This window comes from Callorhinus ursinus, unplaced genomic scaffold (assembly GCF_003265705.2).
Source record: "Callorhinus ursinus isolate GAN/ISIS: 27379988/994484 unplaced genomic scaffold, GSC_fseal_2.0 scaffold27, whole genome shotgun sequence".
NCBI classification, from domain to species: Eukaryota; Metazoa; Chordata; class Mammalia; order Carnivora; family Otariidae; genus Callorhinus; species Callorhinus ursinus.
In genome coordinates this window covers 5,880,173-5,952,261 of record NW_027397089.1, presented here as the reverse complement: position 1 = coordinate 5,952,261, position 72,089 = coordinate 5,880,173, and the positions used below count along the sequence as shown (strand labels likewise).

The window sequence follows — 72,089 nt, the reverse complement described above, 5'->3', positions numbered from 1 at the left end:
TTCATATATTTTTTTTCTTCTATGATTCAAAATCAGTTAGAAGGGGGTTTTTTTTTTGGTATAAATGATATCAGAATATTTTCTTTCCTTATATCTTCTCACACTGTGTGGGTTTGTTCATTGCATGAGTCATATGGTTAAAACTTTTGAAAATTTCTGACTTAACAATAAACAGTAAGAGAACAGACCTCCTTTATCTTTGGGGCTGGGTCTCCCGTCACTTACAGACAGTTGCCCAGAGCCATGAAATGTTGTATGAGTGGCCGACTGGGGGCGGGGCAGACTTTCACTCAGTCTCCATCACTATAATACTTGTCTGAGATCTGTTTGTCTTCCAGCTCTAACCTCAGCATATCTGTGTCCCTGACCGGAGAAGTGTGGGAGAATTCAGCAGGTATGGGAAGACTTTTCTCATGAAAAAAAGAAAAAGGTGCTTTATTTTATAAGAACATGAAATAAATGGATGTGCTAGGATTCCAGCATGAGTTTCCGAGAGCTGCCATAACAAAGTGCCACAAACCGGATGGCTCAAACAACAGAAAAGTATTGCCGCACGGTTCTGGAGGCTAGAAGTCCAAAATCAGGTTGTTGGCTGGATGGGTTCCTTCTGAGAGCTGTGAGGAAGAATCTGCCCTGTGCCTCTCTCCTCACTTCCCGTAGCATCAGACATTCCCTGGATGAGAAGGGGCATTCTCCCTGTGTCTTCACATTATCTTCCTCTATGAGTATCTGTCTCTGTGTCCAAATTTCCCCTTTTTATAAGGACACCAGTCTTATTGGATCAGGGTCCACTCTGCTGATCTCACTTTAACTTGATTATATCTGTAAAGACTCTACTTCCAAATAAGGTCACATGAGGTACCTGGGACTTCAACATATCTTTTTTGGAGGGAGACAACTCAACCCATAACAAGCACCAAGAAAACAAAATGTCATGGAGACTTACAAGCAAACCTAATACATCTGCGTTCTTTAAATGAAAACTTTCTAGCTCTCCCTCCTCATATAGCTTCCGTCCTTAGAGAGATTTTTGCCTGACTTAAATAAGAAGGATTGTGTGAACAGAATTTTTCACGTCTTCAGGCTCTGAACACCTTTTGAGATGGAATCATGGATTTATATCCATGCTAGGGAAGACCTGGCGCAAGAAGTCTAAATCATAGTGCCAAATCTGTCTTTAATTAGCTTGTTTCCTAAGCCTTTTTTTTTTTTTTGAGGCTGCATTTCCTGATCTGTCAGATGAGCCTTAGTACGCATGTCTTATGTAACCCATTAGAATTATAAACCCTGCAAGTGTACTGATTTCAGTCCGTTTTGTTCACTGAAATATCATCGCGCGCAGCAGCTAGAACAGTCCTGGCACGTAATCGACGATTACTATTTGTTAAATTCACGAGCGAATGAATAGACTTGCTATATGCATTAAGTTCACATGGTGCCATGATGGATTTACAAGTTAGAATGTTCTCTACTGGAGAGAGTTCGCGGCAGAGTCGAAGAAGTATGGCTGTGGAAGTCAGCAGACAGGTTTCTAGTCTCAGTGTTGCCAACTCACTATTCTGATCCTTCACTGTAAAGTAGGAGGAAATAATTCTAAAGTCCCTTTCACTGTAAGACTCTAACGTCCATGTTTTTAATGACATGTAATGTGGTATTCACGTGTGTTCCTAAGTCCCATGGAGTAGAGGTGAGCCCTCTGGTACACACTACAGCTGTTCTCTCAAGCTTTCTTAGAACTGTATCAACCGGAACTCAAGCCACACCCTTGAGAACCAGCTGAAATGGAACCCAGCCTCATGTGTTTGGGATGGAACCAGGCAAGGGGAGCAGATGCAATATTTGGTCAGCCTTTTTCTCATATGTATTCTTCTCCACATTTGGTGCAGAATTTCAAAGAAGTTTCATGTGTAGGAAACAACCAGGAATGAAAAGCAGTGGGTTTGGATTACTTTCCCAGAGTAGTGGGAATTTGGAATTCTTATAATGCGAATCAATACTAAGCCCATTTAGAATCAGACAAACAAAGTGATGATTATTTTATGTCTCTGGGCCCAGAGCACATCCACTTCCAGCCAGTCTAATACCTATTAACATTTACAAAGTTCTTTCTAGTAAAAGACAAGTCTTTGGGGAATAGCTCATGCCTAGCTATTTCATGCCTTTTCACACTTGGCACAAACAGATCTAGGTTTTGATGTGGAAATTCTTCCTTGTTATAAGAATTCTGATTCTTGAATCTCCCTTTTCCTCTCACTCTTTCTCCCTCATCTCCTAAAACTACCTGGTGGTGAAAGAAGTCAGTGGGGAACAATCCTTAAGCAGCACTCAGATTAGCCTGCAAGCGAAATTGGCTCTGTTGTTGGGGGTGATGACTGAGAAGATGGGCCCAGGCTTCCCTCGCCAGGGCTAACGACTCTCAAGCGCTCCAGAGATGTGTGCGCTGTCTGTCCAGGGCATGTCCCGGGCACCTCACGTACCTCTCTTCTACGTGTTTCTAGTAATGTTAACTGTTCAATGTCCCCTGCCGGTCCTATCCTAGGAAAAAGACATCCCTCAAAGTGAGGACACCGACTCACACAGAAATCACTCACCTCACATTTACCAATATGCTTGCCTATGGAGTCTAGTGGGAAGTGAGTTTCTAATGTCCTAGATGGAGAGTTAAACATAAAAATCCTTTCAGCCATGAGTAATCATGGTGTCTTTGGGAACATGGACTCTTTGAGCAATCCTGATATGATTTCTCGATGGTGTTTTCTTCCTTGCCCAGGGAAGTGTCTGTTAGCACAGTACCTATAGCAGGTACTGATAAACAGCACCACACGAATTTGCCCTCAGACACCTCATATTCCAGATGGAGACTAGATAGGTAAAGAAACAATTGCAAAATAGTGTGAACAATATGTAGGCAGGCAGGCAGGCAGGCAGGCAGAACACATCATCTAGGGGAGGATTTGTTCTACCTAGGGGTTCTGAGATGATTGGTCAGAGAAGGTCGTATCTGATCTAGCTTCGAAGAATGGGAAGGAGATAACATTCCTGGCAGAGAGAGAAAAACATGAACAAAAGCAAATTTGGGTGTGGTAAAGCAATAATGAATAGTTCTGCATGGCCGAAAGATACGATGTTTTAGGGGCAGTGGCCAGAAATAAACTGGAAAATTTGGACCAGGTCTTTGACGCTCCCACCAGGCCTGAAAGAACTGCTCTACTAACATGTCATCTTTTGGCAGCTCAGCAGCTACCCCTACTGGCAAGGTACGGTTGGTATCCAGATTTTTGAATAGGGTCTTCCCTCTCTTTTATCTGGAACCACGTTTGTATTACTACCCAGCTGCCAACCCTCGCCCTCCTCCACAAGCCATTCCATTAAAAGAGAATGTGAGGTCTAATGCTTCCTCTGGGATTTAGTACAGTTCACCAGAGCCATACGCAGCAATGAAGAGTATACCTTACGTAGAGTTGGATTTGGGATCCCGGTGGAAGTGGTTGGAGCTGCTCAATAATTTTGGATTCGGCCCAAGTAATTCTACATCCCGTCACAACCAACAACTAGTGTTTCAAGCAAATGTAGAATAGAGAGTCCCACAGTAGAATCTGTGTCATCCTCATTCAACTGCTCATGTTTTCTGTGGTTTTCACTTCAAGAAAGACCATAGTACAGTGTGACCCCCTTTTCTCTTTAGTTCATCTGTCTCAATGATCGATTCGTTCCATTTTTAATACCAGTTATGTGTCAGGCATGACCAAAAACTTAACCCCATCAGGAGAGAGGATTTCTACTTTCAGAGCTGCAGGTTGAGTATAATACTCCTGATTTTTTGTTGCAACATTCTATCAGTTAGCTTTTCCAGTATTTCCAAAGGAACACTCTACTTTTCTCCTACAAAGATATTTTGGATCATTTGGGTAAAGAAACCCCTCCTCATCCTTCAAGTTTAAGGGGTGCCTGCAAGAAGTAAATCTAGGCAATGTTTTCCCTGGGGCTTAAGTGGAATGTCTAAAGGGGCCTGAGTTGAAAACCATCGGATTCTTTGGGGATTTGGCCCATTCTTTCAGGATTAGGTACCAGTGGGGGGATTACCAAAGGTAGAAAGTTTATTCTCTAAGAGGGTTGGGAGTCCCAGGTTGCTCCGTTTCCAGGGCTCAGGAGATACTTCTCTAGCTTTGGGGATATACCTCTCTTGCAAAAACAAAGGCAATATTTACAGAAGTCGTTGCTCTTTATGGTATCTTCAAGAATGATGTCCACCCTTAGCCCAAGCTTAAAAAGAAACAGAGGATAGAGCAGAGTAATAATCACTTGAGGGTGGGTGTTTGGCTGTTCCCAGTGTCGGGGCAAGCCTCCAGCCATCTTCCTAACTGTCAGCGAATGAGGTAGTGAACCAGCCTGGGTCAGACTCTGAGGTCACTCAAGAATTTCAGAACATAGCCCGAATCCATGTGCTAAGGAGGCTCAGGCCCCTCCTGGTAGCTGTTCTGGTCTAGCTGGTGAGTGATAAAATGCAGGTGTCAGAGGCGCCACGGTAATGGGAAGAAATGGAGCGAGAGCAGGGAAATAGGTTTAGTACATTAGAAATTGTAATCCTTGTTGTATTAATCTGCTCAGGCTACTATAGCAAAATACCATAACCTGGGTGGCTTAAACAACACACATTTATTCTACAGTTCTGGAGGCTGAACGTCCAACATCAAGATGCTGGCCAATTCGGCTGTTAGTGAGAACTCTCCTCCTGGCTTGTCGACAGCTGCCTTCTTGCGGTGTCCTCACGTGGTAGAGAGAGCTCTCGCTCTTCCTCTTATTATAAAGCCACTGACTAATCCCCTCATGAGGGCCCACCCTCATGACCTCATCTAACCTTAGTTACTTCCCAAAGAGCTTCATCTCTAAATATCACACTGGGGTCTAGGGGGCTTAACATGTGAGTGTGTGTGTGTGTGTGTGGTGGGAAGCGGGGGAGCACAGTCAGTCCAGAGCAGTCTTATAACAGAGAAAAGGGCTCAGCACAAACCTAGAAAGGAAAAGCCAGATACCCTTAGTTGTTACTGCTTCTTACTCTTAACCTTTGTCACTGAGGGTGGAGTTAGGATTCTGGTCTGAGCTCAAGTCCTTTTCTGTTATCATCAAGAAAATGAAAATCATTCTAGGTATTTGAAACTGAAAATGGTTGTCATAAAGGACAACATGTGTTTAGAAAACTGTTGGAAGGGATTGGGAGAGGACCAACTGACCTTCCTCTCTGGTGCAAAGTACCCAGAAAATATGCCTCTGCAGCCAAAGGTCACGAGACTTCGGGAAAGCGCTCTGCTGTCAAAACAGCCCACATGCCTCTTTCAAAGCTAGTTAACACTAAAGGGTCACAAAAGTCTTCTGTTGAGAGGGTCTAGGGAAATGCATCTCTAAGGCTTCTAGTCCCTGAGGTATCAGAGCAAATAAGGTGCCAATGGGTGCCAATGGATGCGGAATGGCAGTGGACAACTTGCAGCAAACTCTTCTCTGGGATGTCTGCTTGCCATTGCATTCTTCATGGTTGTTGTTTTGGTGGCCTGTGCTGGGCTTCCACACAAGCTGATGGAGTAGATGAAAAGCAATTGTTTCCCGTAGTCCAAAGAAAGGAAGTCTTAGCTTGTCAAAAACATACGTTTGCGTCCACATTAAACGGCACACCCATGGAGCTTGCCTTAACCTCACAATTCAAAAATGTTACATTTTCCTGGTGATGGGTATTGAGGAGGGCACATTCTGCATGGAGCACTGGGTGTTATGAACAAACAATGAATCATGGAACACTACACCAAAACAAATTATGTAATATATGGTGATTAACATGACAATAAAAAAATTTTTAAAAAAAGAAAAAAAATGTTACATTTTTTCCTATGTAGTCTTCTGTCTCCATTCCTCTATCCCACGCACTTCAACGATAGACTTTTACTCATCAAATCAAAAGGACTTCTACTCATCCAAGTGTTACCCATCACTTTTTCCTTGCTATAGGCCTTAATTCATGTCAAGTACTGGACAGTGTTAAAGAAAAAAAATAAGAAAGGTTAGTAAGGAGACAAGGCAAATAAGATGCTGGGTAAAAGTATATAGCAGTATCAATTTAAATGAATTAAACTGTCTGAAGCTCTCTAGAGTAAAACAAGAGATCAAAAAAAGAGAGGCCCATTGGAGGCTTGTGCACTCACAGCTGGCTTCAAGGAAAAAGAGAGAGATGAACTGGGTTCAGAAGGGGGGATTTGGTTAGAGGGAGAGAAGAGAAGGCATTCCAAATGTGCCTAAGTACATGGCTTATGTCAGGGTCAGTGAAGAGGTCTACCATATTGCCGCAGAAGTTGGTGCATTTATTATGGTGGTCTATTTATTATGGTGGTCCATAATAAGATCCACTTACGGTTCTTTTTGGCTACTACTTTCCACTTCTGTGTAGAGCCAACCTTTTTTGTTCCTTGTAAAATCAAAAAATGTCTTAAAAGGATACTTAAGAGAAGGTACTAGGAATTGTTAGGCAGAGTGGAATTAGCTGTCAGCTCTACCCTTCACTAGATGTGGTATCTGCAACAAACTATTTAACTTAAGTCTGAATTTCTAGATGTCTATAATGAGGGGAGCTCCTCTCTCACTCGCTCCTGCTCTTGTTCTCTCTCTCTCTCTTTCTCTCAGGATTGTTGTGAGAAATAAATAAGGCAAAGGATGCACTTCTCACAGTGCCTAGCATATAGTAAGCATTCAAAACTTGTTCACTTCCCCTCTCTCCCCTTAATAAGTGGAGAAACAAACCACTGTCTAGGTGTATGAGAATTTCTAGCTACCAGAAGAATCTCAAGAACGACTGTCTTTTGCTTTCATTTTTTCAAAACCCCAAACTTCCAAAACAAAATACACTGGGAAAAGTTTCCATAGTTTGGAGTTTTACAAAGCCTGCCTCCACGCCAGGACTTCACATAAAGTGTCTGGGTTTTGCACTTAGGGAATCAGTGTCTCCATGATGCACATAAAATATGGAGTTTGCTTCTCCTCAAGCCACGGAAGAATGACTGATTGTCGAATGCCAGACGAGATAATTAGATGGTACAGACAATAGCTATTATCACAAGCACTAACACATGGTAACTTGCCTGCTACCGCGCCAAAACTGTCAAGAATCCTCCAACTGTCTATCCCTGGAATACACTGAAGGAATCACTTCATAGCCGGAGCATCTGCAGGAGCAAATGAGGGGGCAATTACTTTACCTCCAAAATAAAGAGAGTGATTTGATTGCCTTAACTTACACTTGCTTAACCTTCTTGGCTGAAGGATAGCATAGCACAATGTAGAAGTGCCCTCTAACGTTGCTTGAGGGGAAAAAAAAATGGCTGTGGGTGGGGAAAACCTGGCCCCTGATACTTGCAGGTGTATTTTTCTTGGGAGGCAAGATTGCTAGAGAAACAAAAGATTTGGTTCGTTTGGCTTGGCAAGTCAAAAATGCAATCCTAGAAGAAGACTTTATTTAGAAACTTTATTTTTCCCCTGTTAACTTGAATAGTTTGTGGAAGAAAAAAAAAAAGGACTATAAATGGTTCATAAGTTCGCAATTATTTTTGTTTTGGTTCTAAAAACAAAATATACCATCCCCACCCAGGTAGATCTTGCTATAGATTGATTTCACATTTAATTGGCTGCTATTCAGATTCCCAACAGCTGCAGTTTAGGCTGGGAGATATAATTTTAAAGCATGTGAGGATACAGAATGGGTTCTGCTCCCTCGGTGTTGCTACTCCATCCCGAATCTTCAACAGTCCTCTCTCCTCTGGGCTTTGTCCTAAGTCTATAAGCATGTCTCTCTCTCTCTCTCTCTCTCTCTCTCTCTCTCTCTTTTTAAATATACTCCTTCCTTGATTCTGCTCTCTTTTCATTAATCTCCAAATCACTGATTCTTGCTCCCCCCCGACCCCCGCCACCTTCCATGCACTCTTCAACCCACTATAATCTGGTTTTTGCCCCATCACTACCATGATACTGAATTTACTGAGATCACTAGTAATTACCAAGTTCAAAAGAGACTGCACTTTTTAAAAAGATTTATGTATTTGTTTGAGAGAGAGAATGAGCACGAGCAGGAGGGGCAGAGGGAGAGGGAGAATCTCAAGCAGACTCCCCATGGAGCGCAGAGCCAGACCTGACCTGTGGCTCAGTCTCACAACCTGAGATCACGACCTGAGCCGAAACCAAGAGCCAGACGCTTAACCAGCTCTGCCACCCAGGCATCTCAAAAGAGATTGTATTTTTATAGGATGCCTCTGAGTAATGAAATACTGTTGCTTGCTCCTACCTCCTTGGAATTACTTTTTCCTCCGCTCTTCTCTGGTTCTTCTATCCCCATGACTTCTCTTCTTCCATCTCCTTTCCTGGCTTCCCTCCCACATGTGTAGACTACATTTTCTCCCTTTCTGTGCTCTTGCTGGGGTGATCTTATCCACACCTGTGATTTCAATTTCCCCCTAAATTCTAGTGACCACCAAAACAATATTCCTAGTCCTTTTAGCTTTTCCTAAATCCTAATCCCATATTTCTAGTTGCCTAGAGAACAGGTCATCCTGACTACCCTATAGGAACCTCCAATTCAACATGTTCAAAACTGAATTTACTGCATTCTCTCATGACCTGCTGCCTTCCTATATTCCAGAGCAGTGGGTGACATCACCCAGTTGCTTAGGCTAGAAATCTTTGGGTTATTTCTGAATGTTTTGACTCCCAACATCCAGATCCAACCAGACACCAATTCTTATTAATAATTGTATTTCATCAATATATCTTGACTCCTTCTTTTCTCTATTTTTGCCACCTTAGTTCAAGCTCTAGTTCTCATTTAAGATTATTACAATAAATTGGTCTTCTTCTATCACTTCCTATCCTCTCTGCAATCCGTTCTATATGTCTTACAAGTGTTAACCCTTTTAAGACACATTTTTTCATGTTTCTCTGCTACAAAATGTACAAATAAAACCAGACAGTAGATCTTATTGTATAAGACATAAATTCCAAAATTCTTAACTTACAGAGGACAGCAGAGAAATCCATTCACAGTCTGGTGTTGACCGATGCTTCAACTCCCTTGACCATCCTCCACTTACATCCCCATTCACTCCACGCTTCAGCCACAACTTTGCCGTATCACATGAAACTCATTCATGTGCTTGCCATTCTTTTATGCCCTTCTCTTCACCAGAACAGGCACCCTCCCCTTTCCACCTGGTGAACTCCTGCTTGTCTCTTGAATTATAATTCAACTGTTGGCACCTCTATAAAATGATACTGACATCTCTGAACTAGAAGGGACTTCCCTTGAATCTCCTTTTAATTTTCTATACTACTATTACCAATTTTTGCCATATGATTATTGTATTAAATTGCTTACATGTAACTCTCCCACCGAAGTTTGCTAAATCCTTGAAATGTGCAAATGTGTCTGATTTATTTTATACCTCCAGCATCTACCACAATGCCTGCCATTTAGGAGTTGGTGAGTCTGTGGAATGAATGAATGAATACATTCTATAAAAGTGCAACACTACAGTCTTTGGCTAGACCTCTAAAAAAATCAAAACAACTACAACAGAAAAACCAACTCAAGACTTCTAGTGTTCCAAATCATAGGTCTTCCTTCTTTCCCTGCTGGAATGGTCTTCTCCAGGGGCTTTGTCTTTCTTTAAGTATGCAAATGACTGCCTTGTGGTACTTGTATTTAATCATTCATCTTGCTTTATTTATATAGTGGGTGGGAGCTCTGCCTTCTATGGTTCCAGCAGAGCATAATGGGAAATAATTTTATATAAGTGAAAAGAGATAATTACTTAAGAAAGCTCCACAAGAAGGTGAAATTAAGCTTCTTCAGCCCTTGTTGTCTGAGAGAGACTTCCCCGAGCCGCTGCTCTACAGGCCCAAACGTTTTCTACCCATCTCCATCCTTCTCATGAACCCAATTTCTTCAGAACACATTCCTTTTCCTCACCTTCTTGAACTCATTCCCAAATTTATTAACTTATTTAACAAGGTCACCTGTTAATCAATCATTACATTAACATTCCCAAAGCCCGCTTTTACATATGGTGTGGGGTTTTTTTCTGCCTATTGAGAAGCATGGGGTTGCCATTCAATATAAAAAATAAGTTGTAGGGATAGGAGAATTTCCTTTATTCCATTATTTTATTGTTTTTCCCCCCAAAACCTTATGAACTAAATCCCATATTACTGATAAAGGAGCTACAAAGCCAACAGGTGCTAATGGATTCCATTTGGCTCAAAATTACAGGGCTGAGAAAGTAATTTAAAAACCCAGAGCTGAATAATTGACCAGTCTTCATTAGCATCTTTAAAGGACCTTAGGAATTAAAAAAAAAAAAAAATTCCAGACAGACCTAATTAACCTATGAAAGCGAGGCTAAAGTGAGAGTCATAGCAAGGAAACCACCTAAGACTGACTTCCCTAGATTTATAGGGAATGAGCCAAAAAAGATGAGTGATTGCATTAAAATATGTTATCAAAAAATAATTCATGCTTTTAATCAAGATTTGGGGCATATTTTTATTTTTATGATAGGAAATAATATCCAGCCAGGGAATGTAACCTGTGGCATCTCTAAAAAAAGTCTCTGCATGTCTTACACAGAATAAGAGTCATGTCATGGCAGGCAGAAGACATATTTCTTGTGCCCACCTTGAAAAACAGCAGAATTTAATAATGGAATGTTCTAGGCTGTGGTCTTTGCCAGCTTCCCTCAGTGAGAGAAGTGAGCCCACTCAGGTCAGTCTACAGTTACCCTTTCCCTCACACCCTGAGCCAAGCCCCTCTGTGCCTTATCTAATTCTGAGCCCCGGATTGGTCTTCCTTTCCTCCCCCTCCTGTTTTAACCTAGAGAATTTTCCCCAGCTTAAGCACTACCCCCAAACAGGTTCACTTAAGTCTTTTTTTTTTTTTGCCCCTGCAGAAATAGAAATATTTTCATTTACGTTATTACCTTTGCCAACAGAACATCTAATCCTATAGGGAGCAAGGAGGCAATATGAAAAAAGGATACAGAAACAAGGTCATTGAAAATGACCAATAAGAAAGAAAGACATATACTGACAATAGTCTATTTTCCTGTTAGGAAAAAGTCAAAAATAATATGGTATTTTTTACACTCATGGTTAACAGTGTTGCCTTTGCTTTTCAAAACACGTGGTGGAGCAAGGCAAGGGGTGGGTTACTGAATCTTCTCAATGAGCAGCATGGTAGCCTGGGCACTGGAGGATGGGACCTGCGTACTTTTTGTCCCCAGGACAGTGAGCATGTGGAAGAGAACTTATGGCTTTTTCTGCACTCTTCATTAGCTCCAGAGATCCTTGTCTGCAGAGAGGCAGTTTGTTCACCAGGCCAGTTCTACTCAGGGGTAATTCATGGGCATCTTGTCCTTGCAAAGAAGAAAGGAGTGGTCATGCAGATAGTCCTAAAGACAGCTTACTTAGCCTGGAGAATGAACTGAAAGGGATGATTTGACCCCTTGGTGTAAATGTGTGCAAAGCTCTCTGAGCAAGAAGGGCACTGGAATGATTTTCAGGGACAGTCGGGATGGCAGGACGTCTTTCCCGGGCCTAGTCTGGATGATTTTCCTCCCTTTTTTCTGTTTTCCTTTCCCACCTTTCCCATTCCTTTCCTCCAATCTTTGACAATTATGAGGGTGACAAGCTGATTAAAGTTATTTCCATGAGAAAATGGTTAATAATGGCTATAAAATTTATTGAATTCTCATTATGTGCCATGTGCTTTTTCAGCATTTTATGTGTCATCTATTGGATCCTCACCCAAACTCTTTGAAGTATTTTTATTATACCCATTTTGTAGATTAGGAGACGAGGCTCAGAGACGGTAATGTTGCCCTTTGTCAGTGGGCTCCTACAGTTAGAAGAGCCAGGATTCAAACTCAAGTGTGTGTCACCCAAGACTATGCATTTCCTACTATGTTATACTTCGTCTCAACCTGATCCTTCTGTTTTATCAACCATACATTCAGTATTTGGAACAGTATCATTTCTTTGTATTGTTTTGTACTGAACAACATCATTTGCTCATTGTTCAGAAAAATAGAAACAAACTCAGGTTATTTTGAGAGGGAAAATGATAGAATATAGAGATGGTTTGTTGTACCCAAGATAAAAAATGCACAGCTCTCCGGAGGAGAGAAAACCAAGGCCTGGAGAGCTGGGATGTCTTCCTACCTCTCAGCTCTTCCTCTCTTAGATGTCAGCTTCATCCTTACCATGCTCTGCAGACAACTTTTCCTGCATTCCAGTGCAATTGGTCATGAACAGGTGTCTGCTCACTATAGCAATTAAAAGATGAGCCAAACCTAAGCCCAGAATCCTATCATTCCATTTCAAAATTTTTAGAAAAGGGATTCTCATTAGCTTAGATTAGGTCATGGATTCATATTCTGGACCAGTCGTCTGTGTCTGAGGGGCCAGTGCCATGTTGTAAAAATTGATGCCTCCAGAGGCTCACTGCCATTATATGCACTTTTATAGGAAACTGCTAGGATATCTACCCAGTATGTGGTAGACATGCATTAGGTCTCCACTAAGAGTTGAAAACACATCCCTGGATTGTAATGAATCACCCAGTATCTAAGAAGCTCAAAATGCTTTGGCTGTGGAATGCAAATGTTCAAAACTCAGGAATGTAGATAGGAGTACCTTATTTATTCGCTGCCTTGCCTTAAGCCTCAACCCCAGTTCAGCCAAAACCAGTAGAGAAGCCACTTCTCTTCCTTCACTTGCTCCTGAATTCTTGAGTCAACTCTTGACAAATTAATGACAATTTAAAAATACCAATATATTCCAATTCCCTGTTATCAGAAAAGGCATTGAAAATTCTCATCATTCAAATATATTCATCATTAGGCTTGATTCAGACTAATAAATGCTTTCTTTCTTTTTTTTTTTTTTTGACAAAAACAAAAAGGAGGGATGCCTGGGTGGTTCAGTCAGGTAAGTGTCTACCTTTAGCCCAGGCCATGATCCCAGGGTCCTGGAATTGAGTCCCACATCAGGCTCTTTGCTCAGTGGGGAGTCTGCTTCCCCCTCCGCCTGCCACTCCCCTGCTTGTACTCACTCACTCTCTGACAAAGTAAACAAATAAAATCTTAAAAAAAAAGAAAAAGGATCCTAATCAAATTGTCCATTAGCATGTTTCAAAAAATCCAAATAATACTACACACAGATTTTCCCACATTTGTATTCTCTGAAACACTTTAGTTAGATGAGAAATCCTATATAATATATTCCCTCTTTGGATACTGACAAAGCGTATTTTAAAGTTTCAGAGAAGTCCCTTAGTAATGAGACTTATTTAACTTTGTTTAATCTACCATTTGCCCACTGATTTAATGAAGGAATATCTTACGAGTATTAATATTATCATGAACACAGTTTCGAAAACCATACTGCAAAGGCTATGAAATAATCCCATGGAAAGTTAGATTTCCTGTAGTTGAATACAATTTAAAACAAATCCTATTTTACTGAACAGAATTTCACCAAAGTTCCAGAAACATCTCTATTTTTAAAGCTAAAACTGTCAGACAGAAAAAGTAAATAAATTTCCTAAGTTCCTATTGCACAATAAGTCTAAAAGTCAGATCTCTAACTCTTAATCTTGTGCTCTTTCTACGGGTCAACACATGGCACAAGAGCTTGTTTGAAATCTAGCAAAAGAAAAATAGTCATTTCAAATGGCCTTTTACGTTTTCCACAAAACTCACCAGTAGATTTCATGATGCAAAGGGTCAACTCTTCAGAGGTCAATTTCTACAGAACCCATGAGTACTCAGAAATATAAACCCACCAAACTCCCAACAATGTTTCAGATCCTAAGACTATTTCAAAATAACAACCATAATAATAATAAAAATAGGCTTAAATTTGGTTTATTTTTTTTACCTATGGAAGAAAGGTTAGGTAAATACGAGAATTTACCTGTTCATGCCACTTCGTACTAGCGGAATTTCAACCCCCTGAATTTCCACATTAGGAATTCTGGGAGTTCCCTAGATGATTCCACAAATACCCTTGGTACTTCCACATTCGTATCCACTTCTTTCCCAGAATGTTACCAATGTAAAAGTAACAATGGAGCTACTAAGTGCCAAGTAAAGGCGTATTTGCTGCCGCTACTCCTTGCGTTGATGAGTCAATGCCTAAAACGAAGAGAGCTGATGTCTGCAAGTAGGTGTCGTCAATCTGGTCAACACAGCACGGACTATGGCTGCCACAGCAGGCAACCCACTGCCCTGGAGGCTGCCCGTACCTCTTTTGCTGACATCCCTGCCATTTTCACCTTGCATTCTCAATTATCTCACAGAGATGGGGGAGAAATCACTTTTTACGTTTTATTGGCTTTTTGGTGCGGTCCCTTTACCTTGCAACTCAAATGGAAGACAACAGTGACAAGGCCCCGAGCAATGTGCTCTCTCCCAGACCTGGTTTCTGACTCGATCCAAGTCAGTACCTGTTGGCTTCTTTTTGCCTTGGAGTGAGGTCTTTCCTGAGCGGCTTCTCAGTCCTCTGTGGCTTTTCCCATCAGTTATTTAATTTCCTCAGACTCAGGACAGAATCCTAGGGTGGACACAACAGAGAATCTGGTGCGAGCCCTGCTGTATTAGCCTATACCCAGCTGTTTTCATCCAAAGTAAGAAGGGCTCTCTCCCTCACTGCCTCTCTGAAGCAGTGTGCAACCGTTATGGGTTGGGCAAGCCCAGCTGCAAGGAGAGTATCATTTTCCTAAATAAACATCAGTGTTAAAAGTAAGAGCTCCGTGAAGTGGTGAAAAAGCCCTGGCCCGGGAAGAAGACATCTGGGCTCTGCCTCTTATTAGTTGTTTGGCCTCACTTGTGTCCTTTAAGCTCTGCGGACTTCAACTTCCTCGCTTGTGAAACTCCGTGCTCATTCTGCTCATTCTGGTCACTGAACTTCTCTCGAGCCCTGCCATTTTCTACTTGAATAGGTGAATCTAGGTCATCTAATTTCCCCAATGGTCATCAATGTATTGATTGGCTTTACTGAATAAAGCATTTATGGTGACTGTTCCATCTCAACGATTATTATCCACCTTATTTTATAGATAAATTGAAGTCCGAAAGTTTTACGTTAACATATATGCAGCCCTAGTATAGGGTTCCATTTAGAAAAAAAAAAAAAAGTTCTGCCAATTTGCAGCAGCTGATTTTTTTTTCTTTTCCACATACTTATTAATGATTCTTTATTGTCCTTGTCTTTCCCAATCAAGTTGTGTCAATATTTTGACAGCAGGACCCTTTGCATTCTCATGGCTAACTGCCTGATTTAGACCTTCTTTGTCTCAGTCCTCGAGTAACTCATTGCTGAAGGAGCTTCTTAAATGGCATCTATTCTTTTTTTTTTTTAGATTATTTACTTATTTATGTATTTATTTGACAGAGAGAGAGCACAAGTAGGCAGAGCAGCAGGCCGAAGGAGAGGGAGAAGCAGGCTCTCGCTGAGCAGGGAGCCCGGCGCAGGGCTCGATCCCAGGACCCTGGGATCATGACCTGAGCCGAAGGCAGACACTTAACCAACTGAGCCACCCAGGCGCCCCTTAAATGACATCTATTCTTCTAACCTCTTCACCCACCCCCAATATAGGCTCCATTGCCCTGGCAGATTATTTTATTCGGTACAGACCCGTTCAGATCCTTACTGCTCATAAACCTCCAGAGATTCTTTATGGACCACAGAATAACATCTGAACTCTTTAATCTGGCAGTCAGAACTCTCACAGTATGGCTTTGACACACCTGTCAATTTTTATTTTTCTAATCATCTTCCCTTATATTAAGCAAATGGATTTACTTTCAATTCCTCCAAACACTTCAGAATACTCACACCTTCATTAACCTTGTTCCTCCGTTCATGCTGTCTGTTCCTTTCTGAGACAACTTTCCCTCTTATTTGGTACATCCAAATCCTCTCTGTCTTCAAAAACTGAGCTCCAATGAACCCTTTTTTTAAGCATTCCTCTACACCATTGGAGGTAGTCTTTCTCTCTAAATCATCTCGCACTTTATAAGTATCTCTACTTTGAAACCTTTATAAATGTTTTGATTTTTTTCATTTATTCAATCTTTCTTCTCCTTTTAGACAATAAGCTCCAAAAGGGCAGGAATGATGTCTATTTTTGCTTATCAGTCTGGTCCCCAGGTCTAGCACAACACCTGTCATATTGTAGATGCTCAATAAGTAATTATCAATTAGTTGAATGAACATCTCTTAAGACTCATTTTCTAACTCATGAGTGTAAATATTTGTATCTATGTCTTGTCTTTCATAATAAACTATTAGCTCCTTGAAAACAGTATTTATGTCTGATTCTTTTTGGGTATCTCTTAAAGAAAAATGCCTCACATGTTGAAAATATTTATAAACGATATTGTTAAATATCGTTTATAAATATTTACTAATTTATAGTTGACTAACAAGGCAATTTTAGGGAAAAAATAAACTTTGGAGTCATATAGCTCATCTAGTTCAAATCCTGGCTTTGTAAGGTTAGATGAAAAATGTTCAAGGATATTTTCCAATTAACATAAGTATTATGCTTTACAACCTACAAAAGGGTTTTCATATATATCTCAGTTGATTGCCAAACAGTGTTAGATAGTATTATCATCCCCATTTTATGGGTGAGAAAACAGAGAGGTAAAAATAAGACAATTCAGGCTTAAAGAGGTCACTCAGCTACTAAATGAAGGCACAGAAATTCAAACCAAGGTTTTTGGAGGCCAAAGTCTATGTCTTTCCCATTCTCATGAATTTACTGACAGCATACAGACGCTGGCCAGTGGATCTGTGCCTCTGGGTAACAACATTGTTTCTAGAATTCAGGCCTCTTTTAGTCCCTATTCACTGTTCTGACCTCTGAACACACAAAAAGGAGCTTATTTGGAGTTTCTGGTCTCAGGATAGAAAGGTAGGAGTAGTCCCCCCTTATCTGTGGTTTTACTTTCCACAGGTTCAGTTACCCTTGCTCAACTGAGGTCTGGGAGCAGATGATCTTCCTTCTGATATGTTGTCAGAAGGTCAAAAGTAACCTAACACTACATCACAGTGCCTAGGTCTTTCACCTCACTTCATCTCATCATGTAGACATTTTTTCATCGTGTCTCATTGCAAGAGGAAAGGTGAATACCATGCAAGAAGATATTTTGAGAAAGAGAGAGACCACATTCACATAATTTTTATTACAGTATATTTTTATAATTGTTCTATCTTATTATTATTGTTTTTCATCTTTTACGATCCCTAATTTATAAATTAAACTTTATCATTGGTATGCAAGTATGAGACATGGTATATATTGTCTATGGTTTCAGGCAACTGCTGGGGGTCTTGGAACACATCCCCTGCAGATAAGAGATTACTGTATGTGATCCATTTTGGAGGCAGAGCAGAAATGGGCCCATTTTTGGGGTGCCTGTGTGGCTCAGTCATTAAGCGTCTGCCTTCAGCTCAGGTCATGATCCCAGGGTCCTGGAATTGAGCCCCACATTGGGATCCCTGCTTGGTGGGTAGTCTGCTTCTCTCTCTCTCCTACTCCCCCTGCTTGTGTTCCCTCTCTCACTGTGTCTCCCTCTGTCAAATAAATAAATAAAATCTTTAAAAAAAAAAAAAGAAAGAAATAGGCCCATTTTCATACTTGACATAAAATTACAGAAAAGCCCTAAGAATTTTTTTCTCTCTGACTCCTTCTTCACTAAATAGGTACAAAATGGAAACTCATCACTTTGATTTAAACCAGAGACCCTTCTTTTCTTTCTGTAAAACCACTTGATCTCTATATCGAAGCTCAAATCCAAGTCAAGAGAAAAACAAGCTATTATTTATTATGCATTTTGCTTTCATTATGTTCTTCCCAGAAATGAATCTCCATCCCTCTCGGACTTGCTTTCACAGGACGCTCTGATCTGGCTCACCCTCACAGCACCGGGCAAGTTGTTTTGCCTGGCTTATTCCATCAATAGAAGTTCTCAGCTGCCTTTTCTCACACTCAGAATCCAGCAGACCATTTTCCTTGGTCATCAACGGAGAAATGGGGAGTTGCTTCTCTTAATGGTGCCGAGCTCCTGCCAAGTTCCAAAGTTCTCTCACCCTTTCTTAAAGATGCTGAATATTTGCTCCTTATTCAAGACATCTGGATACCTTGTGTGAGTAACCCCCTCCTAAGGGTGGTGGGTTGTTCGAAAGTGGATCATTCCAGTAAAAAAATATTTAGGCACTTTCAAACAATTCCGATAGAACTTGGTAACTTAAACAAAACAAAACAAAAACCTTCCCAGTTGCAATTTCTACTCAATAGCAGGTGAAACAATAAAAAAAAAATATTGAGCAAGCAAAAATTCATCTGTATCCAGAGAATTTTAATAAATTGTAAAACAAATAAATCCACACAGATCCTCTGGGGTTTTGCCAGCAAGTCTTTAACAATCTGTTTTTAATAGCCAGGCAATATCCTACAATGGCAGACATTGAAGAGTAATGAAGTACTCTGTAAAAAGTAAATAAGAGCAATAATAATGCAGAACACAATTTCAAAAGAGAAACACGACACTTTGGCTGAAACACGAGGAGTACTAGAAGTTATTCTGGTTGAGTATCTGTCAGCTGGAGAGCTGAGTTATGATAGCACTTTCATTCTTACTCCAGAGCAGTGTGACAGGTATGAAGCCTGACTATACCCCTTTACTGCTTATGAGCCAGACAGCTAAAGGTCAATACAGATCTTATTAACAGTTGTATGGGAATCATGAGATGTGGTATATTTTTACTTTTCTTTTTTCATAGCCCCAAAATTGCCTCAAAACTTCAGAAACAAAAAATATTCTTTAAAAAGACACTTTTTTTGGTAACCATGATTCCTCTAGTTTGAGTAACATCTCATTTGTCCATCATCATTGAGGGAATGCATGTTCTTCACAAATTAATTTTCCAATAAAAGAAAGCAAGTTGAGTGTTTAAAGGAGGAAATTTATGTTCGATATTTTTGCTGGAATTCTTTCTAAAAGATATTACATATTGAACAGGATCTGACCTTTTCTGATGATTCAGAGTTATCATCATGAGCATCAGTCAGTTTGAATAGCCACTAACTCCTTCCTTCAGAGTGCAAATATACTGGAATCTCTCACGGGCTAAAAGGAACATTCCTTTTGACCCTATCTGCCTTGAATTATTCCCTTTGCTTTCTTTTTTTTAAACAGCTTTATTGAAATATAATACAAATACCACATATTTCAACCATTTAAAGTGTACAATTAATGGCTTTAGTATATTCACAGGTACATGCAACTATTACTTGTACCCTTTAGCTCTCATCCACCCCATCCTTTGCTACCACTCCCACCCCCTCCAGCTCAAAGCAATACGACTCTACTTTCCATCTCTAGACTTCCCTCTTCTAGACTTTCAGATGGATGGAATCATATAGTACAAAGTCTTTTGTGACTGGTTTCTTTCATTTAGCACCATGTTTTCAAGGTATATCCACATTGTTGCATATATATCAATACTTCATTCTTTTTTATGGTCAAATAATACTCCATTGTGTAGATGGCTATACCAGGTATTTCAGTCCACTTGTCTGTTGATGGACATTTTGGTTTGTTTCTACCTTTGACTTTTTTGAAGAATGCTGCCGTAAACGTTTGTGCACAAGTTTTTGTGTGGACATATGTTTTTATTTCTCTGGAGTATATACCTAGGAATGAAATTGTTGGGTCATATGGAAATTCTATATTTAATCATTTAAGGAACTGCCAGACTGTTTCCCAAAGTGGCTGCTTCATTGTATCTCCCTTCCAGCAGTATATGAGAGTTCCAGTTTCTCCACATCCTTGTCAAATCCTGTTATCTGACTTTTTGATCCAGCCATTCCAGTGGGTGTAAAGTGGTATCTCATTGTGATTTTGATTTGTGTTTCCCTGATGACTAATGATGTTGAGTCTCGTTTCCTGTGCCCATTGGCCATTTGTGTATCTTCTTTGGAGAAATGTCTATGCAGATCCTTTGCCCACTTTAAACTGGGTTGTCTTTTTACTATTGAGTTGTAAGGGTTCTTTATTTATTTTATATATAAATCTGGCAAATCCCATATTGGATATATGCTTTGCAAATATTTTCTCCCAATCTATGGGTTATCCTTGTACTTTTTTGATGGGGTCCTTTCCCCTTAAATTCCTTCTCTGGTTGCCCAGCTACTTGAAAGAAGTTCCTTGCAGTCCACTATGTCTTGATTCCCATTTATTCTTAAAATCTACCATGGTGTGGTTCCAACACCCTCCATTCCTTTGAAACCCTCTTATTAAGGACAAGTTGCTCTGATTAGAGCCAACAAAATCCAGAGACTTTTCCTTAATGCTCTATTCGTCATTTGACATTTGGCAATGTTCAATCTTCATTTCTTTGAAAAATTCTCCTCCTTAGCTTCTATGATACCATTTTCTTCAGATTTTACTCCTAATATAATAACAATTCCTTATTTACCTCTTCTGTTCCTCTTATTCTACCTTCATTCAAATGTTGATGTTCCCTAATTTAATCTGCCATCATCTTTCCAGAGCACATACCGTTCTTGAATGATCTCATGTATTCCCATGTCTTCAACTGTACTGATAGCTTCCCAGATAAATCACCAGCCTCAACCCTGTTCTAGAGTCCAGAACTCTATTTTTTACCGACTGGGAGTTCTCCCTTTTAATCATTTGGAAATCCTTTAGGCAGCTAAACCATGACATTTTCAAAATCCAAAATAACCTTTCTCTCTAATTGTTTATCTTTCCTTATTCTCATGTCATTGGGGCAAAGAAGTTTGGAATCATTCTCCTTTAATCTTTTTCTTTCGTGTTGTTGGTCTCGTACTGGTCATCATGTCAGTCTTACCTTATAACTATTTTTCTAATCTTCTTCTCTCACTTATTCACTACTGTCATTGCCTTTTAATAAACTTACATAACCACTTATTAGAATTATTTCAGTACAGTCTGAGTCCATTCTTCCATCATCTCTCCTGTTCAATCCATCTTTACTGTATGGGCCAGCAATAACTTTCTACAACACAAATATGGTATTGGCACCCTTTACACTATCTACTTTTAATGACTCCCTGTGACCCACAGGATAAATTCAGACTTCCTTTCATTATGTATCAGACACTTAATTAGTTTTTCCCTTGTTTACATTTCTCTTGCTGTCTAGTTCATCAACCCCATAATCCAGAATTCTTAAACTTCTATTCCCCAGAAATGCTGTATTCATTATTTTTCTTTATTGGTGTGGAACAAATTACCAGAAATTTATTATCTCACAGTTTCGGTGAATCAGAACTCTGGCACATTTTAGCTGGGTTCTCCACCCAGGGTCCCACTAAGGTGAAATCAAGGTGTCAGACACCTGTTTGAGTCATATGGAAGCTTTTCTAGGGAGCAATCCATTTCTAAAAACCTTCAGGCTGTGGGTAGAATTTATTTACTTGCAGCCAGATGACTGAGGTAGCTGTTTTATTACTAGCTGTTGTAGGGCCCACTCTAATTAAGGGCCACTCTCAGCACCTAGAGATTACTCTCAGATCCCTACATAGGCCCTATCCACAATGGAGAGGTTTGCTCCCTCAAGGCCAGCGGGAGAATTTCTCTCTTTGAATCTCTTCACTTCTTTTAAGGTCTTACTCGATTAAGTTAGACCCACGAGAATCTCCATTGTGATTAACTCAGGGTCAACTGATTAGAAACCTTAATTCCATATGTACAGTCCCTTTTGACAATTAATACAACATAATCATGTGAGTGATATCCCCTCATATTCGCCGGCTTGTTCTGCTCAGACTCAAGGAGAAGAGATTATACAGGGCATATTCAGCAGGGGTGGGAATCTGGGGGGCCAAATTAGAATTCTGCCTGCTATACACATGCTTTTTCACGACTCTATGCCTGTTGGATATACTGCCATTTCTTTTTTTTTTTTAAGATTTTGTTTATTTATTTTGAGAGAGAGAGAGAGAGCACAAGAGGGGGTAGAGTCAGAGGGAGAAGCAGACTCCCCGCTGAGCAGGGAGCCTGATGCAGGACTCAATCCTGGGACTCTGGGATCATGACCGGAGCCGAAGGCAGTTGCTTAACCAACTGAACCACCCAGGGGCCCTATACTATCGTTTCTTTCTATTATAGCCATTCCTCCATTATTAGTTTGGAAAGCCCTTGATTGGTTTTTAAGTCCCACTTTGAATATTACTTATCCATTAAGACTTCAAGACAGGGCACCTGGGTGACTCAGTTGGTTAAGCGACTGCCTTCGGCTCAGGTCATGATCCTGGAGTCCTGGGATCAAGTCCCACATTGGGCTTCCTGCTCAGCAGGGAGTCTGCTTCTCCCTCTGACCCTCTTCCCTCTTGTGCTTTCTATCTCTCATTCTCTCTCTCTCTCAAATAAATAATAAAATCTTTAAAAAAAAAAGACTTCAAGACAAATCAGTTTTTCCCTTCTCTCTCTTTCCATTGCACTTTCTTTTTCCATCATAATTGCTTATGTTTCTGTTTTCGCCGCTGAACTGTGATATTTTCAAGGACATGAACTACCCTTTACTTGTCTTTGCTTCCCCAACCCCAGCTATGTATTAAGTTCTTAACAAATGTGTATTGACTGAATTAATCCACCTCTTAGCTGTGCAGTAAGGCCATGATAACCTCATTGGCTGTTAAAGTGAATTGAGCTTTTTACCCACATAGCAAATGCCCTCAGTTTGACATTGTTAAGCCAGTTTTTTGTTTTGTTTTGTTTTGTTTTGTTTTGTTTGTTTTGTTTTGGTTTGGTTTGGGTTTTGGTTCTCCCTCTCCCATTGTATTATCGAACTGTCAAATATTACTGCTTCTTAGGGCCAGGGGACATAACTACAGTTTCTTCTTTGGAATTTCTGTATCCAAACTGGTGCAGACCAGGAAACAAACTAATTAAATATATTAGAATTAAGGACAAAGCATGAGTACAATAGTTGTACTTTCATTAATTGTCAGAGAGTCTCTTTTATGGTTGTAGTACATGACCTTTGGCACAGAGACTGCAAAATCAATTTTGAATGTTTTTGTAGGCATTCTTCCAGATACTTGGAAACTAGCTAGCAGTTTACTGGGTAAATGACCTTTGAATAAGTGAGGGCCAATTTTACATTCACAAGATCAACCATTTTGAAAGGTAACTTAATAGGAGGCAGCTAAAAACAAGAGAACTTGTCCAACACTTACTGTTCTGTTTACATAGTTACTAGCAAATGAAGGTTTTCAATGAACTTAACAGAAAGTCTTGAAATTGGAAAAGTGAGCTAACAATACTTCTTCCAAATTAAATATTTAATTCACTTGTTTTTGTCATTTCATTCATTGAGTGTCCCAAGTGGAGAGATAAGATCATAAAAGTACATTTTAGAATCGGGCATCAAGTCCCCAGCAGACCACAAAAAAGCAAAAGTCAATGAAGCAGACCTCAGTGGAAAAACCTATAAATTGTGAGCTGCACAAGTTCTATACTTCCAATGGCTACAGTGGCAACTTGCCAGAGGCCTGAGGGCCACACTTAATTTACACATAAATTTATATAAAATTTTAAATTGTAAGCATGCATGAACAAGCTTAGCATTCATTTGCATGATAAATGGAAATGTCTTGTTTGCTTGTACTTGTTATGAAAGCTCCAAGATGGATAAGCTTTGTCCCCAGACCACTATTATGCAAAAATGGTACCTCTCGGCTTTTATAGTCTTTGTTTTAAAATAAACATACTGGTGGTATTTTAGGGCCTGCTTGTTGCTGTTCTTATTGCACTATTTAATATAAAACATGCTTAATAGATAACATTAATTAGCACCCTGAGAAACCAAATATAACATTCATAGCAGTCTCTATAAGGAAAATTGTGATTCCATTCCACATTTGGAGACAAACCTTCAGTTTGGTTCAATGTTTTTCTCAAACCACAGACTCTCAAAGACATCTTTGTTGAATGAGTTCTTTGATTGTTTTTTTTGGTGAGTGATGGGTTAGACTGGGTGTTGACTATGTGTAGATACCAGTGACACATAGAATAATATCTCTAAATAACAAATTTAATAAGAAGCAAGTAGTCGACTCTTACATTCATCTGCAATCAAGAAGACACATAATATTAGGAAACAGAAGATAACCATAATATAAAGGACTTACATGGAGTAGGGAAGGATATGGGTCAAGGTGCATCCAACTTGGGTTGTTCTCTTCCTGCTAAAAGTCAGGAAGATCTGTAAAGCCCTATTCATTTCAGTAATCCAATAAATGAATGATATGGTAATAAAAATTATATGAACACATTTCCTCAAGGAAAGAGTAAACCTTCAGTATTTCAATGTTAAATGTGCCTGTATAGTGTGAAGTAAGAATAAAAATATTTGGAACAACACAAAAAGAGTTGATGATAACCAAACATTGAGCAATGCTATGGACATAAAATTCAGTACTTCTCTACAATCTGTATGTCAGAAAAGGATAGTCACTAGAATGTGTGTGCCATGAAAGTAAGGACAATGTCTGATGTGTTCACCATATTATCTCCTTTGCCCGGTCCAATTTCAGCCCATATGGGCACCCATTAAATCTTTGTTGAGTATGGGAATGATGGCGGTTCTGGTATCTAATGCTGTGACTCAGCAAGACTCAAAATATGTGGCGTTAGAAGGGAATCCGTGAATAATAGAGAATCAGCATGAGAGATGAAGAAGACTTTAACTCAAACTTGGAGATACATTTTCCCATTCTTAGTGCAGTATTTCATCTTCTCTAGTGAGGTGGAATTGATGGTGATATAGAGACTCACATGCCAGTGATATATTATGTATATGTATTATAGATATATAGATATATAGATATTCATACATTACCTATAGCTATCGTATATATTACTTTTTTAAAGATTTTTGTTTATTTATTTGGGAGAGAGAGAGAGTGAGCCAGCAAGTGGGGGGGGCATAGGGAGAGGGAGAAGCAGGCTCCCCGCTGAGCAAGGAGCCCAACACAGGACTCAATCCCAGGACTCCAGGACCACTACCGGAGCTGAAGGCAGACGCCCAACAGACTGAGCCACCTAGGCACCCCAGCTATCGTATATATTATATATGTATGTTTAGGTTAACAGTAGAATATTCCACAAGATTACTTTAGTCCTTTTTCTTTCTTTCTTTTTTTTTTAGAGAAAAAAAGAGAGGGCAGGGGGTGAGGGGCTCCATCTAACTACCCTGAGATCATGATCTGAGCCAAAATCAAGAGTTGGACACTTAACTGACTGAGCCACCCAAGAGTCCCTACTTTAGTCCTTTTTCAATTCACATAAGTCTTGAAAACCTAATCACACTGAATTTAAGTGAGTCAAACAACACTTTTCTCAGGATTCTATTGACCAGAACATAAAGGCAGAGTAAGAAGAACTCAGGATGATTCATAACAAGAGCCTGTTCTTGTGTGGCATAACTTTGTACAGGCTGATCCCCTTTTATTTTTAAGATTTTATTTATTTGTTTGAGAGAGAGAGAGACAGAGACAGAGACAGAGAGAAAGCACACAAGCAGGGGAAAGGGGCAGAGAGAAAGAGGAAGAAGCAGATTCCCTGCCAAGCAGGGAGTCTGATGCAAGGCTCCATCCCAGGACCCCAGAATCATGATCTGAGCCAAAGGCAGACGCTTAACTGACTGAGCAACCCAGGTGCCCCCAGGCTGATCCCTTTAAACTTAATCAGGATGACATAAGCAGAACATAAATCTATGTTAACAGGCCCTATGGTATATTAATTTAAAAACTGAATAATTTTGAGTTATTGAGTATTTCTAGAAATTTGGGAGTAGAGAACCATAGGTAGAGTAGTTTTGTTTTATTTTTACTTATTTTTTTAAAGATTTATTTATTCATTTGAGAAAGAGGAAGAGCACACACTCAAGTGGGGGGAGGAGCAGAGGGAGAATGAGAGGGAGAAAATCTCAAGCAGACTCCCTGCTGAGTGGGGAGCCTGATGATGGGCTCAATCCCATGATCCTGAGATCATGACCTGAGCCAAAATCAAGAGTCAGAAGCTTAACCAACTGAGCCACCCAGTTGCCCTGGTAGTGTAATTTTATAGCAAATAAACTATAGCAAGTCAAATGATCTACAGAAAATTCACTAGATTGAGAAATAAGAGACCTCTGCAACTAACTGCATAACGTTTGCTAGAGTCATTTAATCTCAGGAAGACTCAGTTTTCTTGCTGCAAAATGATAGTTGATCTACATAATACCTAACTTGCCTTCTAGCTCTATCATTCTAAAACTCTGAGCCTAATTTTTGGTTGTCGTGTTTACTACTATTTCCTTTAGTAAGTCTGTGATATAGCTTTGTAATTCTCTTGCATTTATGTTTGCAAAGAATGGTTTACTACAGGATCATCCAAAGGCCTGGATTGTTTCTCACACGTTTGATGACTATAAGTTGTTGAGCTAACTTGGTGTTCATGCGCCTGGGTGGCTCAGTCGTTAAGCATCTGCCTTCGGCCTAGGTCATGATCCCAGAGTCCTGGGATCGAGTCCCACATCAGGCTCCCTGCTCAGCGGGAAGCCTGCTTCTCCCTCCCCCACTCCCCCTGCTTGTGTTCCCTCTCTCGCTGTGTCTCTCTCTGTCAAATAAATAAATAAAATCTTTAAAAAAATAAAATAAAAAAAATAAATTGGTGTTCATGATCATATAGCTCATCTAGACCATCAAAGAATAGCCATGAACAACAAAAATTGGGCAGACATAAAAACAGGTGACTAGTACGCATGGTTGAGATAGAGTGGTAATACAACCAGTATTGGAAAGCCAGTGACAGATTAGAAGCCAGTGGACATATAAAGTTGCTAGGTAGATATTGAGCATAATATGTATATTTTATGAGTATAAGATGTTGAACAGATCTGTTAACAGTAAAGACTCTGAAAAAGCCTCTGAAATCAACTTCAAGCACAAGAAAAGCAGAGAAAAATGTTGAATTTCTTTCTTCTCAAATGCATGTAGTATGAAAGGAAGATTAATAAATTTTAGAAGGGGTTTAAGTCCTTCACATACTTTCCAAAATACATTAAAAGCAATAAACTACCTGGAAGAATAAAGAAGACTATATTATCCAAATACTCATGCCCAGGAGTTCTGGATCCTAAGATATGATTATTCCTTAGGCTTTCACCCTACCAAACTGATTTGAACGCTACGCATGGCTATTCCATCAAGGACCTTGGTATCAAATTTTAAAAGCCTCTGAAGATGCTTTGTGAAATGTATTGAGTAACAAGAGATGTTTACTCTGGGAGTATTTCCTTGGGAAATTCAGTTACTCTGGGGAATGGATCAACTTCTGAAATCATAATGATTTTGATAATATTCGTGTCATCTCCCTGAAAGCTGAAAAAATGAGATATATTTTTAATGAAGTTCTAAGAGAAATGGTCCTCAAAAACAAGTCTTCTCATTTATTTTGACAGAATGATTTCTGTGTTTGGCATGACTGGGGTTCCAACTTACTGGTGGGAACTTCTATGAGACTGGCAGCCTTCCTGCTCACAGATCTGGAGCAGTTGCCACTCGTCCTATATTTTCTGTTTAAGCACACCACGCAACAGAAAACTCACATCTAAAAATATATTGTACGAAAAAAATATATATATATAGTGTATGGTCACTTGTGAGATCTCAGTAAAAGTAAATTAAGTTGAAGGACAAACCTCTCATAATCACAGAGTACACATGGTTCTTCAGTAAACCAATCTGCCTTTTAAAATGATTTTTCCTAAACCTCCTGCTTTAATTATTTCTTGTCCTTCCCTCAGGGGCCATTGCTAGCAAAAGACCATAGGAACCTTTTAGATAGTTATAAACTATGTTTGTAGATACAATAAAACTTTTGGTGAGGTCAGCTAAATAAAGCACCAGCCAGCTGCCATATCTTCTGCCCTCTGAATTTGAATGAGATGTAGTCCCTCAAGATACTGAAGGGAACATTAAAAAAAAAAAAGTATGCTAACAGCCAAAGCAATTTTTCTAAATAATACCAAAGGTGTAACACATTTATTTCATGAGATTGCATGAAGCCATTTCTTATATGAAAGTTAAAATATCGTTTTCTATGAATTCTAAAGTATTCTGAAGTCCTAAAACTTTTTCCATAAAAAAGTGAGTTAAATTTTCATTATCACAATGCATGTTAGTGTATTAAAAACTCCAAGAAGTCCTGTTCCAAAAAGACCCATTTAACTTTGTTTAAACCTTTATAAAAACTTATCTTCCCTTTTCCTTTTTTCTTATAACACCTATTATTGTTAAAAGGAACTATTTTTCTGCAATCCATGCCCCAGGAAATGCTATCTTTCCTTTTGGGGAAATGAAACATAAGTGGCCACAATTTTCTTCACTTGGCCAAAATACTATTAAACTGGCACGAAAAATAACATGTAACTGCCATTCTTTTCATTATTTAGATTGCCTCTTTCTCCTAAGGAAAAAAACAATAGATAACCCAGAGCTCTTTCTAAGTCCCTCCATTCACCCACCAATCCCCTGATTTGGAATTCCTGGTGTTTACCACTCAGCCTTAGAACTTCTGAGCCATTTTTTCTTCCCATACATGTCTGCCTATCAGGTTTGATTTTAAAGGGTATCAGATTATCAATAACAAGAGTAACAGCAACAATATGAAAAGTAATAATACAGCTTTAAAATCAGCTGTCTTAGTGGTGAATGGACACTATGTGATAGAAGTTTCCATATAGTATTCTTTTGTTCTCCGTGGAGAGAATATAGCGAGAATATAAAAATAATACCTGAAAGAAGACAGTTTAAGAAGTAACTAAAACAATAAAGTTTGCTTCTTGGTAAGAGCTAGTCACCACTTGGTTATTGTGTTACTACCGGTATGTTTGAACAGACTTCTCATTTTCTTCACCTCCAATTATTTCTAATTCTTCTTGTGTCCTTAGATCATTGAGGGTCTGAATGAGCCATAACGACTTGGAGGAAGCCGCTCAGCAGAAATAATAAAATTTACTTCATGGTGAGCTGAAAGTGACAGGCAGAGAGGGAAGTAATAATAGTTACTTCATTACTAGAATTGTGAAAGCACGCCACCACATGTTCTTTCTGAAACTCTTGACATCCAGGAGCCAAATGTCCTCTGGAATTGCTGCTTAAAAATACAAGCATTGGATGTTTTAACAAAAGCAGAGGAGAGTAATTATTTCAAAGTTGCATCTAGGACATTAAAGCTTAGACTTCTTTGGAAGGTAAAATGCTATGGTTGAGGATGTGGACTTTGAAAATTCTACCTCTTATTAGACCTGCCATTAAAAAAAAAAAAAAATGGCTCTAGAGTCCTTATGTATTTGGCTGCCTGACTTTGAAATTAGACTCTGTAAGATAAAGGCATGAAACAAGGAAGATATATTAAAAATCTTACTTCCAAATGTATGTCCATGGGACCTATGTTAATTTAAAATGCTTACTATATATATATAAATTTACCATGGAATATTTCTAGCTTCAATAGCACTAAAAGCTTATATGTTTAGAACTTATAAACTGAGTGCCTCAAGTCAAGGTTTAAAGTTGTGTTTAAGGTTGCATACTTTGAAAATTCTACCTCTTATTAGACCCATTTAAAAAAAAAGGCACTTAGAGAACATTAGAGGTATGTGTTTCCTAAATTGATTATTGAATTTGGCTTAGGTAATCTTGACAGAAAGTTGCCAACTTCCAGATCCTTGTTCTACCTGGCTGAAAACAAACGAGAACATGCCATTTCCCTGATTAAAAACCATCAGAATCCTCTTGCCTTTTTTTTTTCCAGGGAAGATTGGCTAGTGCAGAGTTAATGGTTCAAATCCTGGCTCCGATACTTGTGGCTATGTGACCATCACCTGCGGACTAGGTGTAATGATACTTTCCCACGGTATGGTTACAAGAATAAAATGAAGAATAGAACAGGCTCATTTTTTCCAAGACAGCTCTGAGTTGGCTTCTTAGCTGACAAACCGGCTTACGGGGACCCCCCCCCCTCCAAAGAAGATCAGAATGGCTTTAAGGATGCAGGGAAACTGAGGCATCTGGGTGGCTCAGTGAGTTGAGTGTCTGCCTTCGGCCCAGGGTCCTGCATCCGTCACCCTGCTCAGCAGGGAGTCTGCTTCTACTTCTCCCTCTCCCTCTCCCCTGGGTGTGCACACTCACTCTCTCAAATAAATAAATAAATCTTAAAAAAAAAAAAAAAAGATGCAGGAAAACTTCTGTGGCCCAGGATGCGGGGAACTGGACGCCTTCTCCCTTACCCCCAGGATTCCATTCTCCCTTCCCAAGGAGGAGTAGCCTGCAGGCTTGAAAGTGCCCCAGACTCCGAGGACAAGGATGTGAACCCTGCCCAGCCCAAGCCACTGGGAATAATATCACCTAATTCAGAATCTCCATGAGTATGGGCGTGAAGTGAACGTCTTTTGAAAACAGTACTGGTCACCGCCCATGATCATCGGGCAAACCATAACAAGAGTATGGAGGTAGTCTATATGTCATCTTCTAGGAACTAAAAAGCCACCCTTCAGAAGTCCCCATCCCAGCGGGACCTTCCCCGGCGCCTCCTTTCCCAGCCTTTACCGAAACGTTAGCTATCTGGAAAACGATCGGCTAGTAAGACCTGGGGCTTTTGTTCCCTGCACCACCCACACCACTTATCCCTCAAGATATCCAGTACTCTCCTTCAGGGAGGAGATTTGAGCTTTGTTCAAGCAGCTGGAGAAGACATAGCCCTTACAGGTCATGGTTCCTTCAAAGGTCAGCTCGCATGATACATCAGTAGAGAGGGCTGGGTGTGAGCAGGAACTTCACTGTAGGCTTTCTTATCAGTAAAGAGAATGGGTCCCTTCCCTTCATCACCCTTTTGCCCTTTGTCCCAGAGCTCAGCTGACCCAAAGGCTTTCCCATTTACCATCAACATGGAAACTTGGCTCGTCACATGGGTGTATTCTCCCTCTTTTGTGCATTATCTTGTTCTTCAAAACTGCCCTTCCATGAAGGAAGCCTGTGGAGTCAAAGGGCCTGGCCAGTCACCCAGAGGTGACTGAGCCCCTCAGACCTCAGGCTGGGTAGACAAGTTTAATAAAGGCTTTATGTTCTTGAAAAAAAAAAAATGAAGAACACAATGAATTATGTGTTTAGTTGACATTGTTACTTTTGTTTTCATCAAGTCGTGCTTGCTTTCTTTCTTGCCTTTATTAATTTTAGTCTCTCAGCCAGAAATGGCTTTTTCCTACCTTTTTCTAACCAAGGGAAGTTCTAAGTATCTTTTAAGTCCCAGTCTAATTATAGCTTCCTTTATGAGCCTCTCCTTAATATCTCCTGGTAGAACTAATTGTCCTTCCTCCTGGGTCTCTACAGCGTCCTTATAAGTATCTGTATTATTCCATTTCTACCAAAGATCTATTATATGTGAAGCACTGTGGAGATACAAAGAAGAGTGTGACTTGATCTCTGTTCTTGATGTATTACAAGTCTGACATATTGCATGAAGACTTTCTGATCTCCCTCACCCGACTGAGCAATGGAATAAGGCATAGCCCAAAACATCTTAGCACAGTACATGCCACATTGGTGTATTTGATAAATGTGGCTTGAATTAGGTTGAATTACAGCAAAAAGGGCTTGTCCTTCACTCTCCTCTAATGCAACTCTCTGTGCATGACTAAAGCATCCATATGAAAATAGGCCAAAATGACTCTGTGGCCTGGCAGGGCACTGCACAGGGTATGGAAGTCCAGGGTGCTTAGGGTATTGGTCTAATGCAGATGGCCATTGGCTGAACTTCTCTTTGAATCATGCTGCTCTCCAAAGGGAACAGAATATCTTTTCTTGGAATAAAGTACAGTAATATTCTACCTTTTAACTTTTTTTTCCCTCATCCCTTCCAAATTTTTATCTAGCTCTCTATGATCTGAAACAGTATTCATCATAAACTCTGAAATATAACACACATTTTCTCTCCCACATCCTTCTACTGGGCCTCTTTGAGAACGTACCCTCTGTTCAGCTTAAGTTGAAGGTGACTAAACCGTGTCACTTATTCTAAATCCGAAAGAGATGGCATTGAAACTAAGCATTTTAATTCTGAATACAAATGTTTCATCAAAACCGTAAAATCTCCCCGGCAGTTCATTTTCACATCTCTTTGCCAATCCAATAGGATAAATAAGGAGATAAATGAATGTTAAAATCACACCTTAAAGAATGGAATCAATCAAACTTTCCAACACAATCATCAAGAGGAAGACCATTAATAACTGTTTGGTTTTGAAATATAAGTGCAACAAGCACTTCCTCAAGAATGTATCATAAAGAATATCCCTTTAGACTGATTCGAAAGAGAGGTCCCAAGAGGTCTTGGAAGTGACTGAGGAGAAAAGGAAAAGGAAGAAAAAAAAAAAGAAGAAGAATTCTTTTTACTGGAATACCAAGAGAGAGAAACTAAAGCCTACGCATTACTTTGCTAAGGCTACATAACAAAGACCACAAACTGATTGTCTTAAACAACAGAAATTTATTGTTTCACAGTTCTGGAGGCTAGAAGTCTGAGATCTTAGATTTGTTCCTTCTGAGGACTGTAAGGAAGAATCAGTTCCATGCCTCTCCCCAGCTTCTGGTGGTTTTTTTCTGGTAATCTTCAGCGTTCCTTGGTGTATGGAAACATTATCCTGATCTCTGCCTTTATCTTTGCATGGTGTTCTTCTTGTGTGTGTGTGTCTATGTCTAAATTTCCCCTTTTTACAAGGACACCAGTCACATTAGATTAGGGGGTCCCCCATGCTCCAGCATGATCTCATCTTATTTAATTACATTGGCAATGACCCTAAGATTTCCACATATGAATTTGTGGGGAGGGGACACAATTCAATCCACAACAGACCCCTTTTATTATACAAACAGAGAGAGTTCACGGTTTGTGTGATTCTCAAGCACACACAGAAATGGGGATTCAGTCCAAGAGTAGAGATTCCCCAGATGTCAGGGAGTTAAGGGACTGAAATAAATACAAAGATGAATAGATTTCAGGACAACCATCAAGAAGGCCACTACAATCTTAAGACACCATGTAGGAAAATCTCTACCAATTTTAGCTGCCCCCAAGGAAGCTACTCACTGATATGTGAGTGCCTGACACATAGCTATAGAATTAAATTAGTAAACAACTGAAATACTAGGTCAGTTTTACTTGACTTCTCAGGCTTATCTGCTTCAATTGTTCCCTTGCTCCTTTCTACACAGCTCTTCTTTTTCTTTTTTTTCTTTTTTTTTTTTTTTTGGCTTGTGTGGCAACTCAACGTATGCACATGGTCAAAAAACAGATTAGCTCCCAAATACTTGAGTACCTTGGGCATTAATAGTCTCTTATTCAACTACCTTGTAAGAGTGAATGACTCCTGTATCAGTTTTGACAGTATTTAACTCTTAATATACACTCTCATTAGTAATAGATTAAATAATTATGGGTTTATTTATCTCATGTAAGAAGAAATACAGGAGTCCAGTGTATTTTAGTGATGCTAAGAGGAATCCTGACTCTAACTTTCTATACCCTAATCCCTAGCTTGCAGGTATTGTCCTTATGCTGTTGCCAATGGATTCATATGGCTTTTGTACCTTCAAGCCTCATGATCTCATTGCAGGAAGGAAGAGGAAAGGGGAAATGACAAAGGGAAATATATATATGTAATAATATATATATTATATGTAATTGATAACCAAGTCATGTATTATGTCTCCCAAATATCTCTTGAGCTCTATTTCTTTCTTTTTTTTTTTTTTTTGCTTTAGTTTTGATCCTTATAGCTCTTGCCTAGAAGATCATAATTGCCTTCTGAATGGTCATCCCACTTCAATATTTAATTCATTCCAATATGATTCCATATTACTAGAGAAATGACTTCTTAAAAGGCAAATCTGATCAAATACCCCACCACCACCTCTATACACCTTAGTAACATAATATGGGGCTTTCTCTGACCTGGCCTATGGCTTTCAACCTGACAAATTATTTGCAATCCCTGTGCACACCAAACTCTCTCAGATTGCTGTAACTAGTTGATTAAAGGCATTAACTTATTAAGGTACAAGCAGAAAGTGCAATTATTCCTTGCCACCATTTCCCTTTAAAAACCATCCAATGGAATTGTTCTTGAATGTACTTGGGTAAAATCTTGAGCTGACTCCTTAGTTTACTCAGGCCATTCCTAAATCAACAAATATTCTCTAGTTTCAGATATTAAAAATTCTCATCCAATCTGTATGAAGATTTTATCTTTCCATTGTCTAGGGAGGAGAAGACCACTAACAGCCTCTACCAGAAATACTGATAATGGCTATACAAATGGTTTTTTGTGGGCACTAATAGATGATCTAACACCTATCTTAGAATGTGCAGGCTCTTGACGTCTGTTATCATCAGCTTGGAAGCATCATCCAAAACTCCAGATTAGAAAAGAACCCATTGAACACTAACATTAGTTAACATTTATTAACCTGTTAACTTCCATCCCAGCGTCTTCCCTTACAATGTATTTCCTTCCCTCATCCATCCAAATAACTCATACTTTTATTTCAAGATGATTTAATTACACTTCTAATGAGATCTCTTCTCTCCGTTCATCCCCACTGGAGTTATATGCCATCTCCATGCCATAGCCTCTGGGATATAAATTCATCAGAGCAATTATCACTTCATACAGTATTTATATTTTTCCATATCTGTCTTTCCCCCTAGCATGTAAATTTCTCAGGGGAAGAAACCTCATTCATCTTTATAATCTAAAGGTGTAAGGACAGTACCTGGACTGTTATTTAATAAATAAATCTATGAATCAATGAACAAACTCATTGTTTGAATAAATAAAAAGTAATTGAAACAATTAAACTCCATGGTTAGAGTTTGCCTCTAGGAAGGTTTGAGAGATCTCTTAATTTTTTGATTCTTCACAGAGATGATGATGTTAGAAATTCACTTTCTAAATAGTAAAAAGAGCTACTTTTTAATGTGTAATTTTTTTCAGTGATCTTCAGCAAATGAAACTTTCTAGTATGATGCTTTTCAGAGGCCTCAAGTGCACAAGAGCATGTAGCCTTTTCTGAAATACAATATAATTGTGTATTATAATAAGCATCTTTTTGGGAATAATTCTCCAAATAATTTCCTGTTTAGAGTACTTCTACAATAACCTACACAGATAACAGTTTTTCTTTTTCAAACTTTTCCAGTGATGTTAACTATATCAGAATAAAATAATGCAATATTGTTTTCTAGCAAAGGGTCAAGTGTTAATTTTAGCATTTAAGGACTTTCTCAGGAATTATTAACCAATTGCCATTAAATAAGTGAGAAAGAAGAAAGAGATGTGAAAGATGGTAGGGAAGCAGAATTTTAAAATGGGTTTTTGAATCTTTTTTGTTCTAATGTGATCCAACTTATATCATTTTAATTTAGTTAATATGTATTGAGTTGTCTTCTAAGTGTTAGAAATATAGTGAACTTTGCTCATCTCTCTCCCAAACTTTTATGGGGAAAGATAGACATTTAAGAGACAATTCCAATTTAATGTGATTGATGTTGTGACTACAAAATCAGGATGCCACAGAAGCATATAGAAGGATCTCTTGAAACAAAGAGAAGATAGTCAAGCATATTAAGGAGTGATTCCATTCTAAGCAAAGGGAAATGTATGCTCAGTTAGAAACAAGAGGATAAAATTGCCCATTCAGAGGAAGTAAAGTATGTCTGAGGAATAAAAGTGTAGAAACAATTCCACATATTCTCATATATCAAGCAGACATTCTTTTTCCCTTGTTCTAAAAATAATTCCATTTTGAATCACTAACCAACAAACATTTTATAACGCAGTCATCAAAAGGCATGCGTGCAGGATTTGTAATTATTATTTTTGCCTTTCCAATATGATATTGATGTTTCTCTTTTATAGTTCATAGTCATTTATGAATATCTCAGTATCTTTTATTGCTACATCATTTAAAAATATCAGATTATACAGTTACATCCCTGAAAATGGTGGAATAAAACTTCCCCAAATTTTCATCCACAAAAGAAATGAAAACACTAGCAAAGATATTCAGGATTAACGTTTTCAAAACTCTAGAAATTAACCACAGAGGCTTACAGAAATTAAGTAAGCATTTATCCAAGAAAAATAGCTGAATCTCATTAAGAACAGTATCTGTAGCATTTTAACTTTCCCAATTTCCCCTTCCCCAACCCCGTGCTTCAACCATATGCTCTGCAAGAGATCCATTTTATATTCAAAGACAAAAATAGGTTGAAAGCAAAATGATGTAAAAAGATATACCATGCAGTCAGTAACCTAAAGAAAGCTGGAATGGCTATGCTAATGTTATAAAAAATAGACTTTAAGACAAATTGTTACTGGAGATGAAGAAGGACATTTCATAATGATAAAAGGGTCAATACATCAAGAAGATATAACAATTATAAACACATATAAACCTCACCAGAGAGCCTTTAAATTACATGAATCAAAGACTGAAAGAATTGAAGAGAGAAATTGACAATCCAGTAATAATAGTTGAAGAGTTCAATATCCCACTTTCAATAAAGTATAGAACAATGGGACAATAATCAATAAGGAAATAAAAGACTTGAACAATACTATAAAAAACTAGACTGAACAGATACACTCCACCAAACAAGAGTAGAACATATATTCCTTGCAAATGCACAGGAAACAATTGTAACTCAATAATAACAATGGCAAAACCCCAGATAATCTGATTTAAAAATGGGTGAAGGATTTGGATAGATATTTCTCCAAAGAAAAAAATACAAATGGACAAAAAAGATCTGTGACATCATTAGTCATTAAGGAAATACAAATCAAAACCACAAAGAGATACTTTTCAACAATTAGCATTGCTATATTGAAAAAGACAGAGAGTGACAAGTGTTGGTAAGGATGCAGAGAAATCAGAACCCTCCTACACTAATGGTGGGCATGTGAAATGGTTGAACCGTTTTGGAAAACAGTTGCCCTAAGCCTCAGGCAGATGAGAGGAGTCAAAGGGGTGCTAGAGACAAGTCACCAGAGGGGTAGAAAATACGGCACCACTCCAGAGCTGGGAGAGCCAACAGACTGAGGAAAGTAACACGAACTCCAAGAAGGTGAGAGATGGGATGGCTGTGGGCAAAGGACTCTTTCTGCCTGGGCATTCCCTTTACAGGATGAATTCCAGGATTACAAAACTACAAACAGGTTCTGTCTCCTGTTTAGTTCTTCCACTTTCCAGAACCAGAAAATAGCTCCTCAGTTACCTCAATATTATTGATTCCAAAAAACAGAGACATAGAAGATTGGAAAGTTGCTTCTGAAAAATAACCTGCAAAAACCTCTAATTACCCTTTGCTGACAAAAGCCATGAACTCCACAAGGGGAGGGGTGCTCTCCCCTGGACCTACAACTCATTATGGCATTGGCACTCTCAAATCATCCCTTCAAGCATCTGATCTTCTCTCATAGGCTAGACATCAGTGACAGAGATTGATCATAAGTTGGATATGGTCAGCTGTACTTACTTTCTATTATTCTCAGTTTGGGGATTTTTAGAAAAAAATTCAAGATAAGAAAAAACATCCTAGCTAGCTTGCTTCAACTTATCAAATAATTTACTGGTTCTATCCATGCTGTTATTTTATTCTTCATTTTAAAGATTCATTTATTTATTTTAGAGAGAAAGAGCACATGTGAGCAAGGGGAGGGGCCGAGGGAGAAGGAGAGAATCTCAAGCAGACTCCCTGCTGAGCATGGAGCTCAACAAGGGGCTCGATCCCAGGACCTTGAGATCATGATCTGGGCTGAAATCAAGAGTCGGACACCCAACCGACTGAGCCACCCAGGTGCCCACCATGCTGTTATTTTAGATTTAAGTAGAAAATAAACCCATCTTTGTATTTTAAATATTTTATTTGTTACAACTAGAAAATGTAATGATGCCTTGTGAGCCCCTTTATCACTGCGTAGATGCCATTTTTTCAGAGAAGCTTCTGTGGATCACCTTATTCATGGAACCCCTTTCCAGTCACTCTCTTCAACTACCTCTCCAACTTTGTATCCTTTGAAGTACTTCAGAATCTTTAAGATCACCTTACTCATTTATTTACCTATTCATTGTGCTTCTGTCCCCACTAGAATATGCTTCATTACAGTAAGAAGACCTTATTGTCAGGGCGCCTGGGTGGCTCAGTAGGTTAAGTGACTGACTCTTGGTTTAAGCTCAGGTCAGGATCTCAGGGTCCTGGGATGGAACCCTGCCTCAGGCTCCATGCTCAGCAGGGAGTCTGCTTGAGATTCTCTCTCTCCCTCTCCCTTTGTCCCATCCCCGCTCTCTCTCTCTCTCTCTCTCAAATAAATAAATCTTTAAAAAAAGAGAAGACCTTATTGTTTTGTTCATTCTTGTGTCCTAAATGCCTAAAATAATTCCTGGCACAATACATATTTACTGGATGAATAAATGAGCAAATAAGCAAGAATTTAAAAAAAAACATGGCCAAGTTTCATAATTTCATCTTGCTCTTGGAGTTTTTGCCCCTTGATAGAAGCGTTTCCTACCCATAGTAGTATCTGCACAGTAGTAGTTATCTACTGTACTTAGCAAGTGGCCAGGTAAATTAGATTGAGGACATTTCCGTGATAAGACCTTGCCTAGAACTTTCATAGCCCATCTAGGCAGCTTTTTCAGGAAATTCTGTATTCATGAAAAAACACTGAGAATATTTGTTATTGAGTCATACTTTTGCTTTCTATATGTAATCATTTTCAGGTTACTTACCTTTCAAAATAGCCCTCAAATCTGACCACTTCTTTCCAGTTTTTCTAACTCTGCCTCTGCCTGGATTACTGCAGCAGCATCCAAACTATCTCCTTAAATCCAGTTCTGTCTTTTCTCCAGTCCACACTGTGGCCAGGATGATCTTTCTGAAACAGAAATGCTGTTGTTTTCCTTGTTTAAAAACATAAAACCCTCCAATATTTTCTACTGACTATCAGGCTAAGGTCCAAACTTCTTAATATAGTTTGCAAGGAATTTGTGACCCACTCCCCTGTGCCCTGTGTAACTCTATTTCAAACCACTCTCCTAAACTTCTTTCAGTTCTTAGAGGAATATTCTCATTCTCTCTTCCCCACCCTCTTCTCCCCTTCCTCCTCCTCACCAGAATATTCTTTATAAATGGAATCGTGTTGTTAATTTCATTGTTGGATTGCTCATTGCTAATATATAAAAGTACAATTGAGTTTCGTATATTGATTGTTGATCTTATATCCTGCAACTCTGCTAAACAGTCAACTGATCTTTGACAAGGATGCCAAGAATACAAAATAGGGAAAGAAAAGTCTCTTCAATAAATGATATTGGAAAAAATGGATATCCACATGCGGAAGAATGAAATTAGATCTTTATCTTACACTATACACAAAATTTAACTTGAAATGGATTACAGACTTACATATGAGACCTGGAACCGTAAAACTCTTAGAAGAAAACGTAGGGAAAATTTTTCTTGACATTTACTTTGGCAATGATTTTTTTTTGGATCTGACACCAAGAGCACAGGCAACAGAAACAACGAGAAGCAAGTGGGACTGCATCAAAGTAAAAAGCTTCTGCACAGCAAAGAAAAGGATCAACAAAATGAAAAGCCCATAGAATGGGAGAAAATATTTGCAGATCTCAACAGTGGTTATCCTGATGACATAAGGAACATATACAATTCAATAGTAAATATATATATATAATTATATTTACATTTATATAATTTAATTAGATTTATAATTTTATATATGTGTATAAAATTCAGTTTTAAAGTGGACAAAGGAACCAAATAGATATTTTTCCAAAGAAGACACACAGGTACTTGGCCAACAAAAGGGCCAACAGGGACATGAAAAGATGCTCAGCATCACCAATCACCAGGGAAATGCAAACCAAAACCACAATGAGATATTACCTCACACCTGTTAGGATAGCTTTTATCAAAAAGACAAGAGATAATAAATGTTGGCAAGGGTATGGAGAAAAGAGAACCCTCATAGATTGTTGGTAAGAATGTAAATTGTTACATCTTATTAGGAATTCTGGAAATATGGCAATATGGAAGCTGCTTAAAAAATAAAAATAAAGTGACCATATGATCCAGCAATCCCATGTTCATTATAACTTTATTACAATGACCAAGATCTAGAAACAACCTAAGTGTCTATTGATGGATGAATGGATAAAGATGTGATTACACACACACACACACGGAATATAATTTATCCATAAAAAATAAGAAAATCCTGCCATGGGCAACCACATGGATGAAACTGTAGGACATTATGCTAAGTGAAATAAGCCAAACAGAGAAAGACAAAAACTGTATAATCTCATTCTTAATGTGGAAATTCCAAAAAAGTAAACTTCTTAGAAGCAGAAGGTGGAATGGTAGTTGCCAGGGGCTGGGGATGGGGGAAGGAGGTAAATGTTGGCCAAAGGGTACAAACTTCCAGTTATAAGATGAATAAGTTCTGGGTATCTAATGTACAGTAGGGTAGTTATGGTAAAAAATACAGTATTGCATACTTGAAATTTCCTGAGAGTAAATCTTGTGTTCTCACTACACACACAAAAATGTTAACTATGTGACATGATGGGTGTGCTAATTAACTTGCTTGTGGTAATCATTTCACAATGTATATGTATATCAAATCGTCATGTTGTACACCTTAAATATATCCAATTTTTATGTGTCAATTATACCTCAGTAAAGCTGGACAAAAATTAATAGTCCCATTTAGGGAAAAAGAATTATTTCTAAACCTAATAACTATTGTCTTATATATGTCTGCTATAACTAAATGACTAAATGATTAAAATAATTAAATAATAAAGACTTCTTGGCTCTTTTGCTATTTTTGGCATTCTCAGACACCCTTTTATGACATATATTCAGTTGCTGTTTCAGTTTAGAACATGTTTTCTATTTTCAAATTTAAAGTGAATCAAAAAAAGAATAATTAAAACTGTTGAGTCTGGAATTTCTGCAATAGAATATTCAGCATTAAGCATGAATATATAGTCTTTTACTCTCAACCAAAACGGTGAACCTGAACAAGAAAAGAAAGGGTATGTACAACATTTCATGACGGTAATGAGAAAATGTTTTAATTCAAATAAATAAATAAAATCTTTTAAAAAGGCGACGGGAGGGTGGCGGGGGGAAGGTGCCCAGGTGGCTCAGTCGGTCGGTTAAGCGATTGCCTTTGGCTCAGCTCATGATCTCAGGTTCCTGGGATCGAGCCCCACATTGGGCTGTCTGTTCAGTGAGGAGCCTGCTTCTCCTTCCCACTCTCCCTCTGTTCTCTCTCTCTCTCTCTCTCAAATAAATAAATAAAATCTTTTAAAAAAGAAAAGAATTTTAGTTAAAAAAAGCACTGAAATAATTTTACTGGAAAAAATGTAATTCAATTTGTAGCGTATTCATCTGAGAATATAGGGGAATGTTGCCCTTACTGAGAACTCAGTACATATTTCCAACAATCTTTTTGTGTAAGAAAAAGAAAAACAAATTAGGAAAAGAAAACTTCAGAAACTTGAATACTCTGGTGCCCGTAAACTTTAAAAATGCCATTTGTTAGGAAAAATAGTCTCTCTCCATAAAGCAAAAAGTCTTTGCAAAGATTTATCCAATTCCTAAGAATTATTTCTATAGGGCCACCTGACCACAGGGAGTGGAAGCACGTGAGCATGTCAACAACGACTTGAGAGGAATTCAAACATACTTAGCATCAAAGGCACATAATGCAGATGGAAGGGAGGCCAGGCATTGTGCTGTATTTGTTAATATACATTAAAGCATCGGCACACTATGTCACCCAGGCTCCACACCAAGCCCGTGGGACAACCAGCACTTTGTGGCACATTTCATCTAGGACAGGATTGGCAGTGACCTCCCACCCTCGGAAACTCTGCCTAGTGCCATGGGAATGTTCTTGGCCTGCTTGACGAAGGGAATCTGAGGCTGCTCTTGGGCCACAAGCAGTGCCGTTAGCAGTAATTACCTGGAAACTCAGCAGAATGATAGGGTTTAAGAAGCCTCCACACATGACTAAGTTTTTCCTAGAGAACTTCTCAAGCCCTGAAAAAAAGGTAGCTTCTTATATGCCAACATTGCTGAGGGTGTTTCTGTGTGAGAGTGAAGAGTGAAGTGTTTGGGCAGCGGGGACATGGCGGGAACATGGAGGGAGCGACAAGACCAGACCCAAACAGGGATAACAGGATGGCCCGCATGCGTTGGCAGACCTAGGTGACTGAGAGGAGTCTGGGGACCCTGACGCAAAGTCATGTAAATAGAACTCCCAGAAAAGTACTTGAAAATAAAGGGCAAGGCGAGAGCTTCAGAGAAAGATCTAGAAATTTCAGGAGGGAATTAGGATACACCTCAAAAATAGATATCAGAAAGATGGTGGTGCCAGAAAGGTAAGAGCAGCTCGAAGGGGGGTGGGGAGGGAGTCATTGCACCATGATCATGACCCCCAAAGTTTAAATGAGAGCTTTCTGGAAGGAGCTGCTGGCCAGATGTCCCAAAGCAAATGGCCAATGATAGCACGTAGGTAACCCCTCTTTCCAGGTGCTCCCCAGCTGAGGAATCCAGTCAGAACTGAAATTCTCGGCAGAAGGCTCCCCAAACCTCAGTGTCGGTGCCTCTAACCCTGCCTGTTTTTCATTTGGGAATTTCTTTCTCATTCTCGGTGAGGAGTTTCCTGAACGATCAACCAACTCCACCCTCACCAATGTGACTCACGCTGCCAGTGGTGAAGGGAGCCAGGTCTCCCCCGGCTACACGTTATCTGGGCTCCCAAAGGTGGCCTTGAACTGTCTCCCAGGGGTGATGCTCACGCATGGCTGCCCTGTGGCCCCTAGAGAGGAATTGGTTCTCAGCCTGGGCAACTGTCGTTGGCGGGTGATTCCCGGGTAGGCCGTGGTGGTGGTTCTCGTTGGCAGGGCCTCCCTTGGCAGAGGCAGCCCATTCTCTGTCAGCACCATTCACAGGGCCCACTCTCAGGTTGAGTCTCTTACTGTCAAGTAGAGACAGTGAAGTGCCACGTCCTGGTGCTGCCCACAGCAGGGACCCGCTGAGCATTTCGGTGGGAGTTAGTCTTCACCCATCTATAGAGGAACCTGTTGAACAGCCTCCATAGGTGTAATGGAAATGAGCGCGTACCTCATTTCCCTGAGTTAAGCACCGAGTCACCTACCGGTGGCTTAGGCAGAGTGCAGTCGTCCTCACAAACGTGCCCTCTCAGGAGATAGAGCCCATCACCCCTTCACGCAAATATCTACACTTGGTAAAAGACTCTGGTCAGATGTGGAGGCAGCCAGATATGAATTTTAATCCAGTCTGTACCACATATTAACTCTGTTACTTCTTAGCTACCTAACTTATTAATGTGCTTATCTCAGCCTCAGCTCCTTCATCTGCAAATGTTTTATCTCACAAAGGGGTTATGATTAAATTAAATCCAATAATTAATTTTACAGTACTTAGTGTAGTCTCCTCTCCCTGGTGTCTTGATTCACATATCCCCTAAGATTAGAGATTCCTTGGCAAACATGGGGTGTCTCTGGAAGAAGTCCCAACTCCTTGGTGCCAGGTCAGGGGCCTCTACAGCAAGGAGGTGGCTGGGGCAGCCCTGAGAAGCCCCACAGGACCACATCACCTGGGAGCCAGGAAGCCAGGCCAGGGCCTGAATTTCACGGGGCTTCAGAATCAGTAAGTGAAGTGCCTCAGGAGAGGAGGTAGCCTCCTAGGAGCTACCGGCTACAGGCCTGCAGGGGACAGAGGCAGGGAACGCCATATCTCACACAGGTATGCAGGGAGAGGAAGGAGCACAGCAGTCTCCTCTCCCATTTGTAATAACATCAGTCTTCGTAGAATCCATCCTCCTTGTTAATGGAAGGGTGTCCCGTTGAGAGCTTTCGTTGTCTTCACTGACGTGGCTCCAACACGTCTGGTGACTTGGTGGCCAGACCTGCCAGAATTTGCATGAGGAACTACGGAGAGAGAATTAATCATCCACTTAAAACTATCAATATTTATTAAGCATCGGTTGCACACTGGGCACTACACAAAGCCCCCATGTACAGTGACGTCAACAAATTGTGTTGTACGGGAAGAAAGGAGCAGGCAGAGGAGCATGCCCAGTAGTACAGTCTTAGCTGAGGGGTACCTGGGCTGGCACATGGTCGTGTGACTTGGACCTTCTTGTCAGTTCCAGAGGCATGTGCAGAGGAGGACCCTGAGGGACAGTGTCCTTCTCACAGACTGAACAACTTATAGCGTGCCTTTAGCTCCAAAGAACTTCTGGGAACACTGTGTTAACGGCCACCTGGCGAAGACAAGTTTTCAGGGGAAGCCACAGTTGTGACTGGATGAAGAACAGACTCTGGACGTAGTGAAGGGGTTAGGGTGTGAGGACAAGTTGGGGGAGGAAAAAGAGAACAGAGGGCACCAAGTGGCTGCTGACAGGACTCACCTCTGAACACAGGAGATACCTGTGGGGATTCCCAGACATAAACAAGGGGGGCTTTGGCTTTGGCTCTGTGAGGGTTTGGAGAACTTCAGCGAGAGGTGTGTTCAAGAACCAAGGAAAGCCACAAGCGGTGCTCGCCTGCTACAGGAGCGTGAGCTACCACTGGGCTCCTGTCAGAGTCTCAGCTGTGGCAATGGTAGCCACAGAAAGAGAAGAGGACACTTCCTCCTTTGAGCCCATCAAAGACAGTGCCTCCTTACCTGTGTGGAGTGGAGAGAGGTTAGACACTGAGATGGGTGCCCGTGGGACCGTTGGAAAACCGACGCAGTGTGCTCCTCAGAGCTCCTCAGAGTCAGGGTCGAGGGCCCCATTGCTGCGACTGTGGACGGAGTCCACTCCTGCTCACACGTGTAGGGCCTGCAACCCCAGTTACCCTCCCTCACGTAAGGCTGACCTATGTGTGCCCTGCACAATGCCTGTGCCAGTCTTACGTTTTCTAATTTATAAACTAGTATTATCATTGACCTTCCTAGGATACACATTGTAGAGTCTGCTTTATACCAGCACTGACTAAACTGAGTCCTGGCGTGGCTGGTGTCTGAATGCAACCTACTTAAACCGGTGCTACTGCTACGGAAGAATTACCTAGAGATCCTGTTAAAAGGCTGATGCTGATCCAGTGTTTGTGGGGGACAGCCTGCCATTGTGCATGTCTTACAGGCCACCGGGTAGGGTTGCTGCTGCGCCTAAACCACACTTTGACTAGTGGGGACTTTAACTCTTTGATCCTCAGTTTTCTCATCAGTAAGACGGGGATAATAACAGTTAGATTGTTGTGAGGACTGAATAAGATGGTGTGCTTAGCACAGCGTCTGGCAAGTGCTAGGTGCTCGAGAAGAGGACCGAATATTTTAGGGCTATATGTTAGTTGCACTTTATGGAAAACCCACAAAAATATATCGTATGTCTTTGATGTGAATTTGTGTGTTCTGGAACAAATACCTCTTTGCAAACTCTCTATTTTACATTTCCAAACATTGCAGAAATTCCTTTAAATAGTTATTTTGGGTTCTTTATGTAGTCTCTTCAGTGCAATGAATAAATTTATTATTATTGATAATAATGAAAATAATAATGTATTTACCTTCTACATAGTCCTGTGTAGTAGTTCTTGTAGTCAAACCTCTGGAAAAGCTACAAAAGAAATCAAACCTTTGTTCATCCCTGGTGGCCTTACCTCTATTCTGGTTTTGTTAGCATGTGAAAATGTTTGCTCTGACTGTGACTTTCTAGAGTTACTTTCTAAGTATGGAATAGCTTAATGATGGATCCCCCAATACTAGTAACAAACTGCTATGAGAGTTACAGGTTTGCTTTTTTTAAAGCTAAAAGCAAAAACCATCATTTTGCAGATTCTTCCAAAAAAGATAATAGAGAACTTTTGACTTACACTTATCTCAAAATAGCTTTAAACTTTCTTTGGTACCTATGCCAAAGTTTTTCTAACTTATTTCTCATTTGAAGTTTTATTTTTAAAAAAATCAGGTGTTTAAAAATTTCTGTATGATGTATCTATAAATTTATATGTAATAATTATTTTTACTAATTTAAAATGGATTTTCCCTTTAATTTTACATCAGATTTTTTAAACCACTATAGTAGAATATCTCTAATAACTACTAAAAAAATTTGTTTTAAAAACATTCTTGGGGCACCTGGGTGGCTCAGTCATTAAGCGTCTGCCTTCAGCTCAGGTCATGATCCCAGGGTCCTGGGATCGAGCCCCGCATCTCGCTCCCTGCTCAGCGGGAAGCCTGCTTCTCCCTCTCCCACTCCCCCTGCTTGTGTTCCCTCTCTCACTGGGTCTCTCTCTGTCAAATAAATAAATAAAATCTTTAAAAAAAGAATTCTTACTGATATTAAGAACACTGATCTCTACTCTCTCCGCAGAACCTACAAAACCACAAGGGCTTTTGTAGGTACAGAAGAAAGAGGGAAAGCCAGCACTGCTAACCACAAGGATAAGTGAGAATGAACAGATTGCTTTTGTGGTTCAGAGACTCTCATCTTCTTCATGGTGGCTGAAGCATTGTTATCATTTTAAGTTCCCCAAGAAGTTAGTTATTATCACTCTAGAACAATGATCGCTAACATTCACTGAGCTCTCATCCAACAGTTTTTAACACTGGCTGCACATTAGGATCCCCTAGGGAGCTTTAAAAAAACACCACCAGTTCCTACCCCAGACTGGTTGCATCAGAATCTCTGAGGCTCAAGCATTTGTATTTTTTTTAAAGTGCCTCAGGTGATTTTAGTGTACAATGAAGTCTGAGAAATACTTAACCTAATTAATAAAATATATTCAAAATCTAATTACAGATTAGTAAGATGAGTTTCGCTTTATCATAGAATCTTTATCACAATTCTGTGAAATCAGTTTTTTGGTCGACCTTAGATTTAAGCTGAGAAAGTCTAATTAGCTCAGTCAAGGTCACAAAGGCAAGACAAATGGTAGATTCATAAACTGAATTCAATTCTGTCTCACTCTCAAGTCTGTAGCAGTTCCACTAAGCTATATTACAAGGAAAAAAATAAAGGTAAAGTAATGAAACTAATTAAATTAAATTTTAAAATAAATGAAAAGTAGATATCACTCTTTGACATTGTAGTAATAGTAAACATAGTATTTCTGCCTTCTAGAGTGTTTTATTGCAATTTAGACCCTGAAAGACCTAAACTGATCCATATTCTAGGAAGAAAAGAACAAATAAGACATCCAGAGAAGATGGTTTTAGGTATAGTAATGAAGATTGATAGGATAAAAAAAAAAAAAAAAAAAAAGAGGGGCACCTGGTGGCTCAGTTGTTTAAGCGTCCGACTCTTGATTTTGGCTCAGGTCACGATCTCAAGGTCGTAAGATTGAGCCCCACATTGGGCTCCATGCTGGGCATGGAGCCTGCTTGGGATTCTCTCTCTCCTTTTGCCTCTCCATTCCCCTCCCAACACCCCACTTGCGCCCTCTCTCTAAGAAAAAAAAGAAAGAAAAAGAAAAAAGAATTATAGGTAATAAGTAATAACACATTCTGATGTGCAAGCAAATATAGCCATATTCATCTAAGGTTGTTAAACATCCACAAGTTGCTGGAACGGACATTGAGATAGTGACTGCCTAAGGCAAACCATAGTTTAGGTTAAGCACCATGTATGAGGAGTGTGAAGTCTATAGAGAAGGTGAAAATATCAAGAAAATGAAATGAAACCATGTTTAGCATTATGTTGGGAAGACAAAACCACTACTCACATGTATTTCAAATTCCACATTTCAAATCCCTGCTTCCAAAGTTGTCCAGTATTCAAAGGGCAAATCTGAAATCTGCTTTGGATGCAACACTTTTAGAGCTGCTGCTTAATTAACTTAATGTGGTCTCATTTTTGACCACCACTCTAGGCCAAAGAAACCTCATTTGGTAAGCCAACAGTTGCCTTTGCCAAGGGTTACCAAGTCAAAGACATGAATGTTTGTGATAACACCACTAGGATCATTCTAAGCAGGGCCACAATACTGAATTGGTATTTGCTCAGTCACCAGAAAGCTGAGTTAAGACTGAGACTCTACCTAGACAGGCTATAAGGATAGAATTGCTGTGGAAATGACCCCACCAAGATTATGAAGGCAAACATCTTTTTTCTTTCTTTCTCTCCAACAACAGTTTCCCAACTTAAGAAAAAAAATTCAATGCAGATATACATTGACTAAAGTTCAATTAAGGGTAATACTTGTTGAGCAATTACCCAGGATATGAATATCTAAAAGAGACTGGAAACATAATGAGATAGAGAAAATCGAACATATGCGAACTCTTTTTAGGCAGAGAACCAAATGAGTCACATGGGTAAGCCATAAGAACTCCCCCCACCACCACCAGCCGCACTGTTCCACTTATAAGAGCATGTTTATGCAATAAAGAGTGTCTGAAATAATTTACAAAGGGTTCTAGTGAACTGCAAAGCGTTCTTTATGCAGAGCTTCTCTTTTTACAAAGTGGGAGCTTGGTAAAGCTTCTCTCTTTTACCAAATTCTCTTTTTGCAAGTTTGGGGCCAAAAGAGGCACCACCACCTGGTTCTCTTATCCCACCCTTTGATGTGCAATCTCACCTCTCTCCAAATAAAAGTGAGCTGACATACTAGTTTGAAAATGCCTGCTCATTGGTCTGCCTGGGCCACTGGTCACTCTGATTCTGTTGCTGATTCTTCTATCTTGTTGCCAAGCTACTGAACTAGACGTTGATTAAGAACAGTTTAGGGGCGCCTGGGTGGCTCAGTCAGTTAAGCGACTGCCTTCAGCTCAGGTCATGGTCCCAGGGTCCCGGGATTGATCCCCGCATCGGGCTCCCTGCTCAGCGGGAAGCCTGCTTCTCCCTCTCCCACTCCCCCTGCTTGTGTTCCCTCTCTCGCTGTGTCTCTCTCTGTCAATTAAATAAATAAATAAAATCTTTAAAAAAAAAAAAAAAAGAACAGTTTAGACCAGGTTCATTTGTATCTAAAGGAAAATTTCATTCATTTTTTTTTTTTAGGAGCTTCCTATGTGCCAAGCCAAAAGAGCAGCCAAGCATGAGCCTGCCCTTGAGGAGCTCTCAGTCTAACCATGGTTGGGATCAGGGGACATGACTGAAATTCTAAATTTGAACTGTTGTGCAGAAAGTGACAGGAACACAACTCATCTCTAATAGAAAAGTTCTACTCCTTTTGAAGAAAAATTGATGTTTCTTGACAAACAAAAGTTTTAAAGAATAGAATGTTCCCTCCTGTTGTTTCACATTTATATGTCTGTGATTCTAAGTCACCCATTCAGCTGACGTTTATTGAAAGTCTCTTGTAGTCTTGGCGCTGTGGGACAAGGGGAAGCTAAGAATCTTAAACATGGTTGATGACCATGTTAATGTCATCATTACTTAATGACCATCATTAAGTAATTACAGGTCAAATCATGAAAGTAAAGAAATTTTTAAGATATAAAGCAGAGAACACAAAGAGAATGAGAGAAGCAAGAAGAATAGAAAGAGGATCACATGCAAATGAAAAAAGGACGAGGTGGAACGTTCTTTAGCGAATGGTGTCTCATCTTTCCCCTTTGGGGATGCTGGCAGCCAACAATACCTCATTCCCAACCTCACCGTCTGCAGAAGATTGGTGAAATTTTTTCTTTGGAGAAAAGGAATAGCTCCAAAGAAAAGACTTACAGATACTGATTTTTGGAGGTCTCCTAAATGATTAGCTCACCATTTGGGCTCATTATGAAAAGTAAAAATGAAAAGTGGAGATCAAAACAAATGAAAGAAAATAATAAACTTGAAAGAAATATGACAAGCCAGAAAACATAAGATAACTTTAAAACTACAACTTTGTTAAACATATTTGGACAAATAAAAGATGATATTGCATCTATCAAAAAGATTAGGGTATTATAAAAAGGGAACGAACAAAGAAAAAGAAAAAGCTTTTGAAAATTAAAAAAAAAATGTAGGGCAAAAAGAGAGAGAGATGGAAAATTGGAGACAAAATGTAAGAAAATTAGAGGATCACTTCTAGAGGCCCAACAGTTAATGACTAGGTATTCTGGAAGACAGCAGAGAAAATAGAGTTCATTATTAAAGACATAAAAGAAGAAAACGTACCAGAACAAAAGGCATGAGATTCCAACTAAATGAGTGAAAAAGACCCACACCCAGGCACACCAACAACATGAATTATATAATACTTGGGATAAAGAGAAGATCCTCAAGACTTCCAGAGAAATAATTATGTCATAGAGAAAAGAGAGGGAATAGCATGGCTTACAGTCTAGTAAAACTAATAGATGAAAGGCAGCAAGGTCATGCATTAAAAATTCTGAGGTGTGTTTTAACCTTATCATTAAGTAATTACAGGTTAAAATAATTAATTTTTTAGCTATCCGTCAAATATGTGGGTATAAGAAAAATTATTTCCAGACAGTTGAGTTTAAAAATTATTTACCTTCCATCCCTTCTTTCTCAAGAGACTTCACGGGGACATGCTTCACTAGAATGAAGGAATAAATCATGAAATAGAAAAATTCCAGAACCAGCAAAAGGAGAAATTTGACAATGGAACAAAGCCAAGGTAAGCTCACTCACTCCTTTTGCTTTATTAGGGTAGGGTCATAGCTCCCAGGGTGACAGGACCACGCTCCTGTAGAAGTCCCTGGAATATAACCATAGCCATATGTCCCTGGAACACATACATTGCCAAACATTAGTCTCCACTGTTTATCTTAGTAGCACATTCTTTACCTAAAGATAGACTCAGTAGTCTGATAAGCTGCAAGGAGCATCACTTATGTGTAAATAGTCTAGAAATAACACAATTCAGCTCAGTGTAAGGACATGCTTACCTTAGAAGCTCATAGTAGTGCAGTCAATCTGACCTTTAACTTGGAAAAAAACACCATTTCATACCCCTCATCTATTTACCAAAAGGCAAAATAGTGGAGCCATTGTTGCTTTCAAAATATGGCTCAGAATGACCTTAGACTTGCCTGGGCTATTTATTAAGAATATAGGTTACTCAATACCAAACTTTCCTTCTGTTTTTTGTTTTGTTTTATTTTCCTTTCCTTACTTATCTGCATTTACAAGATGCTCTGGGCTCATCTTGGATTTTCCCTGTCCTAATTTTCAGAATCACCCATTTCTCCAAGTCATGTATATTTTCAAGGAAAATATTTCAGGACCAATACCATTACAGTGAATCAGCACTGCTTAGGTGGAGGTTCCAGAAGAAAGATCTGAGACAAACCAAGACACTCCAGTTCCTCCTAAATTATAAACTATAGTTCTGGGTGAACCCCTAAAATTTACTTTGAATCTGATTGTGGGGTCCACCCCGTCACATGGCCTATATTTGGACTGCTGACTTCATGGTGATAGAGGCTTTTTCTGGAGTCTGTGTTCCATAAATTTTGAGGACAGCACCCAGAATATTTTCCCTCTTACACAGCTCACCTGCATGAGCCGAGCTAGCATCTGACATGTGGGGCATGTGTATATTCCTGCCATGCACACCTGTACTTGCAGAAACTGCACCTCATTTGTACCGATGAATGAAAACTAAGGCAGCTTGTGTCTATTTTTTAATTATCACAAAGATCTGCATTGTAACTTAAAAAAACTCTTGGCATTCTCAAGTGTGAACAGATTCATGTAACTTTAGTTGTTCCCCTTTTTTGTTTATAAACTGTGATAGTATCTCTTTCCATCTCTTCCACCTAGGTGCTGCCAAGACTTATTAAGCTGATACGAATTAGTCATGCCTGGTACTAAATGAGTTAGCATTGTAGTAACTTCAGGAGCTTCACTGGGACGTGATTTATTTTAGATAAACACACTTACCTATAAACATTCCAAAGTTAAAAGCATGTTTTTAAAACTAAAACTTGATCAGAAGACGCTCTCATTTGTATTCAATCTTTCCACAGTCAATATTCACTCATTCTACTTGAGAATAAAGGAGTTCAAAATCCTCATTCTCAGTTCTTTCTCTTTTCTGTTAGTTTTATTATGACTTTGTATCCCAGAGAAAAAAGGATTTGAACGTGGCTGCCTATTTGTCAAATTTTGGATGTCAGATGACTTGTTTTTACTTTGGGCTCATTTTGTCTTGCTCTCAGCAGTCTTCACTGTTGGTAACACTTTCATAGACGACATGGAGAAGTCCATCTCTGCTCTGTCTGCAAAGGTGACTCCACAAGACTGTTAGATGTGCTTATGTGGCTTGACAGAGGTCCTCATTTCTTAGAAACTTAATTTTCAGAATGATATGATGACCATGGTTTTTTTTTTGTTTTTTGGGTTTTTTTCTGACCATGTTTTGATGTATGACTTCTGAATGCTAAGAGCTTGGGTAGAAGACCTTCCAGCATTCAGCTCTACATAGAATCCCCAGTAGTTCAAAGAAACTTCAAAACATGTTGCTGAATAGTGTTGTTAAAAAAAAAAAAAGGGTTTCACAGCCTGCACCTGAGATGGATCTGTGATGACCATGTTTCCCGGCCACGCTAGTCTTGGCACATGATGGGGATACTGTTAGCCGATAAGCAAGATCCCATGCAGCCTCAACCTCAGAATAGGGGAAGCCAGCTCTAACTCAAATTCATCTTCACAGGTTCTAGAATTCAGGAAAGACCTCTCTAAGAGGGTGACCTTTAAGCAGAAGCCTGCATGCAATGAGAGGGGAAGTGAGGTGAAGATCTAGGGAGAGAGCAGGCTGGACAGAAGGAAAGCGAACGCAAGGCCCGGAGGCTGGGGTAGATTTGGTTTCCTGAGAAAGAACAAGAGATTCATAGTGGCTGAAGCAGAAAGGGAGAGATCATGAGGGGATAGAGCAAGCAAGGCAGGGAGGGGTCAACACATAGAATTTTGTTCACCTTGGCAAGGAGTTTCAGCGTTATTTGGAGTGTGGTAGGAATCTACTGGAGGATTTTGAAGAGTGGAATAATGTGACCATGATGCAGGCAACTGTGGCTTTAAGTTCTCTGTCATTTTGTGTGGTGACCATCCATTCTTCCATTATGTTTTCCAGGGTGCTCTTAGAACCCCTTTAGTAAAGGGATGGAAAAATCCCTTATATGTAACTAGCGTAGTACACAGGTACTAGTATATATGTGTGTGTGTGTGTATATATATATATATATATGTAACTAGCATAGTACACATGTACTAGTATATATGTGTGTATATACATATATGTAACTAGCCTAGTACACATGTACTAGTATATATGTGTGTGTGTATATATATATATGTAACTAGCGTAGTACACATGTACTAGTATATATGTGTGTATATATATATATATATACATATATATATATAAAACTAGTATAGTACATAAAGAGCATCACCTTGGATTCAAATGTTTTGTAGCAGTTTTATCCATACAATCCTACCTGTTATAAGCACCTCTCCCCACGTATCTGATCCAAGTCCCTGTGTCAGACTTTGCAAGGTTTTGGAAAAATAAAGCAACAGATATTCTGCTATTCTCAACATTCTCCTTTTAGTCCTACCAGTAGTTTATTGTCCCAGGAATAATGTTTCCCAGTGAGTCCTCTTCCGTTCTTGGGGTCAGGTTTCCTCCTATGCAGTTCCCTAGCATCCTTGCAGACAGACCTGTGACAGGTCCCTCCTTCTCACCCTCCAGAAACAGGAACTTATGCTCATCCTCTGGCATCCCTCCATAATACATGCCTAGCAGGAACCCTATCTAACGGCGTTTTAGAGGAGTCTTGGGCTCTAGATCAGTCCATTACGGCACAAAGGGAGTCTTCTGTATTCTCTTCAGAGGGACTCCCTCTAACTTTCCAACAAGTGATGTTATAAGACCTCTTGACCTTGAACTGTCAAGACCAAAATGTCCATTTTTCTTCCCCTGGAAATTTTTGCCTTCGGTTAGCGTCCTTACCTTTGAGTCTTCAAGGAAGATGAGTCCTTTCCTCTAATGTGGTTTTCTCCCCTGTTATTGTTTGCTCACTGAGCAAATACTTGTTTGTTAAAGTGACTCAGTATTTGACATCCGGTGAGGAATGAGGTACAAGGGCAGACTGAAAAGTCAGAGATGATAAGGTGCCCAAAGAACACTCAGATTTCTCGGGTTTCACTGCACCACTGAGGATCTGTTTGTTCATCTGCAGTTTTTGTTATTGCTGTTTTGCTTTTTGCGAGGAAAGACTCGTTAGTGGCCTAGGCAAACAAAACCATCTACCACTCTGTAGGGGTACAGAGAATGAAATGGTTCTCTTTTTCAACCAGCAACATCTTTAGACATGATTGGCTGATCTGTTAGCCTGAAGAGTTCACAAGAAAGGGATGCTTTTACTTCTATTAAGGAGCACATGCTACTGTACTCATAAGGCCCTCAAATGCTCAGACAGAAAGTTTTCTTTTTTCCATGGACAGCTTCTCTGCTAAATGGAGCCCTGATGTAGTTCCTTATTAGAGTTTTAAATGTTATGATCTTCTGCTGGGACCACCTTGTTGGCATTTATCGTTTTATACAAATCTCGGATGTGCCTGTCCCACTTTCAACAGCCCTTTGTTTAAGAAGTTGGTTCCATCATCAGTTTTTATGTCATTTCAAACTTTCACTCTTTCACTTTTGTTTAAAATCTAAAATATCATATCCAAAGAAGTCGTCATTTTCTTCTCCATAAGACTGTCCTCTGCTATTGTGCACATCAAGTTCTGCTTTTGCACCAACAAGATCCCTGTCTCCCCACCCCCTTCATTAACTGAGTGGATATCGTGACCAAGGATACAAGAATCATTTTAAAACACATGGAGTCCTCAGAAAATATTAATTCTGCAAACCTACTTGAAACGGTAACAACCAACAGTCCTGCATTTTCTTTTTTTTTTTTTTTAACATTTATTCATTTATTTGAGAGAGAGTGAGTGAGCGAGAGAGCACAAGCTCGGGGGGGAGGCAGAGGCAGAGGGAGAGGGAGAAGCGGACTCTCCACTGAGCAGGGAGCCCGATGCGGGACTCGATCCCAGGACCCTGGGACCATGACCGGAGCCGAAGGCAGCTGCTTAACTGACTGAGCCACCCAGGCGCCCCAGTCCTGCACTTTCTTTAAAGCTGAGGCTGTGTTGTGTCAGAGAAGGAAACACTGAGGGGGGCATCTTGCTACTTTTTAACTAGTTTTTAAATTGCCCAATGATGACTGCTATGAAGTCATGCCTTTCTGGTCCTCCTTCCTCTGCTTTCATCATATGCTCTTGACTTTGGGGACATTTACCTTTAGGACATTTATTTAATTCTGTTTTAACCTCAGGTTTCTGAGTGCTATAGTTTTACTCCATTGTTACAGAGTTTTGTTTTGTTTTAACCTGCTGCCTGATATGCCACGTGGGACTGGAACACACCTTCCCGACACAATCCCAAATTCATTAACTTGCCATTTTCTTTACTCTCCGTGGGACCTGACAGACAAGCACCTCCATGAAAGGACTGTTTACCCAACACCAACACCTGCCAAGAAAAACAGAAAGAAAAACAGGAGGCAAAGAAGGTGGAATGGGTAGGAGTACGCATGTGTTTAGAGATTGCAAGAACTTTTAAAAAGTTATTGTTTCGGGGTCTGGGAACATGATTCCTGCTGTTGCCAAAAGCATCCCGTCAGTGACATCTGGTCTAATATCTTAGCTAAGAGGAAAACCTTGAACTCTTCACTTCCGAGACAACATGAATTAAAATCACAGCAGACTTCTGACAGGGAAATGAACATTGTGATCTCAGTGGGAGTCTCTGTAGGGTGGTAGTCCACTGGATCACAAGATAATCTCTGTAATTAAATACATTTGACCTCTTCAGTGTGTGGGAGAAGTCACGGATGAACAAATAGGAAGATTTGATTTGAGGCTGTAAGGAGGGTGGTCCTGCTAAGGCAGGGTCAGCTTTCGGGCAAGAGGGCAGGAGCAGAAGCATGTTGTTTGGCTGGCTGACATAGCCCCTGGATAATTAGAAAACTGAAATCATGTCTTGATGTTTTCATCATCCCCCAGGCCCAGCACACACAGGGAGAGGGGAATGGAGATGCGGTCATCTGTCCATGCTTACGTAAAGCAGAGACCTTCCTTGCTTCTCCGTACACACCGTGCTTTTCCCCAATGGCTCTTCTTCCCACAAAGCTAACAAACAAAGTCCAGCCTCTTTGTCTCCTCTTATCCCCGACACTGACAGAAAAAGGACTTTCAGAGAGTAAGGATACATGCGCAAAATAAGAAGCTTATCTTTGTTCCATTTCATTCCAGAAAATAGATTGTGCCACCATGGCTACAGCTTACAGAATGACCAACACTCAGCCACAGAAATGGGAAGCACGTTACAGGCCTCACAGGTTTTTGAGGCATTATATTTCCCAGCTAAGTGTTGTCCATGGAGAACCACCCGAACGTCTCTACTCAGGGAGATTCCAGTCCAGGCAGGAATGATGAGAGCTCTTACTCTCTCTCTCTCTCTCTCTCTGGAATCATAGTTACCATCCCTTGTCTCCCACGTTCTTCTGCAGAGATGAGCAGAGCCAGTGAGGAAGAGCCCTGAGCTGCCAGACTCCGAGTGTGGTGGACTAAACCCAATGGAACATGCAGAGCCTGGACCTCTTGTTTTCCTCCCACATGATTTAGGCTCCTCCACACAATGGCATTTCACTCACGTGATGTTGAGGTCCTCTCCTTTGGGTGTTAGACCTGGCTTCACAGGATCCTAAATCTCCATAACTGTAGGTCTCTGGAATGTTAAGTGTGTCTCATGAACAAGTACATCACAGTCAGGTAAGTCCCTTTTCACTGGGGGATTTCCTAAATCTTTATGATGCTGACTTGTAATGCAAAATTCTAAGAGTTCCGCAATAGGTAGCGTCTCTAGAATATATTTGACTATGAAGCCCCTATGGTTGTAGCTGATGGAGTACATACTAGTGTCAAGCTTACTGTTAAATATAACTTGGAGGGATCTCTAGAATGACTTGTATTAAGGCTCTGTCCTTGATCTTATTCTTTTCAACATTTTTATCAATAGCTTGGATGAAGTCATAGAAAGCATGCTTACCAGATATCCCGAGGACCCAAAACTGAAATGGATGATGAATTTGTTAGATGACAGAGTATGCTCTCAACAAACAGACCAATCTGTGGGACTGGTGATGGACCAAATCCAGTAAAGTGAAATAGAATCAGAGGAAATTAGAGCCCTTTCCTAAAGCCCCCAAATCATAAGTACAGGGTGAAGAAGATGTGACTGTGTAAAGGACATACTCAAGATCTTCATTTGGCTACAAGGTCAATAGGAGATTATGATGAAGGGTTTGAAGCCATACGTAGGTTAGAGGCAAGTTTGAAGCAAGATGAAGGCCATTTGTGTAATGTTTGCAATTGTGCAAGAAGGAGCACAGGTTTGAGTGAGGTTATGTCCATAAACACTCCATCCCCTGTGAGTGAGCAGGCCGGTATGTACAAGAATGTGAATAGGCGTCACACCCTCCACTCCCTGGTGCAGTCAGTGCAGCATGACTCACTGGAATTGTAATTCAGGAATTGTGACACATTTAAACAATACTCATAACATTCTCTTCCAAATGCTTATAATTTAAAGTAATTCTGGTTCATTGGCAAGACCCGACACTTTCCTTGGCTAATAATTCCTCCCAAACTGGAACCTACCACTTCATTTCTATGAACAAGACGTTTACTAGAGTCTCACAACTGCACTGTCATAATTGTCACCTCTTCCTGGCTTGCACGTGTGTGTCTCTGAGTGTGTATGTGTGTGTGTGCATTGAAGTTGAGTTGAACCTGAATGATGAATAGATCATATTCGCAACTTAAAGTAATCCCTTATCAACACTCTTTGTTGGAGAGCCAAGACAATATTAATGATAAAAACTAACATCTATGGAGTATTTGTTATGTGCCAGGCACTGTTATAATTGCTTAAAATAGATTCTTTAATTTTCACAACTCCCACTTTCCTTCTCCCTCTGGCAATCCCTGGCAACCACGATTCTATTCTCTACTTTTGAGTTTGCCTATTTTGGATCCTTCATATAAGTAGAATCACACAATATTTGGCCTTCTGAGACTGGCTTATTTCACTCAGCATGAGTTTCATCCATGTTGCCACAAATGGTAGGATTTTCTTCTTTTTTAAAGTTGATACTCCATTGTATATACTGACCACATTTTCTTTAGCTATTCATCTGTTGATGGACATTTTGGTTGTTTCCATATCTTGGCTCTTGTAAATAATGCTGCAATAAACATGGGAGTGCAGATATCTCTGAGGCCCCAATTCCAGTTTTTTGGGATGCCTACACAGAAGTGGAATTGCTGGATTATATGTAGTTTTATTTTAATTTTTCTGAGAAACCTGCATACTGTTCTCCATAGAAGCTGAACCATTTTACATTCCCACCAGCAGTATACATGGGCTCCGGTTTCTCCACATTCTTGCCAACACTTGGTATCTTTTGTTTCTTTTTGGATAATAGCCATCCTAACAGTTGGGGGATGTTATCTCATAACATAATTTTTAAAATGAGCACAGGACTGGACTAGATTTCTCCAAGGAAGACATACGAATGGCCACCACGTATACAAAATGGGCTCAACATCACGAATTATCGGGGAAATGCAAATCAAAACTATGAGATAGCTCTTGTATTTACTTTTATCAAGACTTTATAAACTGTGCCTCAATAAAACTTGATTTTAAAACAATAAGATGTACTCCTATTACGTGTACAGCCTGGTGAGAAAAAGCGTACGTACTTGTAACCACCAGCAAAATCATTTATAAAATATTATCATCACCTTCAAGAGATTCCTCAGTGGCCCCCTCCCAGTGGAGTGCCAGCCCATCCCTGACTCCAGGCAACCACTGATCTTTCTATCACAATACATTAGGTTTAGCTTTCCTGCTTGTGCTCTCATTCTCTCTCTCTCTCTCTCTCTCCCTGACAAATAAATAAAATCTTTAAAAAAATATTTTAGAAAATGACTGGGTCATATGGAACATGTTATTTAACTTTATAAGACACTGCCTAACTGTTTCCACAGTGGTTGTACCATTTTATATTTCCACCAGAAATTAATAAGTTCAGTTTTTCCACATTCTTGACAAAATTTGGTATGGTCTGTCTTTTTAATCTTACCATTCTAATAGGTGTGCAGTGGTATCTCATTGTGGGTTTAATTTACATTTTCCTGATGAATATTGACATTGAGTATCATTTCATGAGCTTATTGAGTGTTCATGTAGTTATTTTCTGATATGTTTGTTTAAATTATTTTTTAAAAATGGGTTGCTTGTCTTCTTATTAAAGAATTGTAAGATCTTCATAAATTTTAGATACAATTCCTTTAATCTATAGTGGAAGAAAGCAAATGTTTTGTTCTTCAACTTGCTTTTTTATTTTTAAGGGTGTTTTTTCAAAACACAAAAATTTGGAATTTTGATGAAGTCCATGTTACAATTTTTTTCTTTACATTTCATGCTTTTTGTGTTCTACTTAAAAAATTTGCCTGCCCCAATTTTGTCAAGATTTTTCTCCTGTTTTCCTTTAGAATTGCGTATATTTCGTTAATTTTCTTGCATATATTTGTTAGCTTTCCTATTTCATATTTTAACGATATAAATCATATTGATTTTCTAATTTCAAGTTCCACTTGTTCATTGTTAATACAATGAAACGCAATCGAACTTTGTATTTTGACCTTGTTACTTTCAACTTGACTAAAGTCATTTTTAGTTTGAGTAGGCTTTTTTAAAACCCTTACATTTTTTTTCCACAAAAAATTATGCCAGCTGCAAATAAAAACAGGTTTAATTCTTTACTTCCTTTCTAATCGATATGCCTTTTTAATTCTTTCCTTTCCCCCCTTATTGCATTGGCTAGAACCTCCAACACAACTTTGAATGGCAGTGTTGAGAGTTAATATGCCTGTCTTGTTTCTGAATTTAGGGGGAAATATTTCCATTACTTATCATTAAGTATGAAATTAGCTTGTGATTTTCATGGATTCCACTTATCAGGTTGAGAAAGTGATCTATTGTTATTTTGCTGAAAACTTCATCCTATTGAGGGTTAATTTTTAATTGCTTTTTTGCATCTATTGGAATGGCATTATAACTTGTATTATTTCTTTTATTAATTTGGTAAAGTTCATTAGTTGGCTATCAAATGTTAAATCAACCTTGCAGTCTCAGGACAAACACCACATTTTATACACACACACACACACACACACATATATACGTACATGTATATATGTATATGTACTTATAGTGTTGATATAGTGTTGAAGTTGATCTTAAAATTATTCCTATAACAATATATTATTAGTATACACATATACACATAGATGAGAGATACTAAAATTATTTGCTCCACATTTCATTGAGGTTGCTTTCTATTATTATGTCTCCTGCACAGTGTAATCTGCCATTAGTCCAATCCAGTGAGCTTCTCATTTTAGATATTTTATTTTTCATGTCTGTGGTTTCATTTGGTTCTCTTTTATATCTCCATTGCTCTTATTGAGTTCACATTTTCCTTTATATACTGTAAGAAAGTTTAAACATCCTGTCTGCTAATCCCATCATTTCCATCTGTTTCCATCATTTTGGTCTTTCTCTATTGAGTGATGGTTCTCCTAATTATGGGTCGCATTTTCCTGCTTTAAAGGTCTAATAATTTTTCACTGGATTCTGGACATTGTAAATGATACTTTTTTTAAGTCTGGATTTTATTGACTTCCTGTATAGACTGCTGGACTTTGTTTTTAAAGGTAGTAAAATTAATTGCAAGTTAGGTTGGTTTTATTTAAGCTTTGCCAGGGAAGGTCCAGAGTAACCTTTACCAGAGGTATGATTTATCTCTTTCATCTTTTTTTCTTTCTTTCTTTCTTTCTTTCTTTCTTTCTTTCTTTCTTTCTTTTTCTTTCTTTTTAATATAGTTGACACACAATGTTACATCAGTTTCAGGTATACATAGTGATTTGACCAGTTTATACATTATCTTATGCTCATCACAAGTGTAGCTGCCTTCTGTCCTGATACATCACTATTACAATATCATTGACTATATGTCTTATGCTGTGTCTCTTATTCCTGTGACTTACTCATTCCATAACTTACCCCACTCCCCTTCACCCATTTTTCCTACCCCCACCCCTTCCACTCTGGCAACCAACAGTTTGTTCTCTGTATTTATAGGTCTAATTTTGCTTTTTGTTTATTCATTTTTGTTGTTGTTGTTGTTGTTTAGATTCCACTTACAAGTGAAATCATATGGTATTTGTCTTCCTTAGTCTGACTTACTTTACTTAGCCTAATACCCTCTAAGTCCATCCATGTTGTCTCAAATGGCACGATCTCAAGGGATGAGTTAGTCTTATTCGTAAGGTCTGACGCATACAGGGTCTCTAATAAATGCCCTAAGTGATCAGTGTGGACTTGCAACTTTGACTGCCTGGAACTTCATGCCCTGCATGAGTTCTTGGAACCATGAAGTTCATAATCCCTGGTCATTTTTTCCCCAACCACATGGAGTTTTATCCTCTGCATGCATATCTTCGTGTCAGGAAAGACTCAAGGATACCTCCGTGCAGATTGCTAGAGCCCCTTTCCTGCATTGCTCCCTTCTCTCTAAACTCTGCCTTGCATAGATACAGGGAAATTCCATTTCCAGCTATGACAGAGTAAGAAGGACTAGATTTACCCACCCACTGCAAGCAAATGAAAAACTGAACAAAATAAGTGAAACAATTGTTTTCAGGCATTGGACAACAGGCAGCCCAGACTGTGATGCCTGAGAGAAAGCTACTCTGCCTGGAAGCACGTTCCTTACTGTACAACAGGGAGGATTACTGAAAGCAATGTTTGGTTATCTCACTGAACTAAGGAAGCATAGACTGGGACTTGACTCAGAGAAAGTGAGTTGGTTGGAAGTTCTGGGGCAGAGCTGCAGGGAGGAAGGAACTGTGGGAAAAGAGCTTCAGAAATCTACTTGGGAGACTCTTTTAGTTTACCAGACTTCTTGCTTTTGGCCAGCCCAGTGGGTGCGAAGTCATAATTCAGCATGGTCTTAATTTGAATTCTTCTGATTCCTAATAAAGTTGAGCATCCTTCAATATATTTACTGGTCACTTGTTTTCCCTCTTCTAGTAAAGTGTCTGGTCAAATACTCTGTCCATTTTTCTTTTGACTTTTTTTTCTTATTTATTGTTTCTTCTACCTTGCTAAACTCCCCTATTTTATCTAGTGATTTGTCTGTAGGTCCTTTGATGTTTTCTATGAAGGAAATCACAGAATGTAAAAACAATATGTTGCCTCCTCATTTCCAATTCTCATAACTTTTTTCCCTCACTGTGATGACCTACAGTGACAATAAGTGGTGAGAGCTGATAGTCTTCTCCTAAAGTGAAGTTTTAAAAAATTTCATCATTGGGGTGCCTGGGTGGCTCAGAAGGTAAAGCGTCTGACTCTTGATTTTGGCTCAGGTCATGATCTCGGGGTTATGAGATCAAGCCCTGCATTAGGCTCTGCGCTCAGCAGGGAGTCTGCTTGAGATTAACTCTCTCCCACTCCTTCTAAAATAAATAAATAAATAAAATCTTTTTTAAAAAGTTCACCATTAGGTTTGATGTTTGTTCTAGGTATTTTGTTTTTAGATTCCCTTTATCAGGTTAGGGATGATCCCTTTATTCCTAGTTTCTCAAGTCCTTTTATTATGTATTTATTTTTACCCAAGAATCCTGAAGAGAACTAAAATTTCCCTGTCAACAACTTCTGTCAGTGGAAGAATGTTTTTTTCTAATTTCCCCTTCCAGGGTCATGATTTGTGTTACTTTCCAGTTCCATTTCTCTGCCTTGTGCAGCCTCAAGGCCATCACCTTTTGTTCTCGTGCAGGGAGTGAAACTCATGCTTGTGGATGAGCACTGTGAATTGTGCAGGACTGTTGAATCACAGATCTGTACCTCTGAAACAAATAATACATTATATGTTAAAAAAAAAAAAGAAGAAGAAGCTAGTAGGAAGGGAAAAATGAAGGGGGGAAATTGGAGGGGAGATGAACCATGAGAGACTATGGACTCTGAGAAACAAACTGGGGGTTCTAGAGGGGAGGGGGGTGGGGGGATGGGTTAGCCTGGTGATGGGTATTAAAGAGGGCACGTTCTGCATGGAGCACTGGGTGTTATACACAAACAATGAATCATGCAACACTACATCAAAAACTAATGATGTAATGTATGGTGATTAACATAACATAATAATAAAATTAAATTGAATTAAGAACACCCCACATATACTCCACCCTTCACCTTAGTTAGCAAACTCTATGTCAGATAATGAGCTCACTATCCTGATTTTCAGATTGCTTTTTTTATATATGGATTTTCTTTTCTTTCTTACTAATATAACTATGTGCTTAAAAAAATGAGTATTGTATGAAAACTATCAATGTTCTTCTCCTCTTCCTTCATCAAATGCCCATTAATTTCTCCTCGATGTTGTTGAATAGTGGCTCTGATTGAGCATTTTCCATAGTTGCTGTGTGTACTTCCTCTGAACTTATCAGTGAAATGATATGTAGCCCAAAGCTTGGAAGGAAGTATTCTTTATAAACCTGTGGACAGCAAAGGAAGGTGCGGGGGAAGGAAAGGAAAGGGAACAAAAGAAGGAAAGAGAAATCCACAGAATATGGCTGAATGCCTTTTCTAAATGGAAACCTCAAACTCTAACCAGGAAACCTTGGAAATGCATTCCTTAAGTCATTAGCTTAGTCCTCTAAGAGTGAAATAGCTAAACATTTTTAACTTCTTTTCACAAAAAATCAAGTCTTGGCTTCATAACTATGTGTGCGTGCTCCCATTCCAGTAAACTGCCCTCTCCCTGCTTCATGGGAACTCTTGCTCCAAGCTGAAGAAACAGCCCTCTGTACTTGGCTGACACTGAGATGCTCCATTCTACTACCAGGAGTCTGTCGCTCTTCTGAGGACATTGCAGCTTCAAACGTCATTGAAGCTCGTTGTGCCTGGCCCCTCGGTTCCAGGGTCACACTTGCTCCCTACTCTTTACATTCTCAGAGAACGGGGAAAAGTATGCAAGGAACAATTCTGTCCTCTCTGACCTCTCATTTATGGTCCCACCCCTAGAGAAAAGGAGTTAAGCATTCATGCATGGTTCAACCTTTTGAGATTCTTTCCTTTAGTACCTGTCAGCCCATTGCAAGGACATTTTGTTCTGCTCTTCAGACCAAGGTAACTGACCTCAGTCTGGATCCAGGCTGCCTTCAAAAGATTATGTCTGAAGACCTCTTCCCCCCCTTTTCCTTTTAGTCACTGGGAATTACAAGACACAGATATAGCGCTGCAGACTAAAACAGTCACGTGGGTGGGTGAATCCAAGGTCTTAACTGCCAGTTGGAGGAAGAAAAAATGAGGTAGTCCAGCCAAGGCTGCAAACATGTAATTTAATTTCATCAGTTAAAAAAAAAAAAAGCTGGTATTTTGTCCTCCAGTTGTGAGACTCATAAGTCATATTTCACAACTGAGTGTTTGAGTTAGGCAAAAGATTCAAGATTATCAGCCTTAAATCATGAATCCTGTTTCCATTCTTGCCCTCCTCCAACTTCTTTCTCCAACCTTCAACCAGCAATTTCTTGAAAATGCAACTTTGATGGTGTTACTCTACTTGCTGAAAGTATTTCAGTTGCAGGGCACCTGGGTGGCGCAGTCCGTTAAGCGTCTGATTCTTGATTTCAGCTCAGGTCATGATCTCAGTGTTGTGAGACCGAGTGCCATGTGGGGCTCTGCGCTGAGCATGGAGCCTGCTTGAGGTTCTCTCTTTCCCTCTTCCTCTGCCCCTCCCCACCCTGCCCTCGCATGCACTCTCTCTCTCAAAAAAAACAAAAAACAAAACAAAAACAAAAAAACATTTCAGTTGCTTTATTCATAATGCCTAATACCTTAGTACACCAGCATTTGGCACCTGCTGTCCTCTGTAGCCTCATTTTTCATTTTTCCAGTTATACTGTATTCCTCAGTCCTAAGTGTTTTAACAGAATCTACTTTCTTTCTAATTCTCCACTTTTACACAGTTGCGGTAGGCTAATACTCTTGAGCCATAGAAAACTTTGAAAATGCCCTTTTTAGTAATCAAAAAAGGTAAATGATTTGGGCCATAGACTAAAGATGCAGTTTTGCATGCAAAATATTTGACAATTCATTTTGAATATATGTGATAGCGATTTAAAACATTTTTATTATAAAAGCAAAATATGTTTGTGACAAACTGCTGAGAATCATAAAAAGTGAGAAATAAAATCCCCTCTTCCTTCTACAGCCTAACAAATTCTACTCCTCAAAAGATATTATAAATCTTTTCAAATGTTTTCTGTACATTTAGAATACATATATTCAAGTTTTTTACATAAGCAAAGGTCATTTCATACTGCTTAGCAACTTGCTTGTAGACGATAAGTCATGGGTGGGTGCATGCATATATATGAATTCTTTTTTTTTTTTAAAGATTTTATTTATTTATTTGAGAGACAGAGAGAATGAGAGAGAAAGCACATGAGATGGGGGGAGGGTCAGAGGGAGAAGCAGACTCCCTGCTGAGCAGGGAGCCCGATGCGGGACTCGATCCAGGGACTCCAGGATCATGACCTGAGCTGAAGGCAGTCGCTTAACCAACTGAGCCACCCAGGCGCCCTATATATATGAATTCTTATGAACATCTGTATATTTCATAGTGAGGACATGATATTATTTATTTGTCATAAATTACACTTTAAATATTTTCTGATTTTTTACTATTTCCATAGTCTATGTTGGGTTTAGGTTTTTAATCAAAGCTAAGAATCTTTGTTTTTAAAGTTTATCCAGTTTGTGTTTACTATAGTAGATTTTTTGGCAATTTTACTATATGTGATTTTATTTTATATTCTATCTTATTATTTTATGCTAGAGTTTCCCTCTTACCACTTCTTTTCCCTATTTAAATTTTAGACACTTACCAGTTTTTGCTTTTATTTGTATTTCTTTTATTCTCCTGATAAGCAGTTCTATTACCATTTGACTTTATAATTTTAAATAGCATACTTAAAACTCTTCCAATTTTTCAGTTCTAAACAGTACATATCAGCTCACTTAAAAGAATGAGAAATAAATTAAAAAGCTTACTCTTTCAGTACAAGCGGGATATGACTACAACCACAAACCATGGATTTTCCAAAATTTGTAAAAATCTGTGAAAATTAGGACCAAATAGAGAAAGGACAAGTGAGAACCTATATGGAATCCTACCTGTTACTTTGTGTTGAATTCAACAAACAGTTCTTTGTCTTTTGTGACAGAATCCAGGATTTGGGGTGGCCCAGAGAAAAAGTCTGAAAACATTCTATGGAGGTTTGACTCTCAAGCACAGTGTTAGAAAGACAGGCCTGAATGAGGTATGACAGTCACACCGTCTTTGATTTTTCTTCAGTAGACTCCTCACCCCAAACCAGGTAGAAGAGAGAAGGAAAGTCATAACCAGCTAGAGTTAGATCTGCTACCACCATGAAAATAAACCCTAAGTCACCCAACAGAAACAGAAGGACTGGGCAGAACTAAGTTTTCAGGCCTCCTGCTGAGCAATCTGCCCACTCCACAGCGTGTAAAGGGACAAGTGGAAGGAATTCCTGGAAGATGAACACAGTCATTCCACATGGAAAGACAGCAAATATGCTGAGGAAGTGTTCTGAGTTGTGACTACTGCCGATTTGAATCACCCTCCCTGCCCCTTCCCACGTTCATCTTGAGCAAAGAGCAGCTCTCAATAGAACATTAGGTATTAAAAAACAGGCAATGAACAGAAAGGATGCCGCATGAGACCTAGGTACATAGTCAACAAAATGAGAACATGACATGCTGTTAAAAGCAATCATCAGATTAGCGCACTTGAGAAAAATGATCTGAGATATAAGAGAATATTCCCAACAAACCATTTCCTAGATTTGCGAAGAAATTATTAAGACACTGAATTGGAAAGGACACAAGATACCAAGATATTTGCTATGTAGTTGTTCAGCAGCCCCCCCTCAGCCAATGACCCACTGGGAATCCCACGTGACTTCCGAGGTCTCCCTTGTTGGCGCCTTACCCTTCAGATTCCACAACATCCTCCAGACTCTTATCTCTGCCTCCTCAGCCCAGAGGAACCACTATGTCTACGTGGGTTCCAGATTCCTACATTACACTCTGGAAATTGTACACAGGCACAGGGCTAGGGCAATCAGGGCTCTCGCCCCATGGATTTCCTTTCTCTTAAGGATTGGGGTCTAGTGCTGCCTGCTGTCCAAGGGCTGGACACAGTTGCCTCAGTTTGAGGAGGTGCCTCTTCTCTGGCTACCGAGGAGAATTAGTCTGGCACCAGTTACCTTCTGGTAGCCAGAAGCAGAGAGACCACTTCTTTTTATATCAAACTCCAATGCCTCTTCTACCTAGCACTTTGAAACTCTGGTTGCTTTTGAATTTATTGGCTAGAGCAGAGTTAGATTGTTCATAAAATATGCAAGAGTATGCACAAACGCAAAACAACAGGTCAGAGACGAAGGCTGAAACACTCACAGTTTCTCCTACTACCTGTTAGTGACAATGCTGAAGCTATGTTCCGTCATGTAGCTTTGTTCATATTAAGGAAAATTCATAAAAAAATAAGTTTGTAAACAGAGAAGTTTTGGAATCTAAAGTTCTAATTCTCACTTCTACCAACCAGTGCCTCAATTTACTAAATATCACAGCGTGACATCCGAAGATGTATGTGTGACATACACACAACCTGAATCACAAAACAGATGGATGACTTGATCAGGTAAGAAGAGCTTCACTCTTGAAATTCCTTCAGAAGGAAAGAGATGAGTGAAAACTTGGAAAGGTCATGCAGGTGCAGGGGAGGAAGATTCGACAAAGGACTCTGGGGCCCTTTACCAAGTGTTACCAAGTAATAGGTCTACCAGACTGCTAAGAAGATGCCGGCTGAGCTCCCAGGCAGAGGGCTGCAACCATCTGCAGCCTGCCACACACTTGTGCAAAGTGGGGCTGCTGGAATGTCAAAGGAAGGCTTGAGGCTCTGTACCTGGTAGCTTTGCCATCTTCCTTCCTGACTTTTGTAAGTGTTAACACTGAGAACAGACTGTTTTCCAGCCCATGGTGAAGCCCTGATCACCGTTCCTCCCCTTTTAGAACTTTAGGTTGAGTGGGCTGCCAACCCAAATCAACGGTGGTGTTCCCTCTGCAAAAAGACAATCTTTGTCATAATAGTCAACAGCACTGTGCACCATTTGAAGTGCTTTACATGAGCAACACATGTAATCATCACAAGAACCATGGGAAGTGGGTATTCTTATCTAGTTTTATAGATGAGAAGCTGAAGATAAAGATTAAGTAATTTGCCCAAGGGCACATGGCTAGGAGGTGCAGAGCTGGGAGTCAAAGACAGTCTGACCCCAGAGCCCGAGAACCTCCCTCCCCTGCTTTCCTGCCTCTCAGTATCCTCAAGTGCTTACTAAATGCTGCAGATTCCTGGAGAGCTAGGAATGTCTCCCCTACCAATAATTTTCCATAATATTCAGCCTGTGTTGTAGGTAAAACTATATTTTCCCCTCTGCCATGGCTATCACTTTTCAATGGACACCACCTACTTCCTTTTCCCTTCAATGAACATCTGTTTCACAGCATCTAGGTGACCTGGTTAGAATATTGCAACTGGAGAGAGGTGGGTGGTGTTACAGTGAATCCCAGCCAAGGCAAACCTTAAAACCCGGCAGCACTAATGCTCTCCAACACAGTGCACAATTTTGTTTGGTGGACCAGTTTCGATTTAGCCATCCAAGTAACTTGTCACTGCCTGGTTTACATAAGAGAGTGTACTGTGTGTGAGCATGCATGTGCATAAAACTCAGTTTCTTTCCACCTTTATAGCTCAGGCCAAATGGCTCCAGGGGTATAACTTGAAAGCATTGTAAGTGGAAACAATTCTACTTACTTTTCTACCACACGTTTTCAGTGTAGAAAGGGATTCTTTTCTATTTCAAAAAAAAAAATGCTAGAGGATAACATTATTTTAAAATTTATATCATAAAGACAATTTATTACCTTTCAACTTTGAAGCAGTTAACTGATGTAAATTGATTTTCACGGCACTCCTGAGTGTAATGTTAGTATGCCCTACTCTGCAGATACAAAGCAGAGCAAGTGGTTTTTAGTTGTGGGTGAAGTTGACATTCAACCAGTAACTGTAAAACTCTGTCTTCTCTGTTAGAAACTTTACCTTCATGCCTGCCCCTGGACATACAAGCCTCTGTGTTCTCTCTGAAATCCATAACAATGAATTGTTATGTCTTGATTTTCACTCATTCCTCCACTCATTTTTCATTCATTTATCCAAACAAGTATTGGAGAGTTGATTCCAAGGGACTGTGTCAGGTGCTATGATACAATGATGACCCCACTCTGGAGAATCCTCTAGTCTGAAAGCTGAAATAGGGGCGCCTGGGTAGCTCAGTTGGTTAAACGTCTGCCTTCAGCTCAGGTCATGATCCCGAAGTCCCCAGGATCAAGCCCCACATTGGGCTCCTTGCTCAGCAGAGAACCTGCTTCTCCCTCTGCCCCTCACCCTCTTTGTGCTCTCCTTCTCTCTCCTTTTCTCGCTCTCTCTCTTTCAAATAAATAAAATCTTAAAAAATAAATAAAAGCTGAAACATACATGTAGATGTTATTCCATGCTCTGAGCACCCTGGCAGAACCATGCAGAAGGGCCCTGAATCGTGGCGGATCTCTGAAGAGGGACAAGGAGCTGGTTAGGCAGAGGAGGAAAGGAAGTACAGCAGGTTTCACAGACAGGGTGATGACTGAGCTGTTCCAAAGATGAATAGGAAGTTGTCACGTGGAGAAGGGTGGGAAGGTCCTCTGAGCAGAGGACACAGCATGTGTAAAGAAAGGACAGCACGGTGTATGCAACACGGTCCGCTCTGAGATGGGTGGTGTGCTATGGCAGGAGTGAACCTAGGGTGTGAAGGGCCAGCCTGGAGAGATAAAATAAGAGCAACAGTCTGAGGCTGGATTGGGATGGACCCTGTATTTTGTGACAAAGAGTTTGAATTTTATTCTGTAAGTTCTAATAAGTTGAGGAGCTTTTCCATGAAGCAACCTTATCTTTACATATTCATATATATTCAGAAAATGAGGCATCCTTCAATTTCTAAAGACATATTTGCTCTAGACTTCAAAGCAGGATGCTGGGTGGCTGTCTAGGATCCCCAACTATAATATTAATGTCACCGTTTCTTTATTCCCGTACATTCTGTTCTATTGTCCAAAAGACTCCTCAGGGCAAAACACCTTCATTATGGGGCTAGAAAAAAATTAAACTTCTCTGTTCTAAGACATTGCCTCTAAACAAAAGAAAATGCCTTTCTAGATTCCTAAGGTAATGCGTTTCTCACTTTGTGTTTGGGAATGTACCTAAGTGTTGTCTAAAGTCAAATACAAGGCATGTGTGTTAGTATATGGGACAGAAAGACTGGGGACAGGCAGAATGGAAAACCGGGGACAAAAATGACAAAAATAAACCAAACAACAAACCAGGAATTGCTGAGGGAAAAGGACCAAGGATTCTTTTTTTTTTAATTTCTACATATTAAAATATGTGTAAAACTTACCCTTTTAACTATTTTTAGGTATACAATTCCATGGCGTAAAGGACATTCACCTTGTTGTGTAACCAGCACCACTATCTGTCTCCAGAACTTTCGCATCTTCTCCAGCTGCAACCCTGTGCCCAGTAAACAATAACTCCCCGTTCCTTCCTCCCCTCAGCCCCGGTAACCATCATTCTTCTTTCTGTTCCTATGAATTTGATTGCTCTAGAAACCTCATATAAATGGAATCATACCATATTTGTTCCTCTGTGACCAGCTTATTTCACTTAGCATGACGTCTTCAGGGTTCATCTGCCTTGGAACATTTGTCAGAATTTCCCTCTCTTTAGGGCTGAAGGAGATCCCATTATATGTGTATACCATGTTTTGTTCCTCTATTCATCTTATAATGGACACTTGGGTTGCTTCTGTCTTGCAGATATTGTGAATAATGTTGCTGTGAACATAAGTGTATAGATATCTGAGCCAGGGAATTCTTTATTAGCAATGAAAAGAGGAAATTGAAGCAACATGCTGGTGAAGGAAAATTTCGGCAACATTAGACAAAGTGTAATAGTATGATGCTATTATAATCCTTGACACACCCCAGTTTTTATGAAAAGGGAAAATGAGGCCATTTTGTTGGGGGGGAGCCAATATCATTTGGTTGAATATAAAGATGAAATTGAATATGAACAAAGTATTTTGAATTAAAGTAGAGGAAGGCATTAATTACACGTAGAGAAATCAGGAAATGCTTCACCAAGAGGGTGGCTTTCAGCTACACTTGACTTTTCTCGGCCAAGACTGCCACTTGGATGGAAATGGCCTTGACGTAGCGGCCTTTGGAAGGCCAGAAGGAGAAGCTTCCCAGTGTGTTCAGTAAATTTTGCTTGTTTCATAAAATTCAACCTCTACAGAGTATCAATTTTTCATTATGCCGCTTTGGCTACACACGCGGAGGTGGCTCAGAGAACTGATCTCCATTTCATATTCTGTCAGCTCTCCTGATTTCACTTAGAATGAACGATTCCACAAAGCAATTCTAGGGAATACCACACATATGAGTGAGTGCAAAAGCTCCTTGCCCTAATACCCTA

The 72,089-nt window shown here is 39.6% G+C and overlaps 2 long non-coding RNA genes across 3 annotated transcripts; both read right to left on the bottom strand.

Moving 5' to 3' along the window:
• Positions 1-33,410: 33,410 nt before the first annotated feature.
• Positions 33,411-40,353, bottom strand: LOC141370149 (uncharacterized). The gene is made up of 2 exons (XR_012373952.1): positions 38,980-40,353; positions 33,411-33,794 (listed from the first exon to the last, which is right to left on the bottom strand). It is a non-coding gene; the product is annotated as an uncharacterized lncRNA (long non-coding RNA).
• Position 40,354: 1 nt separating this feature from the next.
• Positions 40,355-51,253, bottom strand: LOC141370148 (uncharacterized). 2 transcript variants are annotated; one of them, XR_012373951.1, is made up of 5 exons: positions 51,130-51,253; positions 47,575-47,742; positions 45,869-45,918; positions 44,422-44,984; positions 40,355-44,245 (listed from the first exon to the last, which is right to left on the bottom strand). It is a non-coding gene; the product is annotated as an uncharacterized lncRNA (long non-coding RNA). The 2 variants fall into 2 exon arrangements; XR_012373950.1 differs by having other exon boundaries at positions 40,355-44,984.
• Between the last annotated feature and the right edge of the window lie 20,836 nt (positions 51,254-72,089).